This window comes from Tetrao urogallus (assembly GCF_951394365.1).
Source record: "Tetrao urogallus genome assembly, chromosome: 22".
NCBI classification, from domain to species: Eukaryota; Metazoa; Chordata; class Aves; order Galliformes; family Phasianidae; genus Tetrao; species Tetrao urogallus.
In genome coordinates this window covers 985,543-1,053,746 of record NC_136835.1, presented here as the reverse complement: position 1 = coordinate 1,053,746, position 68,204 = coordinate 985,543, and the positions used below count along the sequence as shown (strand labels likewise).

Here is a 68,204-nt window from a genome sequence, read left to right as displayed (position 1 = left end):
TCACACACCAGCAAGGTGCACAGCTCTATGGACCTGAGTTCTACCAGAGCTGTGCAGTGGTTTAATTCCAGAGGCAGCTCCTATGGAGCAGGAGCTCACATGTCCAGCTGCACCGCAGCACTGCACACTGTCCCGTTGCACAGCAGCACCACAGCAGCCAGCGAGTATCAAAGGCAGGGCTCAGGGTGGCAGGGAAGCACTGATCACGCTGTTTGCACAGCTGCAACGACAAAATACACGTCAAAACAACACAGCAACAACAACAAAAAGGCTCTACAGCATTTAGGGCGTGAGGAGTCTGCAAAAAAAGAAACTGTAGAGAAAGAGAACCGCAGAGCAATGTGGACGTGGGTGATCTTTGTGTCGGTACCACCCCGGGCGTGTTACACACCCATGTGTGCCACAGCCGGCCTTATCGCAGGCACGGCCACGCTGCTCAGCGCCGACACTCCTCACAACACGACCTTGTGCAAATCACTTCCTCTGTGACTCAGTTTTCTGTGCGAAAGCAGCAGAGCAGTGCGTGCACCTCTCAGCAGGGAGCTGGCGGGCGGGAGGAGCCGCAGAGCTGCGCTCGGATGGGGAGCAGAGCCGAGCCCCAAAGGTGTGCAGCCGTCACCCCGTGCCCCGGGTGGGCAGCAGCCCTCCTCCTCGTGCAGGACGCAGCCAGGTGACAGCACAGCCCTGTGCTCTGACAGCGCTGCCCCCGAGGCTCGCAGACGTTGCACACAACAACACAACAGCGTGCCCCGTCATGCAGCATTACTTATGTGTTCAGATATGCATCCTTCTCACATTTCTACTCCAGCAAGTGGTTGCTAGCAGCGCAGGGCCGGGACAAGTTCACCACCTGCCGAAGACATGTCCCTAACATGGCACAGCCAAGGTTTTGTTGCACTGATTCGTTCTTTCTCAGGAAAGAGCAGCAGCACGGCCAAAGAGAGGGCAGAGCTCTGCCCTGACACCTCCTGCGGGCTCAGCCTTCCGGGAGTGCTTCTTTCAACCCCACGTGAAACGCAATGACACCAAACGCAGGAATCCCCATTTCGGTCCTCCCCGGGGCTTTAACAACGCCGGAGATTTGGAGCAGCCTAGGGAAAATCGGGCGAATCGCGAATAAGAAGTTCTTCACACCTGGAGCCCAGCTCAGGCCGTCTGCTGCTCGTGCAGTTACCAGCAACAACGCGACGGACGGCAAGGACGCGAGGAAAGCAGTCTCTAAAACGTGAAAGCGAAGTCGGAAGGGCCACGCAGAGTGCGGGCGATGCCCGGGACGTGCCCAGAGCGCGCTGACAGCAAAGCTACGCGCACGGCCGGGCGGGAACGCGGCTGAGCGCCGGGAGGGGACGGCGCGGTGCGGGACCACCACCTGCTGCAGCCCGCCGGGCCCTTCAGCGGCAACTTCCACCGCAGCGGCACCGCGGCTCGTCGGGGCGGCGCGGCTCGTCGCCGCCCGGCGCTCCGCCGTTCCCGCAGCGCGGCTCGGCCCGCGGGTCCCGTCCCGCCCCGGCGCCGCTGACAGCCGCGGTGCCGCGTCCCTCCCGCGGCGGAACAATGGGGCGCTGCCGGCGCGGCCGCGGAGCGCTCGGCTCGGCTGGGCTCGGCTGCTCACTCACCTCGGCGGCGGCGGCGCGGCTCAGGGCAGGCCGGGCGAGCTCCCCGCGGCGGCGAGGCGCTGCTCCGCGGGCTGCTCAGCGCGGGCCGGCGGCGCGGGGCCGGCCCCGCAGGCCGGGCTCATGGCGCGGAGCGGGCCGTGCCACCGCCGTTCGCCGCGGGGCCGGGCCGCGGGCGGGCGGCGCTCCGAGCCCGGCGCCCCACCGCCCCGCTCCTTTCGCTTTCGCCGCCGGCGGCTCCAGCCCGCGCCCGCCGGCGGAGCTCGGCGTCCGGCCGCGGCGAGCACCAACTTCCCTCCCGGCCGCGAGTTGCGGGCGCTTTCCCCGCCGGGCGGGCGGCTCCGGTGCCGGCGGCCGCGGCAGCCCGGGGGCGGGCGGGGGCGCCGTGGCGAGGGGCGAAGCGCTGCGTGCCGAGTGCTCCTTTCTCCGCCGGAGCCTGAATAATCATTTGGAGAAACAGGATCATTCACTTTCCTCCGTGCAAGGAGCCAAGCGCTGCCCTGTCAAAATAAAAGCCCCGCTCGCTCCGGCGCTGATTAACTGCTTCCTAATCTCGGGCTTTCCGCCGGCCTCCCAGCGGCCTGCCGGGGACGCGCACCTTGCGAGGGCGGCGCTGGAGGCGCACGGCCGCCGGGACGGGGCGCGCAGCCCGACCGCATCCTCGCGCACCGCCGCCCGGCTCGGAACGGGGAGCGCCGGCCCCGCGGCTCCTGGGAGCCCCGGGCGGGACTGCCGAGCCGCGGGCCTCGGCTCTGCGATTACTGCGAGGAAGGAGACGCCGTCGCCTGGCGGGGGACGCGGACAAAATGACCTCATTTCTGCAAGCAGCCTGCGACGGAGAAACCTTCCACCACCGAAAGTAAAAAAGGCTGCAGGATGGGGTTCTGCTCGTCGCACCCTGCGGCGGGCGCGGCAGCTCCCCGGGCGGAGCGGCTGCTGCGTGCCGAGCGACGGAGGGGGAAACACGCGGAACGTCCTTCTCGCAAGCACGGTGCGAACACGCAGGGCGCGTCCGGACGGAGCCGGGCACCGCCGGGCACACGGTGGAGCTGGGCCGGGAACGGCCACACAGCGCGCGGAGCAGCAAGGAAACACCCGCCGCTGAGACACGGGGAGATTTCCGACCCGACGGCGGGGAAAGGCAGCGTCGGGCGCGCGGTGCTCGGTCTGAAGCCGCCTGCAGCCCCTGCAGCAGAGGTGGCTGCCTGCCTGCGAGCGGCTGCACAGATGCACATCCGCCTGTGCGACATTACACGCCCGGTTATCTCGCACAAATGCGATTACCGGCGGGTTTCTGTGCTGCCTGCAAGGGGCAACGTCACCCGTGGATCCACACGGCCCTGGCTTCCCCACGACAGCGCTCAGCCCTCTCTCAGTGCTGTCACTCGGGCCTGGTTCATCGCCCTGCTCCCATCCCCCGGTGCGCTTCAGATGAAGCCCCGCAGCCTCATTGGCACCGCAGTTCAGCTTCCCTGGGACCGTCCCCGAGGTCCGCGTCACTTTCTGCCTGCAGTGCCCGGATCGCCCAGGGATGGGCTGGCGGCACGGACCGCTCGGCAGCATCTTAAAGCGTTGCAGAGCTAAAGGGGATCCAGGGACAAGCAACGCATCGCAGCTGCCGGGAAGCAGCGGCCCTAACTGACAAGATGCGTCTCTCCCTCCTGCCCGGCGTGACCGCAAGTCAGCGGCCACGACCGGAGGCAGAGCCTCGGTTACCGACTTGGCTCGGGGCGAGGAATGACACAGCAAGAAAGCCACCGCGGCATCCAGAGAGGACCCTCAGCAAAGACCCCGGCAAGGAGCCCCGGCACGGAGCTCCCGGATCGGGCGCAGCGCCGTCCCGCCCACCCCCCGCACAGTGCTGCCCGCACCGGGGCGGCCCCGCGGGAACCGCAGCGCGGGGGGCGGTCGGGGACGCGGCGGCAGCGCCCCCTGGCGGCGAGTAGCGGCGGAGGACCCCCGCGGGGGACGCGCAGCGCGGCCGCCCCCGTCGCGCCCGTCCTCAGCCAGGGCGGTGTTGTGAGCAAACGAGCGACGCGAGCGCCTAACGCGCAGCTCGGCAAAGCAAACTTTGGCTGCCACAGCCGAGTGACAGCAGAGGCACGGAAGGCAAGTGAAAGCTCGCTGCTCCTAAAGGAAAAACCAGAAAGGATCGGTAATTCCCCTTTGAAGGCGTTTTCCCCCAGGTGCACCCAAAGCAATGCCTGGGGAAAACATCTGAGGCCAGAGCAGACAAAAGGGATGACGTACAGATGTGCCTCTGCTCGCCCCAGGCTTCTCTCAGCACCCAGCCTTGGTGGGCGGCCTGGGCAGCGGGCACAGTGCGACCTGAGAAGCTGAGAGCTGCTTCTCTCCATCTCAGCCCAATGCAGAGAGGACAGAGGACCTTCACCTGTTTGCCACCTCTCCTTCTCCCCTTCCCCTTTGCTCCCAGGCTTCTGACATCACAGCCCCTCACATCTCTGCACACACATAAGTGGCTGAGTGAGACTGGGAAAGGGCAGTGGGAGGCCTGTCCCTGTGGGCTCCGTGCTCAGCTCTGCTTTTAATTAACACTCCCAGTCTCCCCTTTTCTATCATTACAGCCACACCAGCAGAGACAGGAGGGGAAGGAACTGTTCCAGGTTACAACCTGTGCTGGGCATTTCCAACAAATACGCCACTCCTTCCTTCTGCTGTCACATTCATTCTTCCAATGGCAGGAGCCGTTGGCTCTCCCAAGACGATGACCCTTGCTCAAAGGGAAAGATGCAACAAGAAAAACACACACCTAGGAAGCCCAGAGTCTCCTTTCCAAACTAGTGTTCCCTGGGCCAAAGACCAAGAGTGCTTGCTGTCAAGGTCACGGTTTGGCTCAGATCAGTCCATGCAAAGAGGTGGCTGTTTTCTTAAGGAGCTTGAGCAGGTCCCTGGTGAGGTGCTGTTGAGTAACTCGCTTAAGCAAAGAGCTTGAGCCATACAGAGTGGAAAGCAGCAGCCAGGAGAAGAGGGAGCTAAAGGTGGGGCACAGGAGACACCGGGCTGCAGGGCCACAGCCTTGTCCTGTTGCACTTTCACTGATGAGAACATTTGGGATCCAGGGATGTGTTCATTCCCATTGCTTCTCTAGAACACCGTCCCCAAGCTCAGACCTCCACAAGACCCCTGTGGGCAAGGCTCTCATTACACTTATGAATATGATTAATTAGGTCCAATTAACTACACTGGAATTAACGATGTGATTCACAGTTAGCTGGAGCTCTTTGTGAAAGGTTTCCCTGGTGGCCCATTCCAGTCCCAGACCAACCCCCCATTGAGGCCCAGGGGATGGAAGAGCACACATCACCTGGCATGAAGGAAACGAGCCTGGGCAGGGAGAGCAGGGAGATCACAGCAGCCCCAGCACTAAATCTGCAGACCTGGCATGTGGAGGCTTGGACTCATCTGCTGCTCCCCAGGAGAGGAGAAGGAAGAGATGAGATTTCAGCTGCAGAGGTAGTCCAGCCTAAAAACATCTCTGTTCTCCTGATGCTGCCTCGGTCCTGCCCTCCAATCTTTCTCTATGTGGATTCCTGGCCACCATGTCTCAGCTCCCGCAGACGCTGGCACAGATCCTATCCCACAGTCCTGCAGGTCCCTGCCATGCCTCCGTCTCTCCCAGGCTGCACGGTGAGTCCTCAATCCCACTTCTGTTTCGATGGTACCACAAGCTGTTGCTCAAGGAAAGGGGAAAAAAGCCAACCAGGCAAGGCCCCAGATCTGTGCCCAGCCTTGTGGCCAACAGGGAAGAATGGGCTCCCTCATTACGTGCTCATTAGAGTCTGAGCAGTGCTGCAGCCAGCAGCAGGCAGCTGTGAGAAGCCTGTGCTCCCTCTTGCGCTCCCGCAGCTGCCCAGGCACAGTGTGCCATCGGCCAGATGGATCTGGAAAGGATCAGGAGCATCCAGCTTGGCGTCTATACTCCTTTCAAAGGAGGATTCCAGGCTGTTGTGTTCATGCTAACTTATTAACCGCCCCCTATCCAACAGGCCAAGGCCGTTCAGTCACTGCTGCCGGAAGAAACAGGGGAGCACGAAGACAACACGTGAAGGGATGCATTCAGCCTCAGTCTCCAGCTCAGAGTTCTCATGCTGGCGTTGAGACCTGCTCTGTCTGACTGCATGGGTCCTGCAGCTCCCTCCACACCCTGTGGGATTTTCTTGGCACTGCTGCCCAGAGAGCTGTGGGTGCCCCATCCCTGCAGGCACTCCAGGCCAGGTGGGATGGGGCCCTGGGCAGCCTGAGCTGGTGGGGGGCAGCCCTGCCCACGGCCGGGGGTGGCACTGGGTGGGCTTTGAGCTCCCCTCCAACCTGGGCCATTCTATGAGTCTGTGATTTCTATGCTGCAGTTACAAAGCCAAAATGCCACCTGTGCTGAAGTACCAGAGGAGAATTTAATCAGGCTAAACAGTTCCCCACATGAAAATACACTGCTGACAAACCACCTTCTTGCAAAGACAAACTGCTGACACAATTCAGGATCACAAAGGCACCAAGGCTCGGGATGTCTTACAACATCAGATGCACTCCTAATGCACACACGGCATGGCGCAGCTCTCCAAGCCTTCTCCCTTCACTGTTACTCCCTTGGCCACGCCAGACTCATCTTCCCACAGTCTCAGATGATCACTGCAGCTCAGAATTCATCCTGGCCTGCTGCGGTGCGCACAAAGCCTTCATGCCGCTGGAGTTCTGGCACAGCAGATGAGTTTAACTCCCACTGCAGCAGCCTGGTCTCTGGTGACAACGGCAGCAATAGCTTAGGGCTGCCGGCGTCGGAGCTCGGGGGGAGCTTCTGCCGCCCAGCAGGGCGGGGGGCTTCCTGCCACCTCGGCAGGGACACAGAAATGGGAGCCCCAAGGGCAGCTTGCACGGCCGGGGCAGCCGCCAGCGGGACGGACCCGAGCCTGCCGCCTGCAAAGCAACGCCGGCAGCATCTGCAGGGAGCAAAGGGTTAAACCATTTAGCGAGGCCACCGGTGTAATAAATGCAGCAATCAGCACGGCCGGCGCCTCCCACTGCGACCCGGGGCCTGGGCTGGCTGGGGAGCCGGGAAGGTGGCAGGGAGCGGGGTGGGTGGGGAGGACTCTTATCCTGATATGGCTCCTTCCTTCCAAGTGAGGGTTTGGAAAAACTGAGCAGGCAGGGTTGGCTCTGAAATCACAGCGCCTCAGTGACACAAAGCCAGCCAGATTCCCCCCGCGAGGCAGAGGGAGGCCGGCAGCCGGGTGGGCCGAGGCTCTGGGCTCGGGGTGCCGAGGGCGCCGGGATGAACCCGCGGGGCGAGGAGGAACGCGGCTCCCCCCGCAGCACCGAGATTTCCGTGTGACATTCCTGGCCGGCTCGCAGGCACCGGCAGGCCCTGCGCGGGCTGCGGGGGATCTCGGGGTTGTACAAACAGAGGCGGCTCCGGCGCTGTCTGCCCGCCCGCGATCGCATTCCTGAGCTCCGCTCCGCCGCCCGCAGGTGCCCGCCGCTCCCCGGCAGCTCCATCAGCGTGCACGCGGGGGCTGTCCGGACAGACGGACGTCCTGCGCGCGTGCACAGCCACAAGTAGCAGGCGGTGCGCGGAGCTGCGGGTGCCCGCCCCGAAGTTACAGCACGGCGCGTTGTAGCGGGGAGCGAGGCGTAGGAACGGGTTTTGTTGTCCCTGTTGCTGCAGTCTCGTGGCGAAGCAGAAGCGGGCACGGAGCAATCCCTCCCCGTGGTTATTTACTCAGTCCCTCCATCTCCCGAGGAACGCTGGGAGCTCTGTCGCTGCGGATACGTGAGCCCTTTGTCAGCGAGCCCTGGAGCAGAGATCAGGATTGCTCTGCGAGGCCACAAACCCGACACAAATACAATTTTATTCAATATCTCTATTAGCGTTTGGGGTCGCTGCTCCTTCAGCTCATCCATATCCCAGGCCCCCGAGACATGCATCCCTGATGGTGCTTCCCTGATAGAGATGCTCGGCACCTCAGCCGGCTGCCAGCAGGACTCTGGGAATTGGTGCAAGGGAAAGGTCCTCCTGCCCAGCCACCTGTCAGCTGCTTCTCAATCCGTGTTCCTCCCACGTTCCCAGCTCCCCCAACCTTGCTCCGTGCTCTCCCACAGACGTGTGGGCACCACCGTACCCCACAGCAGCATCTCTGCAGTGCAGCAGCTCAGTGCTGGATGCACGCCGTCTTCCCAGCACGCAGCATCACAGAAGCAGAGCTCACAGCCATTGTGCTTTTCCGGCAATAGTAAGGTTTTGGGGGGGCGTCCCACGGCACAGGCAGGATGAGAAAGACGAGCCAGCAGCGCCCAGGCTGACCCCTGGAGGATCAGGCAGCTCGCAGCAGGAGCAGAGGCACCGCAGACCTTTGCCCCAGGCCCCCGGCAGCCCGGGCTCGTCGCCCAAAGGCGCGGCATCAGCGCGTCTGGCAACAGCAGCTCTCCACAATATCGGTATTATGAAACGTTCACCTTATTAACCGCCACTCGCACGGCTACACAGAACTGCACACAAGCGGCCGGCTCCTCCGGCCTCAGGAATACGTGCGTATCCCTCCGTTTCGTTGGCAGAAACACAAAAAGAAAGAAAGATTCCCTTCTTCGCAAAGAAACCCGCTCTGCGTGCAAGGCTTCCGAGGCAGCCTAACACCGGACTCCCACTCTCTGGGCCGGCCCGGGATTCTGACATTTCCCGTGCCCCCGGGGCAGCTTCTCAGGGAGGAGCCGCTCGCGGTGCGGGACGCCGGGGGACACCGGGAGCCGCCCCCGAACCGCGCGGGGCCCCGCAAAGCGCCGGCTGAGCGCAGGGGAGGCGCCGCGGCGGCTGAGGGCCCGAGCGGCTGTTATGGCGCCCCCTTGCGGCCGCGGGCGCCCCGGGCGGTGGCTCCGCGAGAGCGGATAACGGAGTGAGGGGGCCGGGGGGGATCTGAGCGAAGTGAAGGAGGAACTGTGGCTGAAAAAATGCCGAGAGCAGATTTTACATCCAGCCACGCAATGAAAGAAGTGAATGGCTGCGGCGTCCTCGCTCCTGCCAAGCAAACACCCCCTTCCAGGAGCAGCAACTGGCACTGGAACCACTGAATCACCCCTTCCTGCGTGCCCTGCTTTAATATCTGCCTAACAGGTACCTTACAGCAGTTCACAGCTGTGCATACTCAGAACTGATCATTAAAATCCTCTCTCAGGTGGAAGGCAGTGCAGGAGGGCTGAGCATCTGGCAGCAGGTATCCAGGAGCACTGAAGGCTGAGGTGCTTTGCCAGGGCAAAAACCGAGGCAGGGTCTGTTTAGATGGGAAAAGTCAGGGCCAGAGGCAGTGGAGCACAGCCCTGCTGCTCTCTCTTCCTCTCACAGTTTAAGGAGAGATGTTGCATTGGAAGCACTAAGGCACATCACGCAGCTGCGTGAGGAGCAAGGAAACCAGAGAAGCCAACAAGTGTTAATTCATTAAGATGGGGTATCTCAGCCCCTTGCAACTTTCTGTGCATGCTCTTGAAAAGGCCCTCAAAGCAAGCCCTTCCTCCTTGGGCAGAGCAAGAGGTAGCATACAGACAGCGCAGGAGACTTGGGCAGCTTCTCCTCCCTTTTTTTCTCTCACCCGTATATCAGTGCCACACCAGTGACCGAGCTCCAGGCCACACGAGCACCATTACTTCCTCCAGCTCCTTCAGGCCTTGCCGTAATTCCCTGTTCTTCCTTCTGACTGCTGCCTTCCTGCTGGTTACCAGAATCCTTATGGGTTTCCCCACCCCCTGACAGCTCTGTGCCCAAGGTGGAAAAGGGGAAAGGGAAAAAGGAGTTTTTCCAGAAGCCAATGAAACGCAACTGTGAACATAGTTCCCATGGTAACAGCCAGATCCAGAGGAAGAAAAGGGAATGCAAATTGGATTACAGAGGGGATGAACAGGGAGGGATGAACCACGTGCATCAACCAGACCGAATAGCACCTGTGTGTGTATCTGACAGGTACCCGGTTCCCTCTCCAGCTTCGTGCCTGCGTGCACTGCAGAGTCCTGTCCCCAGGTCCCCCCTGCACAAAAGGGCTCACAAGAGGAAGAAGGAGCCGGATTCCTACTAAGGGACTCCATTGAGGAGCACAGTTCTGGACATTAATTGAGATAAAGCTGCTCCACTTTTCGGGGATGTCAATCTGAGTGGGAGGCATTTGGTACAGCTGATACATTTTTCCTCATACACAGCTCTTCCATATGAGGTTGTCCTGCTCAGAACTGACAGTGCATCTGTTGAGATTGGCTCTTAGAAACCAAATGTTCTTGAAAATATAAAGGGCTCTTCCCTCACATATAAAGTTGTTTAAGTATTTTTTACTTTAAAACAACAACAGAAAACCACCCTGCATTTCTGTCCCACCTCCCATAGCTGCTACCAAGGGCTGAGAGCAAGCACTGGTCTGCTTCAGCAGGAAGACCCCGTGTCCAGGGGCAGGCCTGCTTCCTCCTCAGAGATTGCCCTGGGATCAGCACGGACTGCAAACTCTGGAAGAGGACATCCCATCTGTTCCACATAGGAGCCACACAGCTCTGCAGCCTCTGACTGCCTTGCTATGCAAGGCACAGAAGTTGCAGTTATCCAGCATGGCCTGCAGCACGAGCTGCTCTTTCTTTGCAGGGAATCGGCCACACTGGTGGCGAAGCACAGCGACGGCGGGCTGCAGCACTCCTGTGAGCGTTGCTTGCCTCATTAGCATTCAGCACATGGCTCAAGCAGCTTTTACATTACTCCTTCCTGACTCTGGGACCTCATGCGTGAGTCATAGGTTTGCACATTTGCTTTTCCTAATCTCTGCAAGCCCCCAACACATGGCAAATGCTGTTCTGAACAGTTCCTTTCCTTTCTGCACGTGCACAACCTTCTCACTTTTGCTGAGAAGCAATCATCCCCTGCCCCCTGTGCTCACATGGCCCACCACCTTCTCACTGAGACCTCACATCTTGTGAGCGGGTATTGAGCCCACTTACACCGAAGAAACAAAAGCAAAAGGCTGTGAGCACTGCTCCTTTTTTCTGTTTCCCAATCACAGTTGAAAAAAAAGAGCTTTTGCTTTGCACCTTTCTCTCCACTTCAAACCACAGGAATCTCTGCAAGGCACACGATGCAAAGAAGAGATATGAGGACTGGAAGTGTGGCCCCAGTCCATGAGACATGGAGTGCACTACCCAGGCATGCAGCTAAGCAGGATGTGCACACCTCTGCCAGGAAGAAGACCCAACAGCTCTCAGCAGAGCTTCTTGCATGGGCAGCCAGCATGCCACAAGCACTGCCAGCTTCTCCTGGTTGCTTGCAGAAACCTCTATTTCTCCTTATATTCCAGTAATGCAAGAAAACCAAGTCACTGTCTGAGCAACACCGCCAGTAAATGCTAGAGAAGGGTGATGATGTCCCTTTAAATGTTACTAAAGTGTTGTCAATGGATCTGCCATGGTAGAAGAGTTAATCCCCCCCAGCCCCTCTCAGCCACTGTGATGGGATAATTAGATGCGAGGGCTCAGCACAGATGATGCTCCAGTTGCTTAGCAACTAATGGTTTCCATGGAAATGGCAAAGCACAGCCTTCAGAGCGGTAAGTGAGCAGTGCAGCAGGGCAGGGAAAGATGCCTGAAACTCCTGCACTGATCCTCTCCTCCAGAATCACTCAGAGGCCTTGAGGTATTAGGGGAACGGGAGGGGGTGCCTTAAAGATACAAGCTCTTGCAAGCTGCAGGAAAAAGGTGATTTATTTGGGGTTTTTTAGATGAAACGTGTAGTGACATGGTCCTCCTGACTCTGAACTGACAAGAACAGCGAGGCTGAATTACACAGAGCTGCCTTATGCCCAAACACACAGACTGTCAGCATCCCGCTGCTGCCAGGCACGACAGCCATGGGCTGCATCTCTTCCAACCCAGCACTGCACGTGTTGGCAGCACGGCTCACTGCTGTGCTGTGGCATGGCCACAGCTTCAGCTGAGCAGAGACAACCTTGGCTGCCAAGCTGCTCTCCATCATATTTGAAAAGTCATGGCTGTCAGACAAAGTCCCTCGTGATGGGAAAAGGGGAAACATCTCTCCTGTTTCTAAGAAAGGAAGAAAGGAAGAAAGGAAGACCTGGGAACTATAGGCCAGGGAGCCTCACTTCTGTGCCTGGGAAGATTGTGGAGCAGATTCTCCTGGAAGAGATGTTAAGGAACATTGGGATAGTGGGGTGAGACAGCCAGCACGGCTTCACCAAAGGCAGAGCGTGCCTGACCCATGCAGTGGCCTTCTGTGATGGAGTGATGGCATCGGTGGGCAAAGGAAGGGCAACTGATGTCACCTGCCTGGAGTTGTGCCTTTGGAGGAAGAGATGTCTGTGGGGAGACCTCATTGCAGCCTTCTTATGGCTGCAGATTTCCAAAATCTCAGCCCCAGTGGTACCACAGGCAGCACACCAACACAGGCAACACAGCAACACAGGTAACACAGGCAGCACAGTGACAGATCATCTTAAGTGAGATCACATGGCATGTGTGGGACAACCAGGGGATCGGGCATAGCCAGAATGGATTCATGAAAGGCAGATCCTGCCTGACCAACCTCATCTCCTTCTATGATTGAGTCACCCACCTGGTGGATGAGGGAAAGGCTGTAGATGTAGCCTACATTTCAGCAAAGCCTTTGACACTGTCTCCAGTAGTATTGCCATGGAGAAGCTGCAGCCTGTGGCTTGGACAAGTGCACTCTTTGCTGGGTAAAGAACTGCTCCTCTGTCCTCACACCTGTCCCTGCCTGCAGTGCACACTGCTGACTTCAGTAAGGCCTTTGACATTGTCTCCATGTAATAAAACTTAGAAAACATGAGATAGATGAGCAGACAGCGAGGTGAGCTGGGGACTGGTGACTGGCAGAGCTCAGAGGCCTGTGACCAGCAGCACGAAGAAGGTCCTGAGTGTCCTGGTTGGCCATGAGCAGCAGTGTGCCCTAGTGGCCAAGAGGGCCAGTGGTATCCTGGGTGCATTGCACAGAGCATAGCCAGTGGGATGAAGAAGGTGATCCTCCCCTCTGCTCTGCCTCTTTGAAGCCACATCTGGAGCCCTGTGTCCAGTTCTGGGCTCCCCAGTTCAAAGAAGACAGAGATCTCCTAGAAAGAGTGCAGCAGAGGGCCAGAAAGATGACGAAGGGCCTGGAGCATCTCCCGTGTGAGGGAAGGCTGAGAGCCCTGGGATTCAGTCTGGGGGAGAGAGGGCTGAGAGGGCATCTCAGCACTGTTTGTAGATATCTACAGGGAGTCAAGTCGTTGGGGCTGGGCTTTTTTTGCTGGTGTTTAGTAATAGGACACGGGGCAACAGGCAGAAACTGGAACCCAGGGAGTTCCACATGAACAGAAGGAGGGATTTCTTCACTGTGGGAGTGACAGAACACTGCAACAGGCTGCCCGGAGAGGTGGAAAGTCTCCTCTGGAGATACTCAAGACCCATCCAGACGCCCACCTGAGCAACCTGCCATAGGGAACTGTTTTAGCAGGGGGTTGGACTCGATGGTTTCCAGAGGCCTGGCAGTGTCCGCAGCTCCAGCCATGAAGGCTGTGACAACCACTGGTACCGCTCTGCTCCCCAGTGCCCACAGCCCAGGTGCCCCCAGGCCCAGCCTGCCCCCCACCGCCCTGATCTGAGGCCCGGCACGCACCGAAACAGCCACCGAACATTTCAAACTCCGTCCCCCATTGCTTTCAAACGAGGAAATCAAAGCGGAGCGCTGCGCTTTGTTCTGTGGGGGAGCGGAGATGGAGGTGAGCAGCAGCACAGCCCAGCACTGCTTCAATCGGCCCCAGCCCTGCTTTGAAGCGGAGCAGAAATCTGAGAGGAGGGGCAGGGATCCGAGTTCTGCTCTTTCACTGCAGCTTCACAGAACTGAGAGATGTGGGGGGTATGAGCGAGCCTTGCCCGTGCCGGAGAATACACCTCTGCGCAGGCAGAGCACAGAGCCAGAGTGTGATGAGAGCAGGAGCAATGCTGCGCAGCCAAACCTTCGCAGCCTCTTCTTTTTCCCACAGTTCAGCCCCACATGCTGCCCTCTGCTTTAGAGCCACACAGGATGAAGGGCAGCACACTGCGTCCACATGCAAGGCGATTTTCTGTTAGGAAGCCTGAAATTAGGCACGGGTTGCCCAGAGAGGCGGTGGTGCCCCGTCCCTGCAGACAGCCAAGGTCAGGCTGGACGGGGCTGTGAGCACTGCTGAGCTGTGGGTGTCCCTGTGCGCTGCAGGGAGCGGCACCAGGCGGCCTTCCAGCTCCTTCCCACTCCCATGGTCGTACAACTCTCTGCCGCCAGGGGGAGCCCTAAAGCGATGGGAGGAGCCTCGTTAAGCCCCGCGGACGCGGCTGTGGGCGGGGTTGAAGCGAGGCTCCTCCCGCGGCGCTCAGCGGCCATGGCGGTGTATCGCTGCTGGCTGTGCCGCCGCACGTTCTTCACCGGCCGCCGCCATCTGTACAGCACCGCGCACCGGCAGCGGCTGCAGGAGGCGCTGGGCCGCTTGGAGGAGGAGGTGGCGGCGGCGCGGGCGGCGCTGGACGGCGCTGCGGTGCGGCTCTACGACCCGGCGGAGCACGAGCGGCGCGTGTGGTGTCTGTGCTGCGGACGAAGCGTGCGGAGGGACGGGAGGAGCGGAGCGTTGGCTCTGCCCCACGCCGGGCTCCTGCAGCACCTGGCCGGGTAGGAGCGGGCGGTGGGCTCGATGCCAGTCGTGACCGCGGTGCCGGCCGTGACCGCCGTCCCTCCGCGCTCTTCCCGACCCAGGGCTGAACACCGACAGGAGACGGTGCGGTTCTGGAGGGAGAACCGCGCGGATGCGGCGCTGCGGGAGCGGTTCGTGGTGCCGGCTGAGGAATACGAGCGGTTCGCGGCGGCGTTGCGGAAGGCGGTGGGAGCGCACGAGGAGCGTGAGGAGGAAAACATCCGGCAGGTGAGGGATGCGGAACCCCCGCAAACAGCCCTCCGACCTCCGCTCGTTAAGGGACCGCCCCTCAGCGCCGCTCTGTCCCCGCAGATGGCGGCCCGCATCCGGGAGGCGGAACGGAGGCAGCGGGACACCGTGCGGGCGGCCCTCGAGGTTGGTGCCGCGGAGCTGAGCCGTATCCAGCGCTGCTGCGCCGAGCGACGGGGGTTGGACGGGACGGGAAGGGAGGGGGGGGTTGGCGGGCATCGCTGAGTACCAGAAATCTCGTTGCTTTTTCCTGAATCGAACTCAGCCTCCAACAGAGACAGAGCGTTGTGTTGGACCTCCCGGCTGCAGCTCCGCCGTGGGATCTGCCCGGTAAGAGCCGTTTCCCCGCCCCAATCCCGGGCCTCAGCATCCTCCGTTCATTCATGTCCTTAACCAACTTTTACCTGAAGTATGGCAGGCAACAAATGCCCAGGCAAATTGTTCTCCTCTCCACAAAGAAGTATGTAATCAGCAACCATCATAAAAATGCACTGTGTGTACTCATTGTGGCCTTCCAGTACAGTATATAAGTATATACAGTATGTACTTCCAGGCAGTATACAAACAGGAGGGGGAATTTTACATGGGGATGTAAACTTTACATGTACACTATTTACACGGGGATGGTTTTAAATTAAGACAGGGGAGGTTTAGGTTGGATATTAGGAGGAAGTTTTTCAGCCAGAGGGTGGTGAGGCACTGGCACAGGTTGGCCAAGGAGGCTGTGGATGCCCCATCCCTGCAGGCATTCAAGGCCAGGCTGGATGTGGCTCTGGGCAGCCTGGGCTGCTGGTTGGTGACCTGCACACAGCAGGGGATTGGAGCTGGATGAGCACTGTGCTCCTTTTCAACCCAGGCCATTTTATGATAAACCAAGACCAATTCTCCTTTTTTTTCTTATCACAAAACTCACTGAACACCACTTCAGTGCTGTTTCAGGCTCATCTCTCAGCCTGCTTTGTGGTTCCTGTGTTCCAGGGACATCTCTGGTTGTGCTGAGCTGTCCGGCCCAGGCGTGATGCAGACAGGACCAGATTTAAGCTGGATGGAATCAGGCCAGGCTTTGACCTTCATTGGCCACCAGGTGGGAGCACAATGTTGTTAATGAATTCAACTTAAGTAGCTACAAATTACATGTTACGAAACAAAACGAGGGGTTACAGTCACCCCAGTGAACCTGGTGCTGAAAAAGGCATCTTTGCAGTCAAGCAATGAGCTGAGATTTACACTGGGTCGCACTTACATTGAAGCAAACTGTTTAAAATGCGTTTTAAGAGAGCTCTCCTTAGAGACAAGAGAACAGTTGCCCTTTTTGTAGCAGAACTGGAAGGGAATTTCTCAGATGTTCCTTGTGTGCGGCACTCGCGGTGTCACCCCCTGGTCACAGAGGCACTTAAAAGCATCACTTGTTAATTACTGTTTTATCTTCCCCTTAACAGGAAACAGAAGGGAAAGGAAATGTTCATACAGGTAATCTTGCTTGCTTCTCAGCTACTTTTCCAGCTACCCTAAAAACACGGGTTGCAAGAGGGGTAACTTACAGCAGTTTTGGAATGGTTATAGCATACCCAAAGGTGCTGGCTCTTGTGCTACAATATTGATGTGCAAATATCAATAATAATAATGCTAATATAGAACACTTTCATATTGTGCTGCTGCTGTGCAAAGTGTCTGGCTTTAGGTGTGATTTGGCCTTGGCCTTAACCAAGGCAGGCCAGAAGCCTTTTTTTGCCTTATTTACAGAACATAAACTTGACTTTTTCTTTAATGCTTACTTTACAAGGTGCAGGTACAGGGGAAGAGGGAATATTCCCTCTCTCAGGTTGAGCCATTAATTTTACTGCAGTGATTGAATGCATGTTCCCTGTGCCTTCCAGGAGCAAAACCTCCCTGGCTAACAGATGAAGATGAGGAGGATGGAAGCAAACAACAAATTGGACCTTCGTATGAGGAATTTCTCAAGCAAAGTAAGCAGCTTATATACATTTACCTTTAAATACACTCCAGTACTGCACTGAAGAATCAAAAGGAATTTGACTGAAAAATTCTCCCCAAATTGCCTTTTAGAGGAGAAGCAGAAGCTCAAAAAGCTTCCAGCAGAGCGTGTTGGTGCCAATTTTGACCATACCTCCCAGACAGGGGACAGCTGGCTTCCTTCCTTCGGCCGTGTTTGGAATCATGGCAGGAGGTGGCAGTCCAGGTGAGCCTGAATAGCACAGGACTGATGCTGAGTTGAGTGTGAGCAGAGGACACCGAGCTGAGTGGTGCAGCAGACACAACAGCAGGAAGGGAACCATCCAGAGGGACCTGGACAGGCTCAGAAAGTGGGCACGAGAGAACATGATGAGGTTCAGCAAGGCCAGGTGCTGCTCCTGCCAACAAGAAGGCTGACAGTCCCCAGGGTGGCAGCAGGGGGAGGAGATGGAGGGGGCTGTGCCCCTCTGCTCTGCCCCTGGAAGGCCCCACCTGCAGTGCTCTGTGCCTTCCAACCCCATCAGCCATTCTATGATGGCTATCAAGCAGCTGAAGCACGGTTCACTGAAATAACTGAACAAATTGAGGGGAGCTCCTGCTGTAAATTATCACATGTAGCACTATTCTATGAGATGAGGCAGTTTTCATTACCTCTTTATAAAGGTTATTGAATGCTGACATCTGTGCTCTCTTTCAGACATCAGTTTAGAGCCGAATCAGGAGGAAAGAAAAAAAAAAGGTGATCAGAAGAACACAGAACAACCCAGGCTCTGGTCTCTGTGAAAAGGTGGACTAGAGATAGCTGTACCTCCTGTACTCGTGTATGTATGTACACATCTAGACGCATTCAGTCTCTTGAAAGGTCATATTAGTAGGGAAGTGATGAGTTGAGCACCGTAACTGAAAGCTACGTGGGAAGGGGAAGCTGCAGCAGATTCCATGTACCATGGATCCAGGCATTGATTTCTGAAGTCACAGACAATACAAAGCCAGATCCTGCCAGCAGGGATAGTCCCTTGCCCAGACAGTGCCTTTGCAGGCAGAAATTCCACCTTACACAGCATGTCTTGCCCCTGTGCTACGTTGCATTTCAGCATAGTATCTCCTTAAATAAACTTATTCAAAAATCCAGTTCTGCCTCCCATGAAGGGTAACTAATTAACTTTCAGCAGGAGAAAGGAAGGCTCAGATTTTTTTTTGTATCCCTCTAAATAATGCTCTTTCACTTTAAGTCTGTTATCTCCATTTACCCTGCCCTGATCAATCTTGTTTCCTTGCGAAGAACCAAAGGGGCATGGCTGGTTAGAAGTTGGAACAAACAATCAAAATCTCCTACCCTATGCAAGGAAGAGGCTTCTGTTTTCCTCTTACTAAAACTGAATGTGTCTCACGTCAACTGTAGCAGCTACTGCTGTTAAGCATTCTTTTATCATGGGAAACTTTATGCTGCATTTGCAGTGCTTTATAAAACCAAAAAAAGAGAAAACCTGTCAAGAAGTGGCTGATGTAACAAGCTAAACCCCAATTTATACCAGAATCTACCCTGAGTAACACATGAATAATGAAACATACACATTTTTGAAAAAGAAGGGAAGTAATTATTTCAATAATTTTATTGTATGCATCTGTGTAAGACGTTGCTGAGGAGGTCGCTGGAGAACCTGCAAAGCAAGAAGTCCCAAATCAGACCAGCAGCTCAAAGCAAATGACTGGGAGTCTCTGCTTAAACAAGGGCAATCAGTCACAGCATGCTTTGGCAGCAAGGATGCATGATCTGCCCACAGTGGTGGGAAAGATGCTGCTGCCTTCCCCATCCAAAGGGCAATGCAGACAAAACAGCAGATTCTTCTAATCCCAAGGGCTGACGTTTCCAGAAATTCCACGTTAAGAGTGCAAGTAACAGCCTCTGAACAGACTGGAGAAGTGACCAACCCCGAGCAACATGGAATCACTCATCACATGCTTCCTGCTGCTGCGTGCAGCTGTTTGCTAGCCCTGGATGTGGTGAAACCCAGTACACAAACACTGCTGTCTCACCTTCCTATGCGTCCTCCCCTGCAGCAGGAGCATCTCCACCTTTTGTGTTTCTGGTGTAGATCACTTGGGCTCGGTGCTTCGACACCAGTTTGATCAAACCTGTGAAAGAGGTGGTTTGAGTGCACATCTACTGCATGATACCAGGGATGTTGTGCAGTCATTTTAATGCAGTGAGCAAAAAGATGTCCAACAGCAAATACCCCTAGGGTTCATGATATTTAATGTTACAGATTAAAGACTGTTTCCACAGAAAGAATGGAATCGGTGTTAGCAGGGATAATGACTGAGCATACACACACACAAAGGGTTTTGTTCAAGACCAGGAGTGGCTGCGTTACAACCTATTTTAACAGCATTTTCTTAGCACAGCATTACTACTAAATGCATCTGAGCCTTCGAAATACAGATGAAAGCAGCAGCCTTTGAAAACATGCTGAAATGTGTATTTCAGGTGCAGCATATAATGGTGTAAAGTAGTGGTAAAAATCCCCAATTCCAGCAGCCTGGTGTTCTTCCAGAGTTTTGAAGGCTTACCTTTACCGAGCAGTTCCTGCAGAGCAGCCCTGGCCAGAGAGCCTCGAATCTTCAGTCTCTCTGAGACCACCGCTGGCGTGATGAGTTTGTAGTTGGGCACCTCTTTGCACAGCTTGTCGTAGGTGGCCTTGTCAAACAGCACAAGGTTGTTCAACTTGTCTCTCACTTTCCCCTTGGACCACTTCTACTCAAAAAGGGAGAAACCAACCGTTAATCCATCTTCTAAGCAATCTCTAAAGACTGGCCTCGGTCTTTCTGCACGTCCTACGCACCACCCTCAGCTGGCTCCGTCTCGCCCCTCAAACAGAACAAACGAGGCACGTAGGAGCAAAGCGTGGGGTTACTCGGATTGAACGCTGCGCTCTGCGATTCTCCGCTCCTACAGCGGCTCCCACAGCCCGACGGCACCCACAGCGCGCAGCCAGAGCCCGGCTCGGGCCGTGTGTGGGTAAGGCCGGCGGCCCCGCTCTCCCCCGCGGGCTCCCACCTTTTTCTTGGCCTTTCCGCCCGACTTGTTGACCGGATCCTTGTCCTTCTTGGCGGACTTGCCGGCGTCCTTCTTCTTCTTATCGTCTTTGGGCGGCTGCGAGACGGGAGAAGGGACGGAACGATGAGGGAAGGCGCCGGCGCCCCCGCCGCTCGCTCCGACCCCCCGCCGCTCGCTCCGACCCCCCGCCGCTCGCTCCGACCCCCCGCCGCTCGCTCCGACCCCCCGCCGCTCGCTCCGACCCCCCGCCGCTCGCTCCGACCCCCCGCCGCTCGCTCCGACCCCCCGCCGCCCGCACCCGGCCCCGCGCTCACCATGCTGCGGCTGCTCCCAAGATGTCCGCTGAGAAAGGAAGCTCCGCACGCGCGGCAGCCGGAAGACCCCGCGGGGGAGGGCGGGTGCCGTGACGTCACTTCCGCCGGCAGACGCGACGACGTCACTTCCGCGGGCGGGCGGCGCCATGGCGATCTTCAGCGTGTACGTGGTGAACAAGGCGGGCGGCCTCATCTACCAGCTGGATCACTACGCGCCGCGCAGCGACACCGAGAAGACGTTCAGCTTCCCGCTGGACCTGGTCCTGCGCCCGCGCGACGAACGCGTCGTTGTGGCCTTCGGGCAGCGCGACGGCATCCGCGGTGCGCGCCGGGCGTGGGGGGTGCCGGGCCGCGCCGGGCCCCGCTGACACCGCGCTGTTCCCGCAGTTGGCCACGCCGTGCTTGCCATCAACGGCGCCGAGGTCAACGGGCGCCTGACGGCCGACGGCAAGGATGTGCTGGAGTTCCTGAGCAACCCCGCCAACTACCCCGTGTCCATCCGCTTCGGCCGCCACCGCCTCTCCTCCAACGAGAAGCTGATGTTGGCCTCCATGTTCCACTCGTGAGCCGGGAGCGGCGGGGCCGGGGTGGGGAGGGGGAAGGGGGCGGCGGGGCCGGGGGCTCAGGGCCGTTTCCTTGCAGGCTGTTCGCTATCGGCTCGCAGCTCTCCCCGGAGGTGGGCAGCTCAGGCATCGAGATGCTGGAGACCGACACCTTCAAGCTGCACTGCTTCCAGACGCTGACAGGTACTGCCTGGCCTGCTCTGCTCTGCAGGGCTGCCAGGGGCTCAGCCCTCCTCATGCTCCTCTTTGTCGTTCCAGGGATTAAATTTGTGGTGCTCGCTGACCCCAGGCAGGCAGGGATAGATGCTCTGCTCCGCAAGATCTACGAGATTTACTCTGACTTTGCTCTGAAGAATCCTTTCTACTCTCTGGAGATGCCCATCAGGTAAGGGAGAAGCCTACTAGTAAGAAAGTAGCCTCACCCTGCTCTGCTTTGTGCCTGTGCAGTAACAAGTGCTGGCACAGCCCAGATACAGAGATGACAGAAGAGGAAAAACAGTGACTGCTGCAGGTATGCAGGGGAGTTGGACCACGTGACCTTTAGAAGTCCCTTCCAACTCATTTCTGATTCTACATGGCAGTGCTTCTTCCAGTGCTGCGCTACTAAAGAAATGGGAGTTGCTTCTCCTTGGTGTGATCCGTGCAGTCCTAATATAGTGTTAAAGTCCATATGAGAAGCTTTCTTCTTAGCTGACAGCCAGTCCCAGGTTGACAGCAGATTGCTCTCTTAAGTTACAGAATCTCTCCTTGAAGGATGCACAGCCAGGCACTGTAGAGGTGCTGTCTGCCTTGGCCTTTCTATAAATAAAGCCATCCATCCTCTTCTGATTTTCTCAATTTCAGATGTGAATTGTTTGATCAGAACTTGAAGCTTGCTTTGGAGGTGGCTGAGAAAGCTGGACCATTTGGACCTGGATCATAGAAAATGAGTTGCCTGTTGCGTGGTCTCCTCTCCATGAAGAGCAGGGCCTTTTTCTTCCCTGGCAGCTGTGTCCCAGAGCTCTCTTCACCACAGCAGAGACCTCATAGTCTGAAAACATGTTTCCTATCTCCCAGGATACTGCGTTCTGCTCCTCTCATGTAAAATTGACCTTAAACAGATTTATTACTGCTCTTTACTTCTGGGCTACAGAAGCTTTTTCTGGTGTTGTAGCTCCTAGACCTGTGAGTGAACAGTGGAAGACACAGCGTAGCTCTACTGCAATTGTTTCCTTTCACGACTGTATATATGAATTTTTTCTGTATAGCTCTAATTTATGATTTTACAAAGGGTTTCTGTGTAGAAATAATAAACATTCCTTAGAGAGGTGGATGTTGTTTTCTGTCCTGTTTTCTCTTGGGAAGGCCTATTTACACCATTACCACCTCACGAGGAAAAGGGGTTTTGGACAGTTCTGCTTTCACCAATCTCCTCAAGACAACCAGAACCCTAAAGACACTGCTCCAGTTTTATTTCACAGATAGTACAAGATATAATTAAGTACAAAATGTCCTTTACTTCCATTATTTTAATTAAGGCTGACCATCTGCTCTTGCAACCAAGCTGCTCAGTTAAGTACCTGTGATTCCTCAGGAGTTGAACTCTCCTCTTCCAGGATCCAAAAGCAATAAATCCCTCTGGGGAAAGCATGAGGATATTCAACAAAACCATGACCAGAAACCTGAGTCCAGTTATTGCCAAGAGTGTTGGGTTAGAGTGAGCAGTGCTGCCCACAGTCAGCGGTAGCCCCGCTCAGGTTTTCTCTGAGACAGACCAGAGCTGTAAGAAATGCAGTTTGGGGCTGAAAACGTTCTAGATCATACATCTTTTAATGACAAAACGCAACCCAATGCTAGAAATACTAGCTAACATAAAACCTAGCTGCAGAAGATGTGTGCCTGAGGCAACTGCTGTTGCAATACCTGCTCTCAGTTATCCTAACTGCTCTGCAGTGTGCGCTGCGAGCCGAGCTGGCAGCAGCTGCCTACCTTGCAAATCATTAACATCATAAACAGGAGTCACACTGGGCACAATCAGTTAACAGAAGGAGCTTCTGTAAATGCTTTTCCCTGAAGTGCTGAGAGTTTTCTTGGAAACCTGCCTATTTCTAAGTGGCTGTGGAGAGCCACCTCACAGCACATCAATGTTCCACTTGTCCAGAACATAACGCTGCTCTATAAAAAACAATCCAGGGTAAAGCTAAAGCAGCACTGCTCTCAAATCAGTTGTGGAGCTGTACCGTAATAATCATTATTCACTGTTCTGTCAGAGGTCAAGGGCAGAGATAGCAGGGAGCTCTGGCCTAAGTCAACTTAGACAGCTGCATTTACAGCAGCTGCAAGAGATGAATGAACGCAGCAAAGGTGCAAGTCAGTGCTCCTAACAACGAGGTCAAATGACAGTTAATGGCTGAGAACAACAAGGACAAAATGAAATGTGACAGCACCTGAAGCCAGTTATTTTACAGCACTTTTAGCTTAGTACCTCAGGCTGTGAGACCCGCTTGCTTTACCAATAGTGCTGTAAAAAGGAGGTACAGTAAAATCACTGCACGTGTAAACTAGCTGAATTATCACATCTCAAGGGAAAAAGCCATCGGTAGCAGGAACTTTGTGTCTTCAGGCACGTGAAAATGAATGAGAAATTGAGATTTTTATCTAGGTTGCAGCAACAGGTAAACTCACTCTTAGGCCAGTTAAATAAAAAACAAGTATCATTCATTCGCGTCAGTGCAGGAGCATCCTTTTCACCAAGCAGTTTATCCTCAGTCAGCTTTCCTGGGAATCCGCCCCATCTTGGTGCGGATGTTCCTCAGTAAGAAGAAAGCCACAGTGCTCACAGCACAGGTGATTTCAGCCACCCAGAAGGCTGTGGCCCAGCTGTAGTGCTTGGCAATGGTACTGAAGGGCAGTCCAGCCAGAAATCCCCCAACTGTAACGAAAACAAACAAAGCTAGCAACACTTGAACTTCTCACTTTCACCTGGCGATTCTGCTTTCTAACTTTTTGTTTTAGATATTGTTTGAGCATAAAGCACGTGACAAAAACTTGTCACATACACCAGAAAATGTCTCTGGGACTTCCAGCTCACAAGTCTGCTTGTTAGATGTCTTCCTGTGATCATTAACTTGGCACTGAGGAGTCATGCCATACCTCACCAACAACACGAGTCAGTTTCTGGGAAGGGGGAAATGGACATTACTCACCGTTGGCCATTAGAGCCACAATGGCATGGGAGGTGCCACAGAGGTTGGCAGGGGCACTTTCGTTGGCTATAACCCCAAACAGGGCGATGGGCCCATATGAGGAAAACCCAAACACAGCTCCCAAAGTCAGGATCCACAGCTGTCAAAACAAACAACATCTTTGTGTTTTGCCACTGCCAAGTCAGCAGCTACATAGGTGCACAGTACGAGGAAGAGGCTCAGACATTTTCTGGCTGGCACTGATTCCTTAATCTGCAGACAGAAGAGCTCAAGCCTCAAACAACAACCCAGCTGCATCTCCTACACACCAGTCAGCAAGGGCGAGCTTCCCACTGTCCTGCAGGTCAGCCCCTAAGCTGTGTGCACACGACATGCCCCATTCTGTAAGGAAGAACCAGAACATAGATGGGCATGGGCAACAGGCCTGTGAAATGACAGAGAACTGCAACTCAGATCATCTCTAAAAGTGATCCCAGGGACTCCTGACTAAAAAAGCCATTCTCAGTTCAGATGCAAGCAATGGATCAGATAGGGATAAAGACTAGCTAATAACTTTGCTGTCACTAAACAGAAACAACAGTAGCAAAACAGCAACAAAAGCTCAACATTTTCAGTTCGGTGTTAGCATACACAGAAACATTCTGAAGCAGGTAGTTCTTTCTAATCGCTTATGGAAAGACAACAAAGGGTAAGTAACTGTCCAGCCTCCAGATCACAGCATGCCTTATGAACAATAAACACTGTTTCAAGATGCTCAGGAGGGAGTAAGTACCATCGTATTTCCCAGGTGGGGAATAGAAACAGGAAAGAACTTGCCAAAGTTACACAGAAGAGCACCTGCAGGAGAAGGATCATTCCTTCTGAGCACACTCAAACCCCCTTAAGTAACTAAATTTCACCCCATGAGCAGATATCCTCAGAACTTCTTATATGAAACTTGAGAGTTCTGGATTCAGACTTTTTGCAGTCAGTTAGTGTTATCAAATAGTTGTAAGAAAAGGTTTCTTTTACGAAACTTACAGTAATCTTCTGAATGCCCTGGTTCTAAGGTCTGTAGTGCTAACCAACCTTGCAGGATTGGAAAAAAGCAGATCAGTGAAAGCAGAAACAGGCAGAGGGAGAAAGAAATGCAAGGCAGAAACCTCGTGTTCTTTTAGGCCTGTAAGATCAGCTAGAGGTTGGAAGGCTACAGTCCAGAAGTGATTTTCCTGAAGAAGAAAAGAGTAAGATGGAGAAAATATACATTTCAGTTATTTAGCAATCAGTGTCAGATTCAAGTCAGGTATACGCTTAGAAAAAACTGCCAGCTATCTTTAATGTTGAGAATCACTGAACACAACAGACACCTATTGCAAAACATCAACACATCCATCATTTCATTGCTAGGCAGCATCCTGCACCTAGGACTACAGACTCGGGTCAGTTTTCACACTGAAGCTTCAAAGCTGCATTTATCAAAGGCTGCACCAAACTCCTTGCTGATCAACTGTCAGCAGAAGTGCCCTACATTTCTCTGCATGGGCAGCTCTTCTCATAGCATAACGTAACGACATTACATTGACAAAAATTGCCTGAAGTTACTCTCCACCAAAAGGAATTTTTACATTTTCTCTTGGTTTACACCTCTCCTCCATCGCCATCAATGGAACCATTTTCACTTGGTCAGCCTTCAAACACAACACCTAACCCTGCCATCCCACTGCGTTTGCGTGGCTCCCCTCAAGGCACCCCTCCCACCCCTACCCTGCACTTAACTGCTGCCCAACTGCTTGAGCATGGATTACCTTGGGAGAGTTGCCTGTGACTGTTACCCGGAAGAGGAACATGGAGACACACATCCCTGCCATCATGGAAAGGAGCAGCGCGTGCCGAGGGTTCCCGTAGTTTGACAGACCAACCTGTGACACAGCCAGGAAAAACAAGGGTGAGAGCCTGCAAGGATTCCTTCCAGCTTTTTATTCATAGTGAGAATGCCATCCTCACAGCCCTGTCAGAAACATGAGTGGTGCATCAGAAGCACAGCTTTTAGCAAGACTTCTGGCTTCCTTTGAAGAAGAACCCGGTGAGTTGGGTTTTAGTTGTCTTCTGCTGGAAAAAAAATTAATTATCAACAACCACATTGCATCTCTTTCAACATGGAAATTCGGAAAGCACGAAGCAGAACTGGGAACGGGCCTATTTCTTGCAGCTGTGTCCTGCAGAGGCAACACCAGCCTGACTGCACCCAGTTAACACCTCTGTTACACTGCTGAGATGGGCTGCGTGCCTCCAAACTACCTCTGTGTGAAGGGAAAGAGAGGGGTTAAACCAGGAATGGTCTGGTTTTTAGGAGTCCTATTTCAAAGCAGGGTCATTTAGACACAGCTGCATCCAGAAGAGCTTGGGAAGGAAGAAGGAAACATGAAACTGAGAATTTTCTAGCACAAAGCAGCTGTGCTCTGCCTACGCGTCCTGGACATCCTGAATCTCCAGAACAACATAAATGTGCGCACAAGGAAAGTGTAGGTCTGTGTGCACCAATGCAGGTATTACAGGAAGAAAAAAATATACCCTTAAGCACTCCCCAAAGAAGCCACAAACAAAATTCAGAAGCAGCTCACATTGAAGCCGTGCTAGCACACAGCTAGCATGCACACCTGCATACTTACTTTTGCTACTGCTCTGTCAGAAAGGTATCCAGCAGCAATGCTTCCCACCAGGCCCCCGATCTCCAAGGCACTCATGTAGGAACTACCTAGATCAGAGCCAAGGAAACAACAGTCCGTCAGCTGTGGTTGATGTGCTTTAGGCCAAGCTCAGTGCTGCCAGTTTACTGCAAGCTTTGAGCAGCACTGCAGGATGAGATCCTCCAGCTGTGCAGGAACACCACAGTCTGCCAGGAGGGCACAGAACAGCACGGAGGCACTCAGCACATGCAGTAACTGTGTCAGCAACTTATTTCAATACCTGTGTGCATCAAAGCAGCCAGGTGTGTCTGGGTTCTCTTGCTGTTCCCAGCTGAGCTCTCTGAACACCTCTCAAACACACACACACACACACACACACACACAACATCCAAAAGCGCGGCTTTGCATCTTACCCACAAGCATGGATTGTCCCCTCTCCTGGATCAGGAAGAGCTGTCCCCAGTCAGTACAGCAGGTTTTCACACCAAACACCACCAGGTAGCCTGTAGAGAGCACCCAAAGGTATGGCGAGAGGAGCAGCTCTGCCAAAGTGCTGTTGTCACTGGGGGAACCTATAAGAAAGATCAGGATCAGTGTTGCTCCTGCTTGAGCACTGCCACAGAACCACAGCAACTCAGGGGCAGCACGAAAAGCTGTCAGAAGAGCATTTCTGCATAAGGACACCCTCACAGGGAAGATATTCATCCAGAGACGCTGACTTTCAGGTTGTACCTTGGTCTTTGCATCAGTCACACCCTGCAGATGTGATCTCCCCGAAGAACACCCCGGGGAAGCAACACTGCTTTCTTACACTAAGAGAGGCAGTCCAGCAGCACATGCATCACAGGACAGTGCAGGTGATGGATGAGTTTCCACTAGCCTTTAAAATTCAGCAGCAAACCTATGTTGCAATTCTCCTCTACCTCTTCTGCTTTCAGAGATGCATCACGCTCAGTACTTTGAACAAACATTTACTAACCAGATGTCCTAGTTAGGACAAAAAACACTGAGCAGAGTCCACCACAAGGCAGGGGTCAGGAGAACTGTGGAGGGGTGAGGGGAGAGCTGCCTGTCCTCTGCAACAGGGGAGAAAAGCTTAAGGAGCCATTTCCTGCTGCTGCACTTTTTCCTCTCCATTACCCCCTGGAAGGCTCTGCTCACAATCCATAAAAAACAAGGTCCCGTGAAAGCAGGGTGGTATTCAGTATGAGGAAATAATATGGACTGGTGGATGAAACAACAACATTCATGGGCTGGTGGACTGAGGAACAGAACTGCAGTGATGGCCAGGCCCTCCCTCTGCATGTCGCTTCCACAGCCTCAGAAATATCAGCCCCCACCTGCATGTAGCTTGGTGTCTGATTTTTATGTGTGCGTGTGTTTCAGCTATAAGTCATATTATTTCACATACATACCTATAAAATAAAGCACACACATATATATACATATATGTATGATTTTAAAGTAAAACACAACAGCTTGGCACTTAGCAGAATAAAGCTGCTGAAAGCATTCCCTTAAACGTATCCTCCTGAGCAGCAGTTTCAGGAAGAAGAAAGGACTGAGAGCTCTGCCCACTGAGGGTGACACATCTGTACCTGAACACACAGAAGGCACAGCAGCATCTCACACGCTGCTCACTTACAGCTGAATCTATCGCTCACCTTTCTTCCCTTTCTTGGTTCCTTGGTCAATGTTGGGCAGCCCAACATCCGCTGGCTCATTTTTAATCAGGACAAGGCAAACAAAAGAGACAATCACGCAGATGAAGCCAGAGAAGGACAAAGTCATGCGCCAGTCGTAGTTCAGAGACACGAGAGCAGCGACAATGGGGCCTAAGCCTCCAGCCAAGTTCATGCTTGTAGACAGGATTGCCCACCAAGTCCCAAACTGGGAAGGCTCAAACCACTGTGCAACAACAAGAAAAATGGTGTAAGGGATGTGAAAGAAGAATGCAGTGTTGTACCTGAAAAACCTCAATATAACTCCAGTCTGAGTGTTCTGGGCAACCCGAGTACAGCTCTACAAGCCCAGTTGAAGTGGGAGCCTCTCCTCTCGATCTGGGTCGTGTAGAAAGCTCCAAATGTTACGCCAGTGTCAGTCACAGGAGCTTGACAGGTGTTTGTACCATGAGCCAGCTCAGGACTATTTCCATTTACAGACGATGAAACTGAGCCATGGGATGGGAAAGGCAAATCTGTGAGCGTGCAGTTCTGTGTACTCACTGGGTAGGAGCTGCTCCTCCTGGAAACGCTGGCACTGCACTGTGAGCAGTAAGGGGAGAGCTGGGGGATCTTTAGGACTCGCTGCCGCGTTAAGATCCACGCTAACACAAGGAAGAACTTCACTGTCAGAGTGATGGAGCCCTGGAACAGGCCACCCGGAGAGCTGGGGGAGTCTCCTACTCCCGAGATACTGAAGACCCATCTGGAAGCCCACCTGGGCACCTGCCGGTCGGGGGGGTGGGCGATCTTCGGAGATTCCCTCCCAACCCCAGCAATTCTGTGATCAAGCACCGGGCTTAACCACCAGCTCCTCACTGAAAGGTGCGCTCGGAGCCATTCGGCTGTCGGCGACATGAGAACGGCGACACGAGAACGCGCGCTCACAGCGGCGCGCAGTCCGCTCCGACGGCTCCCCTCCGCCCGGCTGCTCCGCTCGGAGCCGGACGCCGCGGCCGCTCGCCCCGTTTCCCACAGCGCTTTTGGATCCCGAACGCTCACCTTCCGCAGCACCTTCCCGCACGGCGGCCAGCCCAGCCCCTGCGCCAGCCCGTTCAGGAACCACAGCGCGGCGAAGGCGCCGACGGAGCCGCTCCACGAGAACAGCACGTTGACGATCCCGACGAGCAGCAGCCCGGCGGCGAACAGCCAGCGCGCGGACAGCCGGTCGGACAGCACGCCGCTCACGAACTTGCTGACGGCGTACGCGGCGGACTGGCTGCTGGTGATCAGACCTGCGGCGGCGCGGCGCGGTGTCAGCGCGGTGTCAGCGCGGCGCTCCCGCAGCCCGGCCCGCAGCTCCCCGCCCGGCTGCACTCACCCAGGTCGTCTTTGTCCAGCGGCACCTCGGCCATGACGGCGGGCATGACGAACGAGAAGGTTTTGCGGTTGAAGTAGTACAGCGTGTACCCGACGAACATGGCTGTGAAGATGACCGCCCGGTACCGCCCGTACCCGCCGACCGCCATCGCGCCGCGCTCCCAGGAACGCCGAGCGGAGCGGAGGAGCCAGCAGCGCCGAGCCCTTCCAAGAACCGGCGGCCGCGAGCGACCCCGGCCGCCCTGCCTAGCGCGGAAGTCCCGCCCCCCTCCGCCTTTCCCATTGGACGCCGCTCCCCGCGCCCCGCCCCCGCTCCGTTCCGCCGCGCGCGGCATCCCGCGCTGCCGAAGGCTGCGGTGCGGCTCCGCTCCGCCGCGCAGAACTGCCGCCAGCTTCTAATTCTCAAAGCAAACAGGACTTTTTTTGTCCTTAAAGAGACGGGCGGGAAGCGTCGTTTTAATTTGTTTGGGCGGAGGCCAACGGAGAACAACACGGGATGCACAGCGACACGAGGTGCCCGGGAGCCCGGGGCGGGGACACGCGGGGCACGGGAGCAGTGCGAGCACACGGACAGCACACGGACAGCGAGGGAGCAGTTTACACACTGCCGGGAAGGTCTGGTTCGGCCCACAGTCCGTTGCAGGGGTCGGTCTGACTGTCAGCTGCACTGACGCCTTCATTCTGCTGTCATTCATTCTTGGCTTCAGGAAACTAAACGCTCAATTAATAGTTTTCAGACTCTGCTACAGAGCGTGGATAGAAATGGTTTTAATTGCAGTCTGTGGAAATAGACACATCTCGTTCTCATCTGCCTCCCCGCTCCTCTTCCCCTTTCCCACGGCTCCAAAGGAAACACGCCTCCCCTCCCTGAAACCACACTGCAGGTCGGGGCTGCACAGACACCAACCATCCCAGCCCCCCATTAACCCCACTGCCCTCCTCCAGCTGAGCTGTGGCGCATGGCACACGTTCCAACTTGCTTCAAACATTTCTTAAATCGCTTTCTCCCTACGGCAGAGTCACAGTGGTGACTTCTGCACTGAAACAGCTCCTGGTGGGCACCTTCCTGCCACCTTCAAACATGAAAGAAAAACAAAAAACAACCCCAATTCACTAAGTTAGTAGCGGCAAAATCCCCAGAAAGAAGAAAATGTACATCTCTATCCCATTGTGTTTTCAGACTGTTTGTTGTGTTCCATTTACATAACTAACCCAGTCCATTATAAAAACAAGAAGGTAACGATGAAATAAATAGATGTTGACACTAGAGGGATTTCAGGGGTGTTACAACTCATCATTTTTCCTGCTTTCTCCTCCAGCTTCTGCTTTCTTCTCTTTTTTGGACCCTGTGCAATGAAGTAAACACTGTTACACGCTGTAACAGCTTTAACAGCACAGTGCAAAATCAAAAGTCACTGATATTCATTAACTATTCAATTAAACTTTTGATCTATGGTACATAAACCAAGGGAATGTTCCTGGAACTGATACTCAGCTGCAGAGTGCTCAACACGTGATCCCCCACCTGCTGAAAACTGGATATCCTCAAAAGAGACGGCAGAAAAACACCTGCACATCAGTTCCTTAAGTGCTCTGACAAAGGCAGGCTTAAGCAAAAGGTCTGGCTATAAACTGCTATAAACCACTGCCATAAAGGCATAAATCAGCTTTGCACTGAACACTGAAAACGTGGAGCAGTAAGGAACCAAAGATTTTCATCCTAAGAACTACTCCATAACCTGGAGTTCTACCACATTCCACCTCCTACATCTAAAACATGAAGACAAAAAGCCTGCACTCAGCCCCCAAGTTCCAGACCATTATTCAAACACACTCACCGGAGTCTGATCCAGGCTCATCATCTGTCACTACTTTCTCATTCGTAGGGGGTTCCTTGGCTGGACTGATATCCTCAGGTTTCTCTGTATTTCAAGCAGAAAGAAACAGCACAGAAGTGAAAAACTACTGAGATCAGGTGCAAGATCTGGTGACCAGCAGTGGTATCTAGCAGGACACTGCAGTACTTCACTCTGACAGCAATCTCTTTACAACATTCAAAAGAAAAGAGAACTTCATCTTCTCACTGCCTCTGTCTGTTGGCTTTCAGTCCCTAGAAGCCCTGGAGATTCACCCACTGCACCCACCAGCAGCCTTAGGGGCTGTGACTACAAGCAGAACGTCTTAGGCAAGAGGAACTGTGCTGACAAACACAGCAGTCCAGACTGAAGAGTAACAGGGCACTCAGAATTTGAGGATCCTAAAAAACTTAGGAAAATACCAAGTCTTAATGATGATGGTGATTTTTTAACGAGTATCCCCCAAGCTACAAACCTCTCTCATCTATCTATTCCTTGACACAGAGCACAGCTGTGAATACTTGTTCTAGACATCCAGAAGGCAACTGACAGCTTGTCCTTCTTATAAAGGATATAGCCAACACACCCTAGGAAATACAGGGTTTCAGAGGGGAACTAGGAGGATCATTTGATCCTTCAGCTAACTCACTTTCACATATTTAGCTGCCTTCATTCAGTGCTACTGTACGGTAATTGTGTAACAGTAAGGACATACTCTCCCACTGCTCCTTACCTTCTTGCTTCCCCTCCGTGGGAGGGATAGTGTTCTCACTCTCAGAGGTTGCTGTAGCATTCTTGCCTGAATCAGTTTTAGTGGCATTCTTCTCCTTTTTGGGTTTTGGTTTTGCAAACTTGGCCTTGTTCAGAAGATATTGCACTTCCCTGTCCAGGCCTGCTATCTTCAGCTCTATATCTTTGGACAGCAGGACAGGTTTCTCAGCAGGAGACAGCTTATTCTGTTCTGCCAGGGTCTCATTTTTCCATGCCTGTAGGATGGGTGGGGAAAAGTACTTTTTGGAGACTTCTTAATTCCAGGAATTACTCTATATCAAACCACCTCGGAGTCATTGCTCCTGAGCCTTCTAATATTGCTCAGGATAACACTGCTCCTTTCAACTAGTTTCTTAGTTACCCAGGGGGCAAAAAGAAACAGAACTCTCAAAACCCAGTGGAGAGCTGCATGTAGCAGATGATGGGCTGTGAGATAACTGTCCACATGCAGAACAAGAACGATTATCCCCTGGTGCTTTCTGAGGTCACAGTGGGGATTAGAAGACACTGAACACACAAAAGGTTTCTGGTGCCATTGAAACAAGACATGCACTCTCTATTCCCCAACCTGGAGTGAAAGCACACAGTTACTCAGAACAAGCAGCACAACCCAATCTGCCCCATCACTGCAACCCTCATTACCGTTGTTTCATTGATTGCTTTTTCCAGTGTACCCAGTTCCACCTCTGTGAATATCTGGTCAGACTCCGGGATCATTCGGGCTCCCCTTAAAGTTAAAGAGAAAGTTTAATTTTGTTTAGCCAAACAACCATGGACAGACTGTGCTAGGAATGGGAAGCAAGGCCAGCAGACAGAGCCATCACAGCAGCGTGAGGCCATAGGACAAAGAAAAAAACTCTGCTTGGAAATGGTGCATACAGCTATGGATGCTTTCCTCCTTCCACTTTACACAGGGTTTGCAAGCTTCTGTTAACACAATCTGCAGAACTAAGCTCTAGGGAAGCTGAATTTTGGCCACCTCTCCTCACAGGCATTAGTGACTTTCAGAAAATATTCAACGTGGTCATGTTTTGTACACATCTCTTACGGTATCACCTGCACAACTCTTCTTCCTAGCAGCTTATCTTACTTGAGGAAGATGTTTGAGTGGTTAATCAGACTCTCCAGGGCAGCCAGCCGTTCTGGCCATTTCCTCCTTTCCTCGACACGGAAGAAGAGGTTCCTGCAAAGCTTCTTCAGCTCTGCAAGCTTGTCTTTCAGCTCCTGTAAATGGAGCAGAGCAGAAAGGAGAAAATTAGCTTGCCCAGTGCCAACTCCAGAAGTTATAACTACAGCTGTGTAGTTCTCTATCCAGTACACTATTTCCATATAGTGAAAATATTAAATCAACAGGTTATTGATGAGGCTGCTCAAGATCATTTGTGAAGCTGTGACCGGAAGAACTAACACACATTATGTCCATGCACAGTGCAGTGAGGAAGCAAGACATTCTCAACATTTACATTAGAAAGGATCAAGTTGGATCTACGAGCTCACGTGGTTATTTCTATGTCAGCTGTAGCAGACTGGTATCTCGACTGCAATACCTTAGTTGCAGCTGCATAGCCCTCCTCCTCCATCCAGTTTGAAGCTTCACTAAGCTTTTTGGAAATTTCTTCTCTCTCCTCCTCTGTTGAGACAAACAGGTACTCTTCTTGGTAAAGCTTGTCCTGTAAAGAACAAAGCAAGGACTTCCTTCAAATACCACTGACTGCGGAAGGAAAAACAGCCAGTTCACCTGCTTCTAATTGGACTGGGCCCTGATCTCCAAGGGTGCTGCATTTGCTGACTACAGATTCTCCTTCAGGCCTCCCAAATCTGGGCTCCTGCTCACAGCATTACAAGGTGCAAGATGGATGCACACAAGGGGGGGGGCAGGCAGTGGGGGTCACCAGGTACATGATGATAAAGGTTGTTGCTAATTGCCTCTTCTGTACAACAGTCTTTGAGAAGCTGTAGCTTCTGTCCAGCCTGAGTGCAACTGATCCAAAGCACACGTACAGGCATACATATGGGATGCTGTAACCACAAATCTAACATGCTGGAAACACTCCAGTGAAGTGGTCATTCTGTGCCGAAGAAAACTCTCAGCTCAACGTGTTTGATAGGCCTAATGCTAGTAGAAAAAGTGACTAAAGGAAGAGAGCTGAGCTCTTCTAATCAGCTCAGAGAAAATCCAAATCAGCCAAGCTACACAAGCCGCTTCTACCAACATTCCAGGAATTCTTATTCCTGTATTTTCCTCTCTTACCTGGGTCTCAAAGATGAATGACTCCAAGCTGTTGGCTGATTTTTCTCTTTCCTGTTTCTCCAGATCTCTGACTGTCAAATCTTGGAGCCTAGCAAGTGAACAGAGCAGAAATTGAAGGCAGCAAGCGCCTTCAGCTGAGTACCATATCATAAACACAAGTGCCTGTGCACAGCTGCACCATGCAAGCAATTACCATTCCTTCAGTCCTCCATTTCTAGGAGAAGGTGACAGAAAAAAATGTGAAAAAATAACGAAGAGCAAAGAACTCTAAATTCAACTCTTCACCAAACTCACAGCATTGACAATTTAAAATCTGAAACACTTCTTGACTAAAGAAACCCAGCAGAAAGTATTTGCACAATGCTTCTCTGGCTGCTGCTATACCCACCACCTCCAAGATCCCTGTTAGATTGAGAGCCACCTCTAGGCAGATTGCTGCAGTCCCAGAACACGGACACAACAAAGTTGCCAACATCTACTTTAGAGATATTTTCCCCTGGCTCACTTCAAGCAGTTGCCAAAGACAGGAAGCTAATCCAAGGCCAGATGGCTGCTTCAGGCCACGAAGCCCAATTTTCACTCAAAGCACATCAGTTTAAGGGAGTACAAAAGGAATCACTCTTGCACGGGGAACAGAATTCAGGAAGATCTACTTCTTTTATTTTTTTTAAGCCTTCTCTTTGTTTGGTCCCAAAGCAACTCGTTTCCTTCATGTAGAATTTTAACCAAAGAGAGCCATTTAAAACATACTTTTTCATTGAGCTTTTCAGTTCATCCTCCAACAGGTCAGGCACATCATTTACATCCAGTTCCATCGTGATCTCATGGACGAGCTTCTGCTTCTTGGGTGCTTTGATTTTTTTCTCTTCCTCTGCTTTGGCAGCAGTGCCTGCACCAGAACTTTTGGAGAGTTCTTCCTCTTTTACAGTTTCTCTATCTTCTTTAGGATCCTATAACAGACAGAATGAATTTTTAGGCAAGGGGACAGATTTGCTTCGTATTCCAAATAGTCTGAAGGACATTTTAATGCAGCTGAACTCGAAAGACCTGGTTACACAAGACTGGTCAAGGAAGCAAGAATAAAACTTGGGCGTCAGAGGACAGAAGTGGAAGTGTGCACTGGCACATTTCCACAGGAGTATTGGGGAATTCTGACACTGCCCTGTAGCCTTTGAGAGTGTTCTAAGAGAGGCTTGCGTAGAAGAGAGAAAATGCATTTACTGCAACTGAAGACAAACTAACCAACTATTTCCAAGGCAGGGCATTTATAGAGAAAGAAGAACGCCACTGACCGTTTCAAGACCATAAGAATTGTATTTGCTACTTTACATACTACTCAAACACCAAAATCTCCATCCCATTCCTTCCACACAAAGCCTACCTGAGCCTCCGATTTCTCGCCTTCTTCGTTTTTCTGAGACTCTTCCTTAGGATGGACGGCTTCTGCCTGATCTGGAGGTGGTGACTGCTGTTTCTCCTCTCCCTGCTCTTCACCAGCTTCTTCTGCACTACTCTTCTGGCCCTGTTTCACCCCCTGCTCTTCTTTAGCTGCTTCTGCTAGGCTTTCTTCTTCTTCCTGGTCAGCATAGGAAACCAAGAGAGTGCTTCTTAAGTAGAAATTCCATGCAAATTTTTCACAGAACAGAAAATTCTCTGCATAAACAAAGCATTCACAGTGCCTTCATTCACTGGTGAGGGAATGCTCTAGGAGAGCTAGAGCCAGATAATTGATTAAGAGATAATTCAGTGTAGGACATGCATCCAGGGCACAGAATTTTCATCTCACTGGAAGGAAATTGGATCAGTACTGCCAGAGTAACTGCAGTTGTGCCTGTGTTACCCATGAGGATGCAAGGAGCCTGGTAGACCTGCACTAACAATGCACAGGCAGAAACCTATTTATATGCCGCCAAACAATTTAGAAATGTGAGACTTCTTCAGAAACAAATTATTTCAAGTTAGTCCACCATTGCTAGACTTGCCAGCAAACCCCCCCCCCCCCATATTTCTTTAAATGCATACCACGTGAAACTTGGAAGAATTCTGCACTTCCTGAAAAATACAGACTTAAAGTCCTGATGCTCTGCCAGTCATCCTTAATCCTGCTCACGAGTTGCTGCCTCTTTAGCAGCTCCAGCAAGAACCAGGGGCTCCCCAGCCCCTTAGCATCAGGGCACTTAGCCCAGGTGACTCACCTGAACTGAATCTGTCAGGTTCTCTCCAGCCTCTGGTACTTGGCCACCGCCCCCAAACAGGCTTGAGATGGTGTTACCAAGTTCTGTCAATAGGAGACAAAAATTGCAGAATATAGTGCTTGCAAAGGAGGATGACAGCCGTTGTCAGCACTCAGTTCTCCTTCCAGTTGTGATAACCACCAAGGAGTTCCTAACTACTTCACATACGCTACAGAAGCTCATTCTTTCCTGACTTAATTTTGTGTGCTTACAGAAGTTTGGCCTCCACCTTTGCAGGAATATGACCTGAAATTTGTAACTTCAGCTAAAAAGCTCCAAGGTTCAGCCTGTACCTGCGTCAGCCCTCCCTGCATCTCTCCTTCACCGCCAAACACGCACATTTCCAACTTCTCTCTACATGGTAGTTTATGCGCTTGCTCTAAAATCCAAACAGTGCAAAGCAAAGATCAGAATATCACAAATAGAAGGGAGAACAATGCAGGGCTGCGAATGCAGGGCTTGCTTTCTGGACAGGCTTTCTGAAATGATCGATTGTAGATGAATAAGGAGAGAACATCAATTTCTCAAGTTGCAACGCATGCCAGTCACCATAGGAGCAGATGACATCTCAGACCTCCTTGCAGAGGACACCTACAAAGGGCTTTTAAGTTTTCTGGAGCTGTACATACATTCCAAGGCTATGGTTAACTCCTTAACCTCCTTCCCCTCTCACACATGGTGCCTGCTGTGCTCAGATAAACAGCAGGCTCACAGTAAACCCGGCTACTGCTGGTAAAACAACAGCCAGCACAAATATTGAATTTCAGCATTTACTTGTCAGCGTTGACTCCTCCTCCAGCTTGTCTTCCACCAAGGTCTCAAACACAGATTCCACCTTGGAGAAGCGAGCAGAGAATTAGTTTTAAGCAGGGACCTTCACGGCCATAGACAGGGACAGAACTGGGGAAACACACAGGCTGACAAACATCGCAGGCAGTGCTTACCCGGTCAAGACTCAGCACTCCGCTCTCATCCATATTGAAGTGAGCTTTGATGCCTTTGGACTCATAATCTGAGTGCTTCTTAAAACTCTCCCCAACTCCTTTTAGCCTCACTGTAGTGAGATTCAGAGATCCAAAAATTCTGAGACAAAAGGAGAAAATGATTGGACATCAGCTGCAGAACAGCCAGTCACTTCTCACACTCATGGCGATGGACAACTGCACAGAGTAAGGAACTGCCACTGCTGGTGTGCTGAGTACGTACCGGTGGCCATCCCATCATAGGCTGGGCACACTGCACACCACAGAGCTGTCTGCTCAGCTGCCTTGACTCACCGCAAGTCATCCTGGTTGAGGAAAGACAGATCTCCATAGTTGACATAGAACTCAAAGTCATCAGTGTAGCGGTTGAAAGTGATGACTTTACGCTGTGGATAAGGAGCCATGCGCTGGAACAAAATCCTCTTGTTATGCTTTAAACTCTTGGATTTATCATCTTCCTCAACTTCACGAGTAAACTCCACCTGCATCACGAATATAAAATAAGACACCACAACTACAAACTTCCTTCGCAGCATTTTACATTAGAGGTTTACAACAGCATTTGGACGTTCTACCTCACGTAAATGTTGGGGGACATGTAAACATTTTGCAACACATTTCTGCACTTATTGGGTAAATCCTTTCTGTATTCCTGAATACTCTCTTCTGTTTGCTTTTTATGATTGGCAGAAAGATCTGCTTAACTTCTTTACCCCCTAAAAATATCCAACAGGTCACCCGAAATGTTCCTCCCAACGCAGCCCATTTACCCACATGATGCACAAAAAGGTGAACAAAGGATTACCTGGATAGGAAACATGGCTGCATCTCGAACCATGAAAGGCTTCACCTTAAAGGCTTTGCTCAGAGCAGCTGCCTGGTAGACTGCACCCATGGCAGCAGCCTCATCAGCATTGATATTCTTGCCCAGTTCCTCCCTGTGAAGCAAAAAGCAGGAGGTATGAGCTTTGCAGCCACTGCCACGTGCAGCAGTTTACAATAGGAGACATACTACAAGGGGGCCTCACATACTCACTTGCCCACAGCTTTCAGCAAAACTTCCTGCACTTTGGGGACCCGTGTGGCACCGCCAACTAGAATCACCTGGTCAATTCCATCCTAGGGATTGGAAACAGTCACCTTGTCTTTGAGAAAGCAATTTTGGAGAGCTAAGTTCAGGGTTTCCTTACGTTCCTTCCCTAGGCACCACACAGCAATGCGGTGCTTTGAGAGTAACCACGCTACATGCTGCAGTCCCAGTGCAGATCAGCGCCTGAAGTCCCAGACACACTGACACAAGCCATGCCAGCAACAGGAACCAGGTCTATCAAAAAGGTTTGATACAGACACTGCTCAGTCACCTGAAACACGGGACTTTGATCAGAATCAGTTAAACAGATCACAGTTTACACCAGGGGATCAGTGACTCACAGGGTGAGCTGGAGCAGAAGAGATGAAAACACTGCACCTTAAGAGGGGAATCAGTGTGTTGCTCTGAATATCAGAGCCAAAGGATGCTCGAGAGCATCCTGGCTGAAATGCCGGAATGGGAACATTTAGTAAGTTTCTCCAAAGGACTGCATCACATTTGGTTCAACTACAATCAGCAAAAGGGCTTCTAAGTGGAATTCCCAAAAGAGAAGCCTGTAGAGCAGTAACTCAGCTTCCATGCAATTTGAAGGTAAAACTGCAGAAGAGAGACCAGAACTGTCATCCCAGACAAAACAGTGAAAGAGCAGTCTTTAAAATCTAAACCCCAAGAGTACAGATTTAATAACAGAAACAAATCAACCCTTCAGCTACCTTGTTTCAGGTGGAAAGTGCAAACAGCCATGACAGACTCCTGCTCCACAGTGCAAGAAGTAACTTCTGCAGCACCAACACCACTTCCTTTTACAGCAGCAGGCATCTGCACCTCTCAGCAGTGCTAATGCCTTGCCACAGCCACTGATGCTTTGATCGTGAGACAACAGCTCTACCAACAGAAACCTTCTGACTTCCTAATGCACTCCTAAACGTACCAGGTTCATCTCTGCGCTGCTCAAAGCCTGCTGCACAGGTCCTGGGACTCGCTGGAATAAGTCAGAGCACAAATCCTCAAATTCTTGCCTTGAGACCTTGGCTTTGAAGTCAATGTCATCCAGCAGCCCCTCAATCTGCCCAGTAAAAAAGATAAGAATTCAAATTTCACAGAGCATTCTACAACCAGAATCTCTGCCTAATTTGCCTAACATGCAAAAAAGTTCCAGTGTTGTCATTGCACTTAGGACCTTACAGCATTCCACCTGAACCCTGTAGTTGCTGTTATGAAAGGATGGAACACAGGCACAACAGACAGCTTCTCTTGAACCCAATGGAAGTTTAGTTACCAAGCTCCACACAACTAACCTTCATCCAATGCACTCATTTGATCAGAACAGCTATTAAGTGAGCACAGGTCTGAAGGAGCTGCCAGTGCCACCACCCCTGAAATACTACAGGTGATTCTTTCCAGTATACTGACACTGCAGAGGAGTGGCTGGCATTTAATGACATTATCTACACTATAAGTAGTTAATTCTGTCCATATTCAGCAATTAATCTAAATAACATCATCCCACCCTCAGCCCTAAGAACTCTCGGAGTTCTGCACCCCGTCCCACCTGTGCCATGTGGTCAGCATTTGCACTCAGGACAGTTTTCAGGCGGTTGGCCTCCTTCAGCAGCTTGGCCATGGCCCGGGGATTCTTTCGGACATCTTTCGAGGGGTGCTGATCATTAAAGAGTTTTGCCAAATAATCTCGGAGACGAAGCTCCATCTCCAAACCTCCAAGAGTACGGTCAAACCTGAGCAAAAGAAAGAACCAAGACAGAATAAGCTGCGGCGGGTTGAAAGCAAAAAACCTCACGTATTATTTCAGAGCAGAAAGCGGTCAAAGATAGCTGATGTACTGTCAGCTGTGACTGCAAAAGAGTAACAATTACCCCCCAAAAAACATGTCAAGAAAAGAAAGATTCACCACCACAGTAGCCACTAAGCAAGAAACATCACAATGTTTATGGCAAAAGCCTTATTGCTAAGCACATCAAACAGCTGAGAAGCCAAGCCATGACTGTGCCAGGTCCTAGGTATCTTGTCAGCAACAGTACTGTGTTCTAGAGTTCAAATTGCTGAGCTGAACATGAAAAGCAACTCTCCCCTTTCTTATTTGGCAACATTTAACTGCAGTGCATTTTCACTCCTCTCCAGAAGGATATTCCACTTTTTCCGAACTGTCATGTTCTACTTCTGTAATGCTGTATGAAATGGAATTGAACAAAAATGGATTGAAGCTGTTTAAAAAACAGGAAACATAAAAAGCAGCAGTCTGAAATAGACTAAGTATCAATGTTACCTCCTGGGCTCCTGCAAATTCTCAACTACCTCCTGCACAAGACAGTGATGTCAGAATTATTAATAACCATAACCATCTCACTCTAAATGTTTTCCACTTTGTTATCCAAATTACCATCCCGAAGTCTCACTGAAAAAAATCTGTGCAAAAGAGACCACGAAACAGAAGATTTCTTTCCTGAGACCTGCAGGTTTTGTGAGACTCGTGTTGAATTCTTACCCAATGCCCTGGATCTGCAACTGAGGTTGGGTTCCCGAGTCCTTAGTTTTCACTGTCTGATAGGTAACAATAGTACAAACGGTGCTTCCTGCTCCCATGTCGTAAAACATGATATTCTGAAAAGAGAAGCTGGGACGGTGAAGCAGAAACACCTCGATATCCCCCATGAACAAGGAAAGAACCCATGGCTTTCCAAGCCTGATAGAACACTAAGTTTATCCATGCCCTGGACAAGCTTTACTCCATATGACAGCGATGCAGGACTTGTGCTTCAATCAAAAATAAGGAGACATTCAGGATCATATATGACAAGCAGACAAGAAAGCTTTTTCAATCATTCTATAAATCAGAAAACAAAGCTTTGCTCTTTCAAAGTTTCTTAAACCTCAGCAAGATCAACTAGTTCAGAGTCAGCCATCAAAAACCTCAAGAAAATGCTGATATTATTCCCCACCAGCTGACGAGCAAGGAACAAACAGCCTTACAAGATGTGAACTCCTATCCACTTAGCTTTCACCACAGAAGCTCTGTGGCCTCTATGGCTGTACCCCACACACGGAGAGTTTAATCTCTTCATCTCATTGATGAACACATGAAGACCGAGGAAACTAGCTGAACAGCAGGTCTGTTTCCTCACTGTTATGGTATTTTGACTTTTCACTCTGTAGCACTCTCTCCCTGCATGCATGCAGTGTGGTACTCTGCATCTCCCAGTGACACCTACCTGCGCAGTGGCATTGATGTCTTTCCTCCTGAAAACTCCATAGTTCAGAGCTACAGCAGTGTTGTCATTGATCAACTGCAGAACCTTCAAGTCAGCCATGCGAGCAGCATGCAGCACTGCTCTCCTCTCTGCCTGGTTGAAGTAGGCAGGAACAGTGATCACTGCATCCTTGATGGGCTGCTCTGAAACAGACATGTTGTTCCATTAGAGCAACCACATGCAAATACATTATAACACAATAACAGCTATTTAAGTCCTATAATACACAAACATATGCAGATACTGTAAGAAATAGATAAATCTTTCCAACCTGCAAATTCCTCAGCCAGACCACGTGAATAGTTCAGGACCATACCAAGCATCTCCTCCGGGGAATACTGTAATGCTCTATGAGAAAGAGGAGAAGTTTGCAAATACAGTCAGCTATGCAAGTCCAACAGCAGAAGTCCTACCCAGCAGGAACCCAGAAGCAGTCACTTACTGTGACAGCTTGAAGATAACTGTCTGTCTTTTCTCATCCTTCACCAGCTCATGCTCTGGGAATCGGGACTGGTACAGTGCCACTTGAGGGTTATCAATCTGTTTACCCAGCAGATCTTGAAAGTATCTGAAGGCCACCTTGGGGGTCTTTATAGACTACAGAAAGAAAGAAAATCACCCAACTGCATCTCTTTGGCTCGGTTACTGTCTAACAAACCTCTCTCAAGAGCAGAAACATGCATTCTGTGCATGTGAATTGCAGCTGGCATAATAAGTAACAAGAATTCTTACCATTCCTAATGCGCTATCACCAAAGAGCCGCTCATTCTCCTTCAAAGCAACAGCCACAGGTGTTTTCCTCCGTGATTCCCTGTATAGAAAGGAAATACAAGTCAACACTCAAAACAGAAGTCCTCGTGACAGATGGCAGCGTTTTCAGTTCAGAAAGACTGCAGCAAGATGCTCAGATACCACCTACTGAGAAGAAGACAAACTCCACTAATTGGAAGCGCTGCAATAACTCCTCTCTAGAAAATTTTCATACTTTCTAATGTTCCTTACGATAAGCTTGACTGAAACATGGACAGAAACCTTTCAAATTAATAACTGAAGCTGTGGAGCAGACCACTGTTTTTCCCATAACACCAGAGAACTTCAGAATGGATGCATCATCTCTGCTACAAATCCAGCATGAATGCCCTAGGAAGAGTATTTCACTACAACAACTACCAAACGGCTCGAAGTTGTCCACTAAGCTCACAAATACCTCTGTGTGCCATCCATTTCTGAATGCCTTGTAACACAACAGCAGTCTTCTAACAAAGCTACAAGAAAACAACTTGCCCTGAAGAGCAAAGACTCACAAGTCATTTTCTGGAACATGCTACTTCATGATTAGACAAAACTTGCTTTATTTTTGCTTTCTTCCACCAGTGAGCAAAGCAAGCCAGCTTGTGCCAATGCCTGCCAAGTTTCAGAGTGAAAAATGCATTTGTTATCTGTCTGAGCCTAGACTCCTATGAAGCAAGGATGGTCCTGAGTGCACATGCTCTCCAAGCTGCAGTTTCTCCAATCATTGTCTTGAGGACTGGAACTGGCGATAGCACCCGAGAGAGAGGAGGGTTTTATTCACTTCACAAGTGACTGTGGGTTGTGGCAGGTGCAGGAAAACGAACCAGCCTTCGTGCTCCCTTATGGAGAAGTGATAACCCAGCTTCTTAACTCTCTACACACAGAAACACGATACCACATCCTCTCATGTTTGTAGCACAAGATATTATTCAGACTGTGGGCTGCCTGCTTTTAACACTTCCCCCCCTCACAAAGAGGGACCAAGCACCCTGAGAGAAGGGTAAAGGCCAAGCTGCCGCCCAGCTGCTCAGGTGTGTGCTCCACAGCCATGTCAGGAAGCACGAGTGCTGAACTCAGAGCACTCTACGCTACATGGAAGGGGATGTTCCTCTTGTGCCGCAGAAACAGAATTATTTGAGCTCCCCCACGATCCCAAAGTTCCAGCCCCTAAAAACCCCCACGTGAGCGGCAGCCCACAGCCGACAGCAGCAGGTAGGTGCGCCCGAAGGACAGCAGCTTACTTGTTCAGGACAATTTCCATCGGCACGCCAGGTTTCACAATGGCAATCTTCATGGACTCGCTGCCCATGTCCACGGACATCACAGCCAGCGGCTCTGCGGCACGGCAGGAAACAGACGTGAGCGCTCGTCCCGAGGGCGGAGGCTGCTCGGCACCGCATGGCCACCAGCCGTCCCCGAGCGGCCGGGGCTGCGCCGGCCCAAACACGGCATCGGGGCCGCTATCGCCCGAGCCGGGCCCGGCGGCACGCGGAGGAACGGCAGCCCCCCACATCCCGCCCTCCCCCGCGGCGGCCCGGCCGAGTACCTGCGTGCGGCAAGCAGCAGGCGAGCAGCATCCAGCCCAGCATCCAACGGGGCGCCCGCGCCATCCTCCTGGCCATCGCGGCTCCCGGCCCGCTGCGGCGGCGCGCCGCCCCCCTCCCGCCCGCCGCTGCTGCGTCCGCGGCTCCGCAGCTCGCGCAACCCCCGGCCCGGACGCGGCACGAGCCCATTGGCGCGGACGGCGACGCCGGGAGCCGCACGCCCAATCCGGCCGGCCCGCGCGCCCCCATTGGGCCACGTCGGGGAAAGCCGGAAGCCGGCATGACGGGAGCCGCGCCGCCATTGGCCGGGCGCGCCGGGGTGGGCGGAAGCGCGCGTGACGGCGCGACGCGTGCGTGCAGCACTACCTCCGCGGTGACAAAGGAGCGGGCCGTCCGTTGCCCGCGAGCGCCCCCTGGCGGCCGGAGGACCCCGCCCCTCCCGGCCCTGCGCCGCCCGGTTTCACATCTCAGTGCTCTGACGCGTTTCCAGTAAATTGTTTTTAAAAAGTTAACATAAAAAACAAAAAACAAAAAACCCGCCCGTGGCCGCGCCCGCAGAGCTCTGTGCCGCCCGGCTTCGCCCAGCCCGGCCCTCAGTTCATGAACTGCGTGTAGCCCTCGGCCCCCGTGACGATGACGTCCATCCAGATGCGCATGGCCTCGGCCGACGGGGCCACCATGAAGTAGAGGCGGTCGTGGGTCTTCACGCAGAACGTCAGCGCGGGGTTGGGGCTCTGCAAGGAGAGCGTAGGGTCAGCATGGCAGTGGGCTCCCCCGGCCCCTCCCACCCACCCACATGCTGGGACACAACGCGGCAGCCGCAGCCCGGGCTCACCTTAGCGGCGCTCCGGAGGTGGTCGTAGTACACCTCTTCGATGGCTTGGAAGTAGATGACGCCTTTCAGCTTTGTCTCGTGTTTATCTGCCCCACGGAGAAAAGCAACGTTAGCGGGGGCATGGGGAAGGGATGCGGTGACAGCCACCTGGCCGTGGTGCTGGGGCTGAGCACAGCCTGGCACGCCCAGGGACTCACCCACGTAGTAGGAGACGGTGCGCTTCATGCGGTCAAAGACGAACCAGCGCTTCTTCCAAGACTTGATCTTGCCTCCCATCTTGACCAGGTAGCCCTTGCACATCTTCTCTGTCAGAATGACGTGATAGCACGTGTCCACGCTGTGCCCCGAGGACTCGATGTGCAGCCGCAGGTCAAAATCCTCCTTACGGATGGGGAGGTACCGCGTCAGAGGCCGAGCCTGGGAAAGCAACACTGTGCTGCAAACCTCGCTGTGCGGGCACAGCGCTGTGCACCCATCAGCACCACCGAGCCCAGTGGCAGGTCCCTGCCTGGGGAGGGAGCTGCGGCATCCCAGGAGGAGCTGAGAGCTCTGTCCCGAAGCTCCACACCTGCGAGAAATGTTTCTCCCGCAGCTTGACCTCCTTCTCGACCAGCTTCTGCCGGCGGGCCGTCTCATCCTGCAGCCGGCGCTCCAACTGCTCCCTGCGCCGGCGCTCGTCCTCCAGTGCCTGCCGGCGCAGCTCCATCTCCCGCTCCTGCAGGTGTAGAGGTGCTCAGGCTTGGGGACCCAATGGATCAGGGACACAGCCCCTGTCCCACTCCCAGCCTGCTCCCAGGGGTACATCTGCTCACCCGGGACTCCATGAGCCGGGACTTCTCGGCATGTGCCTCCTTCAGCATCTTTTCCATCTCCTCTATCTTCCCTGCGTCCATCCCGCTTGCACTGCAAGACAAGCACAGCTGCCATCCTGCAGACGACTGAACACCGCTGGGTCAGTACACACCCACAGCATAACTCCTGCTGCCCTGCCTGTGCCAGGGCCTGGCTCAGCACAACTCAACGCTGCTGGAGGTTCTCAGGAAACCGCAGCAAAGCCCCTTGGCTGGGGCAAGGACAAGACGCTGGGCCCCATCCCTCCAACAGGGTCAGCCCTGCAGAGCTGGTGCTGGCAGAAGCTGCAGGTGAGTGTGGGATGGAGGATGGTGCCATGAAGGTGTCATAGCAGACAGCTTGCAGCAGGCAGCTCTCATGCAGCACTCAAGTCCCTCCTTGCACAACACAGCAGTGATAAAGAGCCCCTTCACACCCCCTTGTCTCTGCAGTCAGGCTGCACCCCTCAGGTGTGAAGGGAATCCTGGCTCAGCAGGTAGCTACAATGCCTACAGCAAGGACTCTGGGCCAAAGAAGACATGCAGCCTACACTCCTGCACTGCTCAGCCTAGGGCCTACAGCCAGCCCCAGGATTACCTGGACATGTTATCAGGTGAGCAGGCTGAGTTGTTGCCTGTGGAGATGCTGGTCTCCATGCTGTCTGAGCTCTCCAGGCTGAGGGTGTCATATGCGTGGTCCAGCTCCTCGGCCCGTGGGCCCGCACCGTGGGCGTGGTGGTGATGGAGGATGGAGTGATGCATGAGCGGAGGGTAGGATTGGGGGAAGGGGGGCTGCCCGTGCAAGGCTTCCCACTGCGACTGAGCCTCGGCCGCTGCTTTCTGCTTCAGCTCTGCCAGGCGCCGCTTCTGCTCCTCAATCACCTGCTGACCTGCGCCCCGGGAAGAAGGAGAGAGCAGGTCGGCAGGCAGCTGTGGGCCCGCAGGCTCTGCTGCCTGGGCATGGAAGGGCACAGAGCTGCTGCAATGGAATGCCGCACTCAGAGTTTGCCACAGCCCGGCTCAGGGCTGTCCTCAAGAGCCCGGCTCTGGCTCTGCAGCAGCACCATGCCTTGCTGAGCACCACATGCTCAGGAGCTGCACTCCTGGCTCAGCATCCATGGGAATGAAAGGGGTTGAAGTGGGGCAGGGGGAGATGGAGGTGGGCTGCAGCTGTGGCTCTGGTTCGTGAGCAGTAGCACCTGCCAGGAGGAGCTGGGCCCAGGGCTCAGTGAGAGACTGTGCCCTGATGCTGGCCCTGGCTCCTCGGAAGGGCTGGGAGGTTCAACCCAGCGGCCAGGCCCTGCTGCGCTCACAGCTGCCAGAGCTGCGGCAGCTCCCCCAGTGCTCCTCTCCAGGCGCAGGGCTGACATGCGGCACAGCCCTCCCCAGGGACACGCAGCAGCTGCTGTTCCAGGTCAGCAGTTGGCACAGGGCCCTGCCTGCGCTCCGACACACGCGGCGATGGCAGCCAAGGAGCGCATGCGTCAGGCTGGCGGGAGCAGGCTGGCAAAGCATTGGCAGGGGAACAGCCTGGGATCGTGCCTGCCAAGCCCAAAGCCCAGCCTCTGGGAGCAGTAGCTCTGGCCTAAAGAATGCTGCAGAGAGGTGCTGGCCATGGCGCAGCCCTGCAGCATGCCTGCTTTCGCCTCTTGTCCCAGAGGCACTGTCTGTCCATGCAGCACAGCATTCAGGAGGATGAGGCAGGACCTGAGCTCCCATGTCCCTGGGGGATGTGAGAGCACTGAGCTTCTCTTAGCTCCTGTGTCGTGCAGAATGCCTGCAGGGGTTGAGGGGTTTGTCCATAAGCAGACACTGACAGCACCCTGGAGTCCTGGCTAGCCATGCCCCCTCCCCATCCACACAGAAGGTATCAGCAAACAGCCATGCTTCTGCCTTGGGGCTACTCTAGGCAATCCGAGCTGCTCCACGTCTCTACCTGGTACATCGCCTGGCTGCAAGGGCTCTGCTGGGAGCGGGTCGGCTGGAGATGCACCGTCAGGCGGAGGGATTGAGGGAAGGGGAGAGAGGGGAAAAGCAAGAGACCGTGAGCAAGGCGCTGTGTCCTGCTGGAGCCTGGCTGCTGCCCACAGGGCTGCCATGGCCCTGGCTGATCCCTCTGCCCTTGGCTGGGTGGGTAGAGACATAGCCAGATTCCCTCCTCTGCCAAGCTGTGCAGAGAAGCTGGACCACCACCACAGCCTCGGCTGCTCTGCGTGTCTGGGAAGAAAGGCATGCCCAGTGGGAGCACAGCCCCATTGAACTGCGGCAGTGTGGAGCTGGCACTCACCCTTCTGCTGCAGGGCCAGCTGGCGTTTGGTCTCGATGTCCTGCAGTGTGGCTGCCAGGTTGCGTGGCAGGCTGCCTGCGTGGCTCGGGGCATGCAGGGGACCCTAGGGCAATACAGCATGTTTTAAGCACCACCCTGTGCACTCAGGATGGGGCTGGTGTCGGGCAGCAGCAGCCCTGCATGGGGCACAGCTCCCACCATGGCCGTACCTTGGGCGAGGGGCTGCGGCCCAGCACGGAGATGTTGAGCTGTGAGGATGACGGGGTGCCACTCTTCATCCGAGGGGTGAGGGCACCAGTGTCACCCTCCATTTTGGCACGATAGACCTGGGCACAAAGATGCAGAGGTGAGTAAGGAAAGACAGGCTGAAAATTCCCACATCGGGCTGAGAGCTTCAGCTCCAACATCGGTACCAGCTCCCACACCACTCCTGCCCTGTGCACGCTGCACATCCTGACAGTGCCCTCGCCATGGTGACAGCTGACGCATCAGCACAGAGTGGTGCTGGAGGGAGTGGTCCACACTGCTGCAGGCTCCAGTATCCAGCTGAGCACCTGCCAGCTCCCCTGGCCCATAAGCCTCCCCCAGCACAGTGGCACCATATGATCCCCAAGGCCTGAGTTGTAGCCCCATGCAGCTGCAGGGGGAGCAGGGCATTACCTGGAGAGGCTTTTGAGAAGAGTAAGCTTTAGCTGGAAGTGGAGGAGGGGAAGAAGGAGGAGAGACAGGAGATGAGGTCTCAAAGCCAGCCATGACCTCTTGGTACCACTTCTCTAAATCAAGAGCCGGGAGCCATAGTGGGCCCCCTGGAAGCTGCTTCTCCATCTGAAGAGACACCGCGTGAGATAGGAGGGACAGACAGAAACACAAAGACAGAGACACAAAGAGAGTGAGAGATCAGAGCATCACTGCCCTGTGTGGTGCTTGGCCCCAGGTAGCAGGGGCATGGCAGGCGAGGTACAGACCCCAGGGACCCTGGTGACCACTGGATAAGCCCTAGTAGCTCCAGGACACCCCTGCTCATCAGCAGCCCAGCACGTGCCAGGCAGAGCTCGGGTTGCTGCCACACAGGTAGCAGAACAGCAAAGGCAGCAGTGGGGCTGCAGCTCATAGTGTTGTTTGGGCTGTTTCAGCAGCACCCTGGGCACCTCATCCCTTTCTGTATGTGCCCCTCAGCCTGCTAGCACCTCTCTCTGCCCAGGGAATGCTTGGGGATACAGGGAGGGAAATGGGACACAAACCTCTGCGGAGATGGAGGGAGAAGAGAGAGCCGGCAGAGAAGGAGGAAGAGGAGTGCAGCCTGAGGATGAAGAAGCTGGAGGGGCACGGCCCAGTGGGGAACCAGCAGGGGCACTGACACTGCCCAGGATCCCTGAGAGCTGCTCAATGGTCACGTACTGGGCAGAGAGAAGCAAAGTTAGCTGTGAAGAAGGGCTGTGGGCCAGGACAGCCAGGCAGAGATAGGTACAGAGGAGCAAGCGAACAGTGATGGGGAGAAGCCCTCAGAAAAGGTATCAGCATCCCCAGGAGAAAGGGCAGCATGTGGTGACGCTGATGCTGCAGAGTGCAGAGCATGGACCTCAGACATCCTTTCTCCATTCCCTCATCATGCCCCCAACCCAGGTAGCATGCAGCATGGACAAAGCTCTGCTCCCCCCTGCTCTGCATCCTCCCTGCATAGGTGCAGTGACCACAGCCTGAGAGATCCCCAGAGCCAAAAGGCAAAGGGCTGCCACATTGATCTACCTGCTCCCTGCTCTGCTCCTGAGCTCTGCTCCAGCACTCAGAGGGCGAACCCTGCACGGAGCAGACAAGAAGTGCTCCCTAGCAAGGCTGGGTTGCTCCCACCGCTCCTCCCTGCTCAGCTGCAGCAAAAGAAATTGCCCAGCCTAGGGAAGAGGTGAGCTCTGAGCACTGGGCGCAGGAGGCGGCCACATGGCCAGCCCACCACAGCCCCAGGCAGGCAACCCGAGCATGCTCTAGGGCAGGTACCTCGTTGGCTGCAGGGGGCACAGCAAGCAAGAAAGAGTGTTGAGCAGCAGCGGGAGCAGCAGCAGAAGCTTTAGTGTCCAGGCTGGAGCCGTATGCATTGCTGTAGAACCTGAAAACGTCAGACAGCCTCATGTACTCCTAGAAATCCATGGCGGAGAAGGAGGAGAGTTAGACCTATGTGCTAGCCTCATGGCATTGACCTCAAAACAGGAGCAAACCTCCCCATGCACACACACGACCCACCGCTGCCAGATGAACCCTTCCCTGCTTGCTATCGTCCCCTTCTGCAGCTACCTGAAAGCAGGGCTGGGAGTCCCAGCACGATGCCTTTCTGCTGCTTTAAATGCAGTATCACCACACGCTAGAGACAGAAGACTCCAGCCTGTACTGCCACGGCTCCATCAGCCTGAGCCAGGAGTCGCCAAGGTCCCCAGGCACAAGCCATCCATGGCAAGATGGCACCATGGCAATAGGAGGTGCCTCAAGCTGCCCCAGCACCACTGCAGGAAGGCAGTTCCTCAGCCAGTGCTAAGCAAAGGCGAAATGTGGGGCATCCACACTGCACCAGGATTAAAGCAGATGGCAGCAGCTCAGCACCAGCTGAGCAGGTACAGCCCAGAGCAGGAGGAGCATGGCAGGGACAGGCAGCTGGTGTTACCAAGCTCAAGTGTCAGATAGCTAAATGGGGAAGAACCTGTCTGCACTGCCTCAGCTTGCTGCTACAGGGTGTGACATGCTGCCTCAAGGCATCATTAGGGGTCTGGCACCCACCCCATTGCCAGCAAGGATATCCATACACAGGCTCAGCCCGCCCTGCATAGGGCAAGCACGCAAGCACATGCAGTTAGTGCCATTACCTCTTGCATCTTGGGGTAGGAGTGGGCAGAAGGAGAAGCTAAGGAGGCAGCTGCTCCTAGTGGGGGACTCAGGGGCTTAGTTCCCTCCAGCAGCTCATAAGGCTCTGAAATATGGAGGGTTTCCTGTGGGAAGGCAAAGATCACATAGGCGAGGCACGCAGAGGCAGAAGGGTCATAGCAGCAGCAGCAGCCCACATGCCCAGGTAGGCAGTAGGACATTGAGGCACGAGGGCACCCCGCCATCCAGGAGCAGGCTGGGAAGCACTGCACCCCCAGCTTGGTCAGAGCCAGACTGGAAAGTTCTCTGCAGCTGTGCTATCCCCTCTCCTGAGGGCACCCTGCCATGCCACCCACTAACAACACGGGCTGGCACAGGGCTCCTGCAGTCTGCCCAGGCTCCTGCAGCATCCCAGCAGTCTGACACGGGAGATGCTGCTGCTCCCAAGCCCGCTTATGTTGCATTTCCCTCCCTCCCAACTTGATGTCAGTCCCTGCAGCCCACAGACAAGCCTGGAGTAGTGCAAGTGCCCAGCTTTAGACAGATGGCACTGGGAAGCAGAGGAACTGCTGCAGACATAAACTGCAGTGCCCCAGGCTTGTCCCTGGGGATGGGAACAGCCCAGCACACAGGAGAGCAGCTCTCAGGACAGTGCCCCATCTCCCCAGTTACCTCTTTGAGAGCTGAGGACATCTTTGGGAAGCTCCTGCCACCTGTGACAAGCTGGTACCGTCTCTCCAGAGATGCAAGCTTCTCCTTCTCCTGAGCGCACAACAACAAGAGCAGAGAGAGGAGGAAGGTTATCATCATGTGGTGGTCAGGCCCCATCTCACACCCTAACAGCCAACCCCTGCTGCAAGAGGAGGCAGGATCCCCTCTCAGCCTAATCAGCAACATCCGCAAGGTGGAATGCTGCAGTGACCTGTGACCCCCTGGGAGCATTTTGCACGCTCAGGCACCCATGATGCAAGCATGCAAGACCATGTGACAACCCTCTGGCCCTAGATGTAAGCCTTACCTTCTGGAGGAGCCGCAGGACATCGTTCCTCTCCTGGGCCAGGCGTTCAGCCTCCTGGGCACTTTGCAGCCGGATCTGGGCAGCCTGAGCATCCAGTGCAGCCACCCGCTCCTGGGGATGGGCAAGGGCTGAGCTGGCGGTAGGGGAAGCTTGGCAACGTGGCTGGGCTGGGGACATGGGGTGCTACGGACATGGGGTGCTGGGAACATGAGTGCTGAGGAGCAACTCACAAGGGACTGCTGCCCTGTGTCCCTACCTTCCTGCGGGCGATGCTGCGGTGGTACTCAGCCCTGCTCTGCAGGAGCTGCTGGCTCCGCGTCTCACGCTCCTCTTCCAGCCGGCTCTCCCTTTCCAGCTGCTGGAACTCCAGGTCCTCAAAGAGCTTGGTTTCTGTCTCCAGGGCCTCTGCTTCCTTCAGACACACAATGGGGTGGCCACTCACTCCCTTGCCTCAGTGCAAAGGTGGTGGAGGACGCACTGGGCACAGATCCCATGGGATGAGCTTCTCGCAATGGCTGGGAGCTGCATCCAGATCAGCTGCTCCCACCTGATCACATCCAGCCTACGGTGACACTCTGCCAGGCTGCAGAGCCAGAAAATGCCCTGTGCTAGCAGCATCACCATTGCCAAGCAGCAAGCAGGGAGCATGGCAAGCACCCATGTCACCAAGCTGATGGCAAATCCACCACAGACCAGCACTACAACAGACAAATGCCCTTGGCCCCCCAGCCTTTAAATAATGTGGCATCCTGGGATGCTGGCACTCAACTCAGTGTCTGCAAACACCGTCCTGGCAGAGCTCTCACTGCAAGAACACACTTCCCATGCCCCAGGAAAGGGACCACCACCACTCCGTGGCCACATAGAGTGCAGTGCACGCAGGGCAGCTGCCGGGGCTCCTGCACACCAGGACCACTGAGCACCCTGAGCATCCCATCACATTCTGCGGGCAGCACCTGCTATCACCCAGACCCATGTCAAACGCAAGAGCATCCACCACCAGCCTGGAAAGGGGACACAAGCAGTTGTGTGCTAGAGCTGTGCAGCGAGGGCTGCTCCAGCCACAGGCTGAGGAGAGCCAGCAGCTACCAGAAAATACCAGATAATGGGAAAAAATGCTGCAGACCGATGCTAACATAAACTGACAGTGCTGTGTAAATAAACACTCGCAGGAAATAGCTGGAAGCACACACACACAGGGACACGGAGCTCCCTGGCGCTCCCCTCTCGAGAGGCAGCCTGGGGACGGCACCCTGGGAGAACAGGGACCAACTTCCACAGGCAGTGCCCAGCCGGACACACGGACACAGCGACGCCTCCACACCTCAGAGATGCTCAGCATCTGGACGCAGAGCACTGCAGCTCGTGGGCAGGCGGGCAGGGCACAGCCCGGCTCTGTGAGCCCACGTGTGGGGCGGATCTCATTGCACGGGGTCAAGAAGGACCCCAGCAGAGGACACCATGCTCAACGTGGGGCTGTGCTGCGGGGAACACGGCTCCTCCTCAGCATGCTTGGGGCAGATCCATGCTCGTGCCCTGCCCGGTCCAGAGCCAGCACCGTGCCATGGGGCCGGGTGAGCAGCAAGCTTACCAACACGGCGCCAGCCTCCTCCGGCCCGGCTGCGATGCTCTCAGTGCGGCCCCAGCTGCCAGGGAAGAGCTGGCCTAAGCTGGAGCGGAGGGAGGTGGGCCATGGTCCAGGAGGGGTGGGGGTGAGACACTGACCCTTCGCATCTGCTCCCGCAACTGCTCCCGCATTGACTCAGGGCAGTTATCAAGGTGGCTCTTCGACTCATTGTAAAGCGCCCGGAGTTTCTCTAGCTCCTTCCTTTCAGCATCAATCTTTGCCCTTTCCTAAATTAGGGGAGAACAAAACAGAACGAAAACAAAACAAAACAAAACAAACAAACAAAAAAACAAACAGAAAAGGGAAACGAAAAAAAAAAAAGAGAGAAAACACACTTCTCAAATCCGCGCCATGCAGAAGCTGCAGGATTAGACAGGGGTCAGCCAGAGAGGGGCATTTACCAAGAGACTGAGAGAGCAAAAGCCGTGAGAACCCTGGGCTGGGCAGCGTTACAGAGGTTATGACCAGCCCTGGACCTCTGTCTCATGTTTCCGTGCCAAAGACTTAAGGACAGTGGAAAGATCAATGTTGACCTGGCTTTGCAACTTGGGTTAAGTCATCCTAATCCTGCACATTGCCATCAAAGGACTCCAGGAGCTGCCAGAGGCCCTTGCTTTACCACACAGCCATCCTCACAACCACCACCAGAGCCTTCTGTTAACGTGCCCAAAACCCAGGATGCTGCTGGCAGCCAGAGCAGCTCCAATGCGGCGGCAGTGTGGCTGCTGTGCATCTCTGCAGCAGCGTGGCTACCCGTTGGGCAATAGGAGACCAAAGTCTGTGCCGTCCTTGTGGAGCTGCTTGGGCTGTTCTTCAGCACGTTAGTGGCAGGGCAGATGCACAACAAATGCTTGTTTCTGTCCACAGTCCATGCAGCCAGAGACACCCGGCTGGCAGGGCACCACATGTAACCCCAGTTTGAGCTGCTGAGAGCGGGGAGCACAAAAAGGACTGGGAATCCCAGCTCTCTGTCCTGCAGGCTTTCTGCCAGGACAACCCCCTGGCACATCAGACTGTGCACTGCTGCATTTTTGTGCATTGCTCAAACAAGGAAAGCCCCATCCTTGCTGGAACATTACTTAGAAATCCTGAAAATTCCTGCAATCCTGGGAAGGAATCTTGTCCATGAGTATTTTGCCTCAAGGTCTTGTCTCACAAGCACCTTTGCTCACTTGGGCTTCTACTGGATTTGCTGCTGCCCAGCATTCAGGTAACAGCGCTGTGTTGTCTGTGTATGTGCCTACACTGTCCCCCTCTGAGGACTGTCCTTGCACACCAAAGCAGCCACATCTCAGTGGCAATGGCTCTGGTGGCACCAGCATGTCTCACAGCTGCCCCTGCCCTTCTCCCACTTGGCACTGAAGACACATCCCTGGAGTGGTGCAGGATCCCCCTACCCCCTTGGGGAGCTGATTCCTGCTCCCTCCAGCACAGGAACACAGTGAGCCGAGGCCATCCCTCCCTCCTGGGCACAGATGTGGGGGCAAAGTGGACAGAGGATGCAGAGGTGGATGGGACGTGCTGCTGCCCCACGCTCCAGACCTGGCTGTGAGTGGGGAGAGCAAAGGTGTCAGAGGTTAGTGACAGAGCTCAGAGCAGCCACTGTTAGAGCCAGTTAGTGCAGACTGAATAGGAAAGCAGGTGGTTAAGTCAACTGAGACTCTGGGAATGAGGCTTCTTTTTGCTCCTCTCCTAGCGCTGCACAACGCAGTCTTTCACTAGAGAAAATGCCTGCAAACGGTCAGAAAATCAAAAACAAACCACAAATCCCCAGTGCTGCAGCAGTGCTGCTGGGTGTGTTGGTGGCAGCTCAGCCCCACACGGCCCCAGTTGCACACAGGCACTGAGCAATGCACGTCGGGGTCTCACAGCCTGAGACCAATCGCAGGGAGGTGAGACGTGGTCTGCCCTCCCACCAGGACTGCAAAAAGAATCCAGGCCCAGGAAGGAGCAGCAGGAGCACACCCTGCAGTCCAGAGCTGCTGCTCAGCATCCTGCAGGGAGCTCCTGGCCAAAGCTGCAAAATGCTCAGAAGAGAGCAACCCAGCCACCTCTAGCATTACAGATGCTACAGATGCTCAAGCAGTCACCACCACTGTGTGTGACCAAAGCATCCCCGTGGGCAGCAGATCCAGTGGGCCTGCTGCAAACCTCAGCTTGCAGGAAGGCTGTGAGCTGGGCAGTGCTGAGGCCTCATGGTCAGTGCTGGGGCAGCCCTGCAGCACCAAGCCTGACAGCGAGACCGACAGCACATCCCCAGCATCTGCCTCTGCCCTCCTCTGGCAGGGCTGAGGGACACCACGCCGATACCAAGCAGACAGACAGACAGAGCCCGGCACAATGTGAGCACAGAGAGAGGAGAGAGAAAGGCACTGCCCAGCTCGCTCGCCCATTCCTCTTCCTCCCTCTCTGCACAAACACTGGTGCTCCCATTGCACATGAAGACACCTGGGAAGACCTCACGGAGCTGACACAGCAGCTGTCACCGAATGCCTCTGCAGAATCCAGCCACATGTTCCAGCATGGGAGAACCCCACCAGCGTCATCCCTGCATGTGGGCACCAGGGCAGGGGACAGCATGTCACAGCCCCAAGGGGACAGCCCTGCGTTGGGGCTCACCTTGTCCCGCTCCTTCCGGATGCTGGCGTCCAGGCTGGAGAGCTTCTCCTGCAGCTGCTGCACCACCTCCTGCTCCTGCTGCAGCCGTGCCACCTCTGACTCCCGCTCGCCCTGCAGCAGTGCCCTCTCCATCTCTGCCTGGGGTGACACAGCTGTGTCAGCATGGCCGCTCCAGCCCAATCCGCTACCCAGTGCCCATGTGGGTGCTGCCCAGACCCTCACCTCTCGCGATGTCTCCTGCAGCTGCTGCTCCAGCTCCTTGACACGGCCTTTCAGCTCATCCAGGTGGCCGAACACGCAGGCTCGCTCCTCTTCCAGCCGCTGTGCCTCCTTGGCGCGTGGGCCCGCCAGCTCCTCATGCTGCAGAGGGAGCAGGTCAGCACAGCACAGCACGGAACGGCTCAGCCCGGACATCCCCATCCCCTCACCTCGTGGTGTGTGCTCTCGGTGCTGCTGCACTCTTCCTTCAGGTTCTCTTCATCTGACCTCTCCAGGCTCTCCCTCTGCCGCAGCACACCCAGCTCCTCTGCGGCACGGCCCAGCCCTGCTGTGCCCCTTGGTGCCCGCCGGCCGGCATCCGTATGACCAGGCAGCAGCTCAGAGCCGTCTGTCTTGGTGTACTCAGCACAGAGGTTCAGGATGGTCTCCAGGCGCTGCCGCTCCTGCAGGGAGGTTTGCTCAGAGCAGACCTGCAGCACCCATCCCAGTGCCCACAAACGTCCCTCACCAGCATGGCTGCCTGCATTGCTGCGGGGCACAGGCATCACTGCTGTGCCCAGGGAGGGGACGCAGTGCCCATCTGGCAGCAGGGCACATACACACAGACCACAGCGTGACGGTGCCAGGACCAACATCCTCACATTGAGGAAGGAAAACTGTTTCTTGGGGAACGTTGGCTGCCAGCAGCTCACCACAGCCACAGCAGCAGGACTTGGGGCACTTCCCTGTTTCCCAGCAGCATCCAGCATCCCCTGTGTGTCACCCTGCCCTGCGTGTCCCACTCCCACGCACCCCGGATCATCACCACCTCCGCACACAGGAAGCGCTTCCTCCAGCTCTGGGCACATCGCCCGTGTCTGGAAGGTCCCGGCTGCCCTGATGGACTTCCAGCACTCTGCACACCGGGGGCTGCGCTGCTCCATGCCCCAGCCCAGTGCACTCAACCAGCCCTGGGCAGCAGTCAGAGCATTGTCCTGCAGTGCATGTGGCATGCCCAGGGCTGGAGACAGACTAATTACAGACAGCAGCCCCGGCTGAACGCCGCGCTGCCTCTGTAAGGGGCTATTTGTAGGTGGTGATTCAGGCTGTCTGCCTGCCGTGACTCAGGACTGAGTAAACAGGGCTTCTGCTGCCCATGCCACAACATGGGGATGGGCAGAGGGCAGGAAGCACCCAGCAGGGTTCTGGATGGCACCTGGGAAGGTGAACACAGCCAGGGCATCTGCAGGGCATCTCAAATCCTCAAGGGTGCGGGCTGTGCCAAACCATCAGCCCAGGGCCCTCCCTGGGGAAACACAGGCGGTACCCCACACCAGCCCTGGGCAGCACTGGGTGCAATGCCGGTGGGGACAGACACACGTATCTCCTGCACTGCACAGCCCATCTGGGTGAGCCTGGGCCAAGCTGTGCTGCCCTGGCCCCAAGGAGCACTCCCCTGGCCCAGCTGCCCCCACAGTCCCCGGCTGCTCCCAGCAATCCACTGGGCAGCAGGGAGAGACAGATGCACAGGGCAAGCCCCACCCAGGCAGCTGCTCGCTCTATAAAAACTCTATCCCCGTCCCTAAATATAGAGATGCAATGCCCACAGAGCCTCCCAGCAGTCGGCAGCCGGGAACAGCATCTGCACACCACGCACAGGCAGCCACCGTGTCCCTGCCGAGCCGCAGCCCTGGCAAGGCACGCCTCACTTTGCAAACCCAGGGGCACTAAAAATTACACATCCACAACCAAAGGCAGCCGTGAACATCAGAACAGCACTGCCCCAGGCTGAGCCTGCAGATTTCCCTGGCTGCTGGAAGCAGAGGGGCTTGGTGCGAGGCAGCAGTTCCCCGCACACCAGGGGCACCAACTGCCACTCCAGGCCATAATCTCTCCGGATAAGCTCGAGCCTAGGAGCCTGTTCACATCATTCATAAGCTGCCGTCAGCAAAATCCCCGAGAGAAAAGGCCTACATTTTGAAAACAACAGAAGCTCAAAGCCATTTGCAAAGAGGCCACCTCGCACTCGCCGGGGCTGCCCCCGGCCCCTCCAAGCCTCGGCTCCAGCTGCCAAATCCGGGTCAGGATGCCCTCCCACAGCCAGCAGCCCCCCGCGCCCCTCGGCTCACCAGGCGCTCCATCTCCTGCTCCCGCATCCGCTCCTCGCGCTGCCGCCGGTGGTACTCCAGCAGATCGTCCTCGTTGTCGCTGATCTCGGTGATGCTGTTCTTACGCTCCCGCACGCCCGCCGGCGTGCACGCCCCCGACAGCTTCCTCTGGGCGCGGGGGCTCTGCCGGGGCGAAGGCACGGCCAGGGAGCCCAGGCTGTGTGCGGGGCTGAGGCAGGAGCTGAAGCTGGGCCGGCGTGCGGACGGCTCCGTCGACAGCGGGGACGAGGGGCTCCCGGCCCTGCTGCTCCTCCCGCCCGCGGGGCTCGGCTCCTCGTGGCCCTTGCGCCTGGTTCGGGGGCTTCCAGGGACCTCCCTGCCCAGCCGGGGCTGAGGGGACGGGGCATCCGGGGCCGCCCGGGGGCTGGCGGCTCGGCGCGATAAGGACGGGCTGAGGGGCGGCAGCTCCCGCATGCTCTCCACGTTCCTCCGGGCCGCCCGCGGACTCTCGGGGGGCTGCAGCCCACGGCCACTCTGGCTGCCGTGCGCCGGTCCCACGGCGTCCGGGAGAAGCCTGGGTGCGGGCTGCCGGCCGGGAGCGGGAGGATCCCTCTGCTCTCGGAAGGGGCTGGGCGGCCGCTCCTGCAGGGCTGCCCGAACCCGCGGCACCGAGGAGCCCAATGTCCGGGGAGCTGCCCGGGGACTGCCGGGCGGCTGGGAACGAGGACTGCCCGCCCTGTGCTCCTGGAGGGGGTGCGGGACCGCCGGGCTGTCCAGGGCACCCCGCCAGGCGCGGGGGCTCTCCGCCGACCGAGTGTCATTGGGGCCCCCGTAGGGTGGCGGTGGTGGGCGCTGCGGGGGGGGCTGCACGGCGTGGTTGTAGCTGGAGGAGCGGAGCGGCACGACGGGGGGCACGGCCGGGCCCTGCTCCTGGCTGCTGGGCGAGTGGCTCGTGTAGCCGCCGCTGCTGGCGGGCGAGGAGAGAGGGGAGAAGGGCGGCGAGGCGTTCTCGTAGCTGGAGCCCCCCGAGGCGGCACCGGGGCTCAGCGGAGGGGACAGGAGGCAGCGCCCACCCCCGTTCACCATGGCGCAGTGCGGGGACTGCCCGCGGGACGGCGGTTTCTTGCTGGGGGACGCCGGATCCTCCAGCACCAGCGAGTCCATGATGTCCTGCAAGTCCTTCTCGATGGAGCTCACCAGGGAGTTGTGGCTGGGCTCCCGTGCCGGCAGCTGGCGGCTGCCATTCACCAGGGCTTCGGGCTCTGCGGGCAGACGTGGAAGTCAGAGTGGGCAGGGGCACCGTGCTGCCCTGCTCCTGCAGCTTCTGAGCAGCGCAGCTCTGCAGGCAGCCCCTCACCCAGCCCAGCTCTGCTCCACACTGCCTTGCAGGGCTTGCAGAGAGCACACTGATGGGGCAGGAGATTGAGGCTGGCACCCAGCTGGCAGACCAAAGCTCAGTTCACTTCCATTAAACTCTCCCTCCCCACAGTGCAAGGCTCCTGCCTGCAAAATCATATTGTGCACAGCCAGCCAGGAGGGCACAGGCATGCTGGCATGCAGCCTCCCTGCCTGAGCCCGGCCCGAGGCCGTGGTGTGTCTGGACACAGCTCTGCGTGCCACCGATGTGCCTGTCACTCAAAGGACATGCTAATAACAGCAGTGGCTGCTCCTGGACAGTGTCACCACACTGGCATGGGGCAGCACCACATCGGTAGATCTTGAGCTGCCACAGCAAAATAGATAGGCAGCAGCAAACACCAGCATGAGCCTTGACACTGACCTGACCCCTGCTTCATGCGCACCAGGAGTGCATCCCTGCTGAGAGAGACACCATCAGTCCCACAGCCCAGGTGGGACCCAGAGCAGCAGGCATCATCTCTGCACATGCAGTCCTGCCTGATATCACAGGGACAGAGATACAACCAGGGATCAAAGGGCAGCAGCTGTGGGCAGCTGCAGGTTGCTCAGGGGACACAGCACCTCCTCAGGTTCTTACTCCCCATTCCCAGCTGTAGGACCTGATGTTTTCCCAGCCCTCAGCACTGTGCACATGGCACAAATCATAGAATCATAGAATCATAGAATCACCAAGGTTGGAAAAGACCTTCAAGATCATCCAGTCCAACCGTTCACCTATTCCCAGTAGCTCCCACTAAACCATGTCCCTCAACACAACATCCAGCCTTTCCTTGAACACCCCCAGGCTCGGTGACTCCACCACCTCCCTGGGAATAACACCATGAGTTCACAGCATCCTGCCCTGGTGATAATAAGCAGGGTGCAGCTGCACAGACCCAACAAGCACCAGTGTCTGGTGACTTCCAGTACCCACAGCATCCTGTGCCTGGCACCAGCTGCCACTGGGAAAGGGCAGGGGCTGTCCCAGCACCAAGCAGGTCCCTGCCACCTCCTCAGTGGGGAGGGACCACACTGGGAGCCAGACAGCAGCAAACAGTGCTGCTGAAAGCTCCAGCTGTGTCCTGCTCAGGGATGCACAGCCATGGAGACAGTGTGGGGATGGCACGTGGGAGCTGCCAGCCTGGATCAGCACAGCGCCTGTCTCATCCCCCTCCCTGGAGCCAGGCTGGAGGCAGGGACCTCGTGCCTTACAGACAGACACAGCGAGATAAGGAGCTGCTTCAATTAAGTGCTGCAGCCAGGGAAACGGCCTTCACAGCCTCCTTGTAGCCAGCCCTACATGTAAACAGCAGCTCTCAGGCAGCAGGGGGGCCTGCATGCACCCAACAGCCCTATGCTCCTAGGCTGAGCGAGGACTGAGAGCTCTGCCCCAGTAGCAGCACAGCCCCCAGACCCACACACAACAGGGGGCTTGGGTTGGGCAGAAACCTGTTACACTCTTCCCAGGCACCATTAATAATTAACAGACATCAGCACAGCCACCAGGCTGAGTCATCAGCCAATGAAGGCACCACAGAGCATCCATGAATGGGCATCACAGGAATCCAGATCCCACTGTTATGACCTTGCACAGCCCTATGCTCCCACCCGTACCCAGGAGAACTCCAAACAAGGAGACTCCTAACATCCCCACAGCCCCACCAGGATGAAGAAGGGCCACCTACTTGCTGGCAGTCCATAGAGAGCCGCGGGGCTCCTTCCTCCTGCTGGGATCATGCTCTTCATCCACTTGGCTTCAGCGGGGTGGTTGAAGCGGAGGAAGGTCGCCTGGCCCAGGCAGATGGTGCACCCTGGGGAGAGAGGGGGTTCAGCACCGGGGTGGGGGGGGCACGGCTGGAATCCAGGTCACTGCCCGCCATCCCCACAGCCGGGTGCATCCCGCACAGCTGGGGCCACGCACAGAGCAGGGCTGGCAGCACTCCAGTGCCGCCGCCAGCTGCAGACAAGACAGCTCCTGTCCGCTGTAGGAGAATGCCGCTTCTTGGCCCAAACCCGGAGCCTTCGTAGGGAAGGCTGCCGATTCACCATCGGGGAGGAATGCAGGGACGGGAGCCAGGCTGCGCCAGCCCCAGGGAACAGCAGCAGAGGCTGCAGATGGTCCCTGCTGAGCGCAGGCGGCTCAGACGCTGTGTGTCGCTCCCTGCACGGCTGCACGCTGGGGGACCGGCAGGGCAGTAGGGCCGGGTGGCACAGGGAGGGCAGCAGCCCCACTGAGAGCTGCATTCACGGCTCCGCCACCACCTGGATGCAGCTCAATGTGCAGCAGCGGATAGTGCTGCCCGCACCCGCCCTGCAAGGGCTGTAAAAGGCGACTCTTCACACACACCGGTGTGTGAAGACAACAAGCATCCGGAAGCCACGGTGCCAAAGTCCCACACGTGCAGCAAGCGCAGGGAGCTGGGAGCAGGCAGCACACAGCCAGCCGCCTTCCCCCCGGCGGTGCGAGGCTCCTGCCTGGCAGCCGTGTTGCCGACACACCCCACTTTGAAGCGCCTCCAGGGCCCCAGGGAGAGGCTCACTGCTCGCTGTCAGCTGAAAATCCCTTGCTGGAAGGGATGCATTTTTTGGAGCAGCTGAGCTGGCAGCGTGCAACCCAAGTGCAGCCCCAGCCTCAGCCTCAGCAGAGCAGGTGGGTCCGGATGGAGGGAGCTGGGCTGGGAAATCCCCAGGCAGGCAGCAGGGAGTGGGGGAGCGTGTACAGAGATCACCCTATGCCAGCTATGGTGGAGCAGAAATAACAGGAGAGCACGTGCCGACTCCAGGTCCCACCAGGGAGCTGGCAAAGAGCAGCCCTGTGTGACACCAACACACAGATCAGCTCCAGGCAACACAGATTGCACCAGGTTAAGAGAAGTCCTGCACGTGTTGGGTTCAGCTGGCAGAGCCTCTCAGCACACCCATGTGTCCCCGTGCAGATGGGTCTAACTGACCCATGCTTTTCCAGGAGCTGCTCTTCCCAGAGCAGTGGCCACCAACCTCCTGCTCCGCGACCCCTCTGTGCCCACCCCGAAGGAGCTGTGTGTGCTGTTCAGAAAGTGTGGACACGGGGATGTCAACAGCACCCGCACCCATCGCCCATCGAGTCCTTTTCTCCTCCACTCACGCGGCTCTCATTGTTCCCTTGGGTGACCCGCTGCAGCACGCGGTCCCCCCGGAGCACCCAGCCGCCTTCTGCGGGGGGTACGAGGGAAGATGCGAGGAACATCTTCACTCTGCAGCAGCAGCGGGGCCCAACGGCCCCCGCCCGGCTCCGGGGGGCTCCGCACCGGCCGAGCCCCGCCGCCAGCCGCCCCTCCCCGCCCGGCAGTACGGGAGCCCCCCCGGCCCGCGGCTCCCAGGCCTTTGTGCGGCTTCCCCGCCCCGGGAGCGCCTCGGATAAATCACCGTCGCTAATGAGAGGCTGTCAAAGGAGCGCAGGATCCGGATTTCTAACTCCGGCGCAACCCGACACCGCGGGCGATGAATGAAATGGCGGATGGAGAAAGTCTGAAAGCAGCCACCGCTGTCGGAGGGGCCGGGCTGCCCGGAGCCGACCCCCGCCCGGAGCCCCCCCCCGGCTGCCCGCGGAGGCGCGGCGCCCGAAGCCCGACCCGGTGACAGCTCGGCATCGCCCTCTCCCCACGGCCCGGGCCCGACAGACCGATGCAGACAGATGGAGGACGATAAACGAGCGAGACGGCGCTGGCCGCGAGGCGACGGGCGGCAGCTCCGCGGGGCGCCGGCAGCCCGGGGCCGCCAAACAAAGCCCAGAACCGGCGCGGTTCCCTCCGCCCCTCCCGGTGCCCTCCTCGCTGCACCCCCCGCCCCTCCGGGCACGGATACTCGCGGCCGTCCGCCCCCCACCGCCGCGCCGCGCCGCGCCGCACTCACCGAGCCCGAACCGCCCGCTGGCCGCAGCCGCCGCCCGGGCAGCGGGAGCCGCGCACCGGACCGCCCCGGGGAGGAGCCGCACGGGCGGGGCGGCTCCGCGGGGCACGGACGGCGCTCCCGGCGCGGCAGCGTGGGGACCCCGGGACCAGAAAGAGTGATTCACGGACAAAATGGGCAGGCACGGAAAATGTGAGAGCGGCCGTGAGGAAGCCACCCGCTGCGCTCTGCGTCTCGGCGCTGCCCGCGGTCGTGGCCGCTTGGGGTCCCCGCTCCTCTCCCGGGGACCGCCCTGAGCTCCCCCCACGCTCACGGGATGGCTGTGGAGGGACGATGGGGTCCAAGCCCCTACAGTCACACAGGGCCGTCTGAGAACCCGGGCCCTCTGCTCCTCGCAGACGTCAGCAACAGGTCTTGAGATGGTTTTCTTCGGAGCCAAGACAACCCCCGAAATGTGCCACACCTCCAGCCAGGAGCTGCGGACGCGGGACAGGCAGTGGCAGGATGGTTCTGGAGACGTGTGTGCTATCTGACGGCATGGCCGTGTCCAGGACGGCCGGATCCTGCCCAGGATCTGCTAACAGGGATCTATCCACAGCCCTACCTTGAGTGAGGCGCGTGGGCCGCTGGATCATCACACCGTCGATGGTGCAGGCATTGTTGCAGGGGTGCAGGGTGAGTGTCCCTCGCACGTTCTCGATGTAGCAGTGCTCGGGTGCCAGGCCAGGGCCCTGCAGGACGATGTCCTTTGCAGCCGTGCCAATTGTGGTCCTCCCTGCAGAGAGAGAGGCTGAGCATCCCCACTGTCGTGTGGTGAGATGGGTTCCCAGCCATGCTCACAGCGATCCTCCAGGAGCCACCCCAGGCAAGAAGCAGCTGCCTGGATTGGGGTGCACCCAAAGGTGGGGATGCTCCAGCAGTCAGCACTCACCTTCCTCCAGTGGCAGCAGTGTGATAGCAGTGCTGAGGCGGCCGCTGCCCAGGCTCACCAAGTGCGGCTTCTCTGTCTGCACCTTCAGCCCTTTGCCTGTGTCTATCAGGTCCAGGGGGCTGTTCTGCAAGGGTCAGAGCAGGATGGGTCAGTGCTGTGTAGCGCTGTGAGCAGGGGCAGCCCTCACAAGTGTCTTACTGGGCCCTTCCTGGAGCAAGCAGAGACAGAAGCTGCCTCTGTTCCTGCTGTGCCCTGCAGTAACAGGTCATAAATATTTACAGGCTCCTTATCTTTCCATGCCACAGGATGAGAAGGGAGGGGTGCACATAGCACCTGTGGCAGCAGCCTGCTCCTTTGCGCTGCCTGCTCTGGGCCGCTCTGTGCAGCACCTCTCCTGCAAGCACCCATGTGCCCCCTCACCTGCCTGTGTGTGTATGGTCATGTAGACTGAGGGGTGGAGGCCAGGCAGGACAAACAAGAGGATGCAGATAGCCCAGGACTCCTTCCCTCCCATGCTGCCAGCCCTGGGGAGCTGCAGCAGGAGTGTGCCCAGGTCAGGTCCTGCAGGGAAGATCCCCGAAGCTTGGGCTGTTTCTAAGAGGATCCGAGGCAGCAGCCACTTAGCTCAATTGGCTTTACTGCCGATCCTGTAATAGGATCGGGGTGAGGAGTGGGTGAGGAGAGCATTGCAGCAGGGCTGGTACGGAGGAGAAGGGCTCCTTGCTGCACTTCCATGCTCCCACAGACGTTCAGTATTGCTGCAGCCAGAATTCTTCACCCTTCTCTGCATTCTCTACCACCAAGGCAGGACCCTGCCACACACTGGGGCAGTGCTGGTGGGCACGACTCGCCCTGCCTGCCGCAGCCCTGAGCCTCACCTGGATGATGGTCTGCACCCTGCGGGTTGGGCTGGTGGTGGTCCTGCTGGGAGCCTCCATTGTGTTCGCACGGAGGCGCCTGGTGATGTCAGGCACGGGCTGGGAGAGACAGAAGCGTTGGTATGAGTGCCCGTGTGGGCACAACTGTGCAGGGCTCTGGCTCTGCTGCAGACCCTGTGCTCAACTCCTGTTTCCAGCCTTGCAGCAGCTGCCCAAAGCTGATGCGCATCCCTGCCCAGCAAGCACAGGCTCCAGCACCTTGGAACACCCGCTTGCATGCTAATCATACGAAGCAGCCACCACACTGGCACAACTCCACAAATGCTGCAGAAAACAGACCCCACTACAGACTGGGAGTGGTCGGCAGCTGGGCCCTTATGGCCACAGGCAGACACAGCAGAGCAGCATCCAGCTGTTTGCAGCAACATCTGCCTCCGCGCGCAGCAGCTCACAGTGCAGCCCAGCACACCCACACACGCCTGATTCCAGCACCCAGCTGCATGCCTTCATCCCCATCTCTGCACAGGCTGGCAGCAGCCAGATTAGGGGGTGCATGAACTCAGCGCCGCGTCCCCTCCCACCGCCAGCACCCAGAGCCAGCGGGGCAGCAGGGACACGGCTGTCACTGCCCACCCCTCCGTGCAGCCTGGGACTTTCTGGCCGCGCGCTCTGCCTCCCACCCTAACCCCAACCCGCTCCTGCCCCTCGAGGGCAGCCCCCAGCAGCAGGCCTGGCCCCTATGACGCACAGACACGGCACGAGGCCAGCAGCCACCCACGGCCTTCCTGTGCACGGGGAGGAACGCGGCCCATGAGCGGCAATTTCCCTCGCCCGGCGCTCACACCGCTTGTTGTGCCGGGACGCTCTGGTTACTAAATTTACCGTCTGCTCCTCACGTCCCTCCCTTCCGCTCAAGCCTGGCTGCATGCAGCTTAACCCTTCCTGGGCAGGCTGGCCCCGCCATGCGAGTGGGCTCATCCTGCTAGGGACCCCTGGGCCAGCTGCTGCTCACGGTGACAGGGTCTTCTCCCTCCCGGCCCCACAGCCTGTGCAGAGCAGCTGAGGCACGTGGGGTGCAGTGTGAGCCCCGGGCTCGGCTCCCCACAGCATCGCTCACAGTGTCCCAGGAGGAGAGGGACAGCACTCCCAGCCCGGCTGGCCCTGAACACAGCTGTGGGGGCGAGCGGGCAGCTATTACACACCACGGAAAAAATGAAATGTTGGAAAACAGCAGGCGTCAGATTCAGGGCTGGGACGGAGCCCAGATTGCTCTGCTCGATGCAAGGGCTCAGCGGTGCTGCAGCAGCACCGCACAGGAGGGCTGTGCCAGCTGACGCGCAGAGCACAGGCACAGCCCCTGGGTACTCGGGAGCAGTTCCACACTCCCCGTCGGATGCAGACACAGAGCCGCCGCTTTCCCCTACCTGCCACCCGGTCCTGGTGCGGGCGCTGAGCGGGAGCCTCTGCCGCAGAGTCCCCACGGCCCCGACATGCTGGCGGGGCTGCCTACCGCTGCTCATGGGCAGGGGAGCCACGCTCCCCAGCATCGTGAGACCCCACAGCCTACCCACAGCTTCGCCAGCGCCGAGGCCCCGATACGATGTCCGGAGGAAAAGCCAGCGAGGGGCTGGGCTCCGGCATAGGAAGGGAGCGGAGCCAGGGTGGGATCCTGTGCGGGTGTTAACCCTTCCCAGCACGGAGAGCCCCGCCGTACCAGCGTGCAGCTCCCCGAGGGGGAGGGGGGGGAGCAGCCACAGCCACGCCGCCCCCGTTAGGATCTGCCCCCACTCCCGCCAGCCACCTGCCGCACGACCCTACTCGACCCCGCTGCCCTCAGCCCCATCACCCCGTTGGACCCCATCACGGGTTCCAGCTCTCCCCGTCGCCCACCCTGCTTGGGACGGCTCCTTTCCCCCAGCAGCGCCCTGCCCGTTCCTCACCGGTTCCCGTAGAGGAGACGCCCGCCAGCCCCCGGCCCTCCGCCTGCAGCGCAGCCCCCCGTCCCGCGCAGCCCCGCACACGCAGCCTCAAGCAGAGGAATGCGGGGCGGGAGTGCGACCGCCCCGGCCGGCGCCCCACCTCTGGCGCGGACAAGGCGGCCTTTCTTCTCCCGCCGCAGCCTGCTAAACACGCCGCTTGTTCCCGCCGTGGGAAGAGGCAGAGGCAGCAAATGCCAAAGGGTCGGGCTCAGTTACCGTCAAATAGCAAGCAGTCCCCGTGCCCCCTGCGTGCAGGGCTGCCCTCGGGCTGGCGGCTCCCGGCACGAAGACAAAAGTCCCTTTCTTCCCCGTGCAGGTCCGGGGCCTCACCTGGGCGGACGCCGAGCCCCGCGGCCCCTCCCGCCCGTCCCCACCCAGCGGGCTGCGGGGTGACCCCACTACCGCAGCTGCTTACAGGGGAGATCGGCCCACGGCTGCATGGGGGAGGGCACAGCAGAGCCGAGCATGAAAACGGGGCCGGGGGCAGCCAGGGCTCGGCCGCAGAGGAGTGCCAGCCGTCGGGGGTCCGACGGCCGCGTGCAGAGCAGCGGAGCGCTGCGGGATGGGACACAGCAGGGGACTCTGCGTTCTCCCCGTGCACCGCAGT

General features: G+C 55.9%; 6 protein-coding genes across 11 annotated transcripts; 2 read left to right on the top strand and 4 right to left on the bottom strand.

Annotated features, from left to right (window-relative positions):
* Window positions 1-14,011: 14,011 nt before the first annotated feature.
* On the top strand, window positions 14,012-17,283 carry CENATAC (centrosomal AT-AC splicing factor; the record flags this gene model as incomplete). Its single annotated transcript, XM_079545906.1, has 9 exons — window positions 14,012-14,295; window positions 14,380-14,545; window positions 14,630-14,692; window positions 14,832-14,896; window positions 15,545-15,650; window positions 16,006-16,036; window positions 16,444-16,533; window positions 16,634-16,766; window positions 17,238-17,283. The coding sequence occupies 9 exons, from the start codon at window positions 14,012-14,014 to the stop codon at window positions 17,281-17,283; spliced, it is 984 nt and encodes a 327-aa protein (XP_079402032.1).
* Window positions 17,284-18,131: 848 nt separating this feature from the next.
* Window positions 18,132-19,971, bottom strand: RPS25 (ribosomal protein S25). Its single transcript, XM_079545907.1, has 5 exons — window positions 19,913-19,971; window positions 19,599-19,694; window positions 19,112-19,295; window positions 18,578-18,676; window positions 18,132-18,201 (listed from the first exon to the last, which is right to left on the bottom strand). Exons 1-4 carry the CDS (start codon window positions 19,913-19,915, stop codon window positions 18,582-18,584), a joined length of 378 nt encoding a protein of 125 aa, XP_079402033.1. The 5' UTR covers window positions 19,916-19,971; the 3' UTR covers window positions 18,132-18,201; window positions 18,578-18,581.
* An 87-nt stretch (window positions 19,972-20,058) lies between these two features.
* Window positions 20,059-21,397, top strand: TRAPPC4 (trafficking protein particle complex subunit 4; the record flags this gene model as incomplete). Of its 5 annotated transcripts, none has more annotated exons than XM_079545697.1 (5): window positions 20,059-20,233; window positions 20,300-20,367; window positions 20,610-20,658; window positions 20,734-20,860; window positions 21,319-21,397. In XM_079545697.1, 5 exons carry the CDS (start codon window positions 20,059-20,061, stop codon window positions 21,395-21,397), a joined length of 498 nt encoding a protein of 165 aa, XP_079401823.1. The 5 variants fall into 5 exon arrangements, with proteins under 5 accessions (XP_079401823.1, XP_079401822.1, XP_079401820.1 ...); XM_079545696.1 differs by having other exon boundaries at window positions 20,577-20,658; XM_079545694.1 differs by having other exon boundaries at window positions 20,300-20,474; window positions 20,555-20,658.
* A 1,822-nt stretch (window positions 21,398-23,219) lies between these two features.
* Window positions 23,220-29,516, bottom strand: SLC37A4 (solute carrier family 37 member 4; the record flags this gene model as incomplete). 2 transcript variants are annotated; one of them, XM_079545755.1, is made up of 9 exons in its annotated part: window positions 23,220-23,386; window positions 23,661-23,799; window positions 24,803-24,868; window positions 25,445-25,558; window positions 26,309-26,394; window positions 26,740-26,898; window positions 27,991-28,234; window positions 29,050-29,282; window positions 29,369-29,516. In XM_079545755.1, 9 exons carry the CDS (start codon window positions 29,514-29,516, stop codon window positions 23,220-23,222), a joined length of 1,356 nt encoding a protein of 451 aa, XP_079401881.1. The 2 variants fall into 2 exon arrangements, with proteins under 2 accessions (XP_079401881.1, XP_079401882.1); XM_079545756.1 differs by lacking the exon at window positions 24,803-24,868.
* A 1,135-nt stretch (window positions 29,517-30,651) lies between these two features.
* HYOU1 (hypoxia up-regulated 1) lies at window positions 30,652-44,220 on the bottom strand (the record flags this gene model as incomplete). Its single annotated transcript, XM_079545825.1, has 24 exons — window positions 30,652-30,713; window positions 31,206-31,289; window positions 31,957-32,209; window positions 32,637-32,721; window positions 33,085-33,218; window positions 33,542-33,664; window positions 34,246-34,333; window positions 34,996-35,195; window positions 35,627-35,821; window positions 36,441-36,523; window positions 37,254-37,314; window positions 37,424-37,562; window positions 37,757-37,944; window positions 38,268-38,400; window positions 38,499-38,581; window positions 39,484-39,618; window positions 40,105-40,288; window positions 41,056-41,171; window positions 41,780-41,961; window positions 42,090-42,166; window positions 42,261-42,415; window positions 42,551-42,629; window positions 43,852-43,945; window positions 44,157-44,220. The coding sequence occupies 24 exons, from the start codon at window positions 44,218-44,220 to the stop codon at window positions 30,652-30,654; spliced, it is 2,997 nt and encodes a 998-aa protein (XP_079401951.1).
* A 527-nt stretch (window positions 44,221-44,747) lies between these two features.
* Window positions 44,748-67,165, bottom strand: PHLDB1 (pleckstrin homology like domain family B member 1; the record flags this gene model as incomplete). Its single annotated transcript, XM_079545812.1, has 26 exons — window positions 44,748-44,888; window positions 44,990-45,075; window positions 45,187-45,406; window positions 45,558-45,704; window positions 45,802-45,892; window positions 46,418-46,709; window positions 47,756-47,800; window positions 48,107-48,209; window positions 48,316-48,432; window positions 48,767-48,931; window positions 49,348-49,503; window positions 50,099-50,236; window positions 50,956-51,078; window positions 51,626-51,715; window positions 51,972-52,082; window positions 52,228-52,383; window positions 53,697-53,825; window positions 56,218-56,355; window positions 56,440-56,577; window positions 56,646-56,879; window positions 58,545-59,785; window positions 61,607-61,732; window positions 64,414-64,584; window positions 64,741-64,864; window positions 65,619-65,717; window positions 67,043-67,165. 26 exons carry the CDS (start codon window positions 67,163-67,165, stop codon window positions 44,748-44,750), a joined length of 4,704 nt encoding a protein of 1,567 aa, XP_079401938.1.
* Window positions 67,166-68,204: the final 1,039 nt, after the last annotated feature.

What these genes read in the sequence shown, in the direction of transcription:
- RPS25 (XM_079545907.1), bottom strand. An exon ending in GCGGAAAGGCCAAGAAAAAG is followed by an intron (nt 19,296 to 19,598) that starts GTGGGAGCCCGC and finishes CTTTTTGAGTAG; the next exon opens with AAGTGGTCCAAGGGGAAAGT. An exon ending in GCAGGAACTGCTCGGTAAAG is followed by an intron (nt 18,677 to 19,111) that starts GTAAGCCTTCAA and finishes CCTCTTTCACAG; the next exon opens with GTTTGATCAAACTGGTGTCG.